The sequence below is a fragment of the Nyctereutes procyonoides genome, unplaced genomic scaffold (assembly GCF_905146905.1).
Source record: "Nyctereutes procyonoides isolate TBG_1078 unplaced genomic scaffold, NYPRO_anot_genome, whole genome shotgun sequence".
Classification (NCBI taxonomy): Eukaryota; Metazoa; Chordata; class Mammalia; order Carnivora; family Canidae; genus Nyctereutes; species Nyctereutes procyonoides.
Genome location: NW_026575125.1, coordinates 41,892,643 through 41,961,593, shown reverse-complemented (window position 1 = coordinate 41,961,593; position 68,951 = coordinate 41,892,643). Strand labels below are relative to the sequence as shown.

The following is a 68,951-nucleotide window of genomic DNA, read 5'->3' as shown; positions in this document are numbered from 1 at the left end:
GAGCATCCCTCTGTCCCCCATCTGAGTCTCACTTTATCCCCCAAGTCAGTTTTACTTTTCCATCTTAGCCATCCTCACTATAAGCCATGTTAACTATTGACTTGTCTGTCTGGTTTCGTATGTCTACTGACCTATTTTGTTTATTGCCTGTTTACATGTGTTTATCTTGCTTGTTGTCCACTTATTGACTTATCATGTGTTATCTCTTTTTACCCTCTGCTCATCCTAAGAGCTGGATCAGTACCTTGCACACAACAGGTGCCTGACAAGTCTGCTAAGGGAATGCATATGGAGGCAGGTGGTGTGCACGGCAGGCAATGTGGGGAGGAGCTCACCTCCATGCGGTCTAGGGTAGTGCGGCTGCTGCGAACGATGCTGTTGCTATAGGCGCGGGCACTGCCTGGTTCGGAGAGGGGCCCGTATCGCTGGCCCAAAAGCTGCCCACGCAGCCTCAGGTATTGCCGACGCAGTGCTGGGGGGTGCCCAGCCTTGGCATTCTCCCGTAATAGCTGGCTGCGCCGACGGATATACTGTGTCCGAAACTGTGGAAACGTTGGTGTGCGGTACGCGTTGTACCTGTGATGGCAGGAGGCAGGGCGGGCAGCAGGCACAGGATAGAGGGAATCAATCAGCTCAGGGGACAGGGAAAGAGAATGAGGGGTGTGGGTGTGAGGGGTCAGGATGGCAAGTGATCAGCAGTGATGATGGGGGTCCCTCTGACGCTGTGATGAGGGTGGGTCTACAGTAATAAAGGGAATGGCGGATGAGGTCACTGTGGGGACAATGGAGGCCATCTGCAGCTTTGCTGGGGTTGGTATAGGGTGACTGAATCATTGCTGACAACAGTAAGTCAGCGTGACATGGTGATGGGGGTTAGTGTGGGGCAATGCTGGAAGTCAGTCCGGGATGGTGATGGGGTCAGATTGGGGAAGTGATGGTGGTTAAGAGAAGTCTGCGGGATGGTGTGGGGGCAATGGTGGGGAATAGGAAGTCACCAGCCTGAGCTCCATCACCCCTTCCCAAAGGCTCTGGCAGCACAGCCTCTTTACGCATGCATGCCCAAACCTGACTGCATTTTCCAAGCATGCTCTTTCTGACCGTCTGGCCAGCCCTTCTCTGCGGGCAAGCCACCACACCCTGCTACAGCGCATGCTCACTTTCAGTATGCCCACGCAGCCGCATAAGGCAAGTTCTCCGCCCAGTCTCACTTAACGCCATTGCGCATGCACCGCAGTAACCCGCTCCCATGGGCTTCGACCCCATTCCTCACCTCGCGTCTACTGCTAAGACCTGCTGCCACACCGCGGCCATTCCCCGACCTCCTCTTCTGGCGTATCCGCCCGCGGGAGCCTGCAGGATAAGGGCCTGGAATGTCAGCGTTTCAAGTGAAGGGATTTAGTTCCGCCCCTTCCGCCGGATGATCGTTGCCGTAGACACCGAGTCCCTCGACGCCCGGATGTCGCGAAAAATACCCAGCAGTTAGCATGGTCATCACCCCAGCCCTGCCCTTCCCGGGCAGCTCCCGGAAGACTGACAACAGCGATTCAGATCTCATCCCACCCCACCCCCCGGTCACCATAGCGACACCCCTCCTCCCGCCTAGCAATCTTTCTAGGCATTTCCCATCCATCTTCTTTCCCCCCGCCCCCCGCCTTCCCTTCTCGGGTTCAAGAGCAGGGCCCGGGATCAGAGACCACCTCCGGGGTTGCCTCCGGCTCTTGAGGTCCCCGGGGCGGCTCTGAGACCAGTGTCGCCCTTTCCTTCTGTCTTCTTCCTCTCTCAGGCTCCAGACAAGATGGCCGCCCGCTGTCAGGAAGAGTTGCCAAGCGCAGAGCGAATGGATAGGAATCCTTCCCAGGGCGTGGGAAAACCACGCAAGCGCTCTAAGGGACAGTAGCTTCCGGCACAGGATGGAGGCTCCACCCCTTAAATTCTACTCACTCCAGTCCCTAATGGCACTTTATGTATACACAAGAATAACGTACAAGGCCCAGAGAGACAGGGGCGACTATGTGAATCACTCACTAAAAATTAGGAATACTTTCTTTTAAAAGCGTGGAATAGGGCAGCCCGGGTGGTTCAGCGGTTTAGCGCCGCCTTCAGCCCAGGGCGTGATCCTGGAGACCTATGATTGAGTCCCACGTTGGGCTCCCTGCATGGAGCCTGCTTCTCCCTCTGCCTGTGTCTCTGCCTCTCTCTCTTTCATGAATAAGTAAAATCTTAAAAAAAGAAATAAAAGCGTGGAATAAGCGGATTTTTTAAAAAAAGATCTTATTTATTCATGAGAGACAGACACAGGCAGAGGGAGAAGCAGGCTCCACGCAGGGAGCCTGACTCGGGACTCGACCCCGGGTCTCCAGGACCACACCCTGGGCTGAAGGCGGCGCTAAACCGCTGAGCCACATGGGCTGCCCAATAGAAAAAATCTTTTTAAAAAACCCAACAAATTCTACTCAAACAGGATCTGGGGCTATTTTACTGTCAGATTGATGGTTAAGGGTCCTAGCCAAAAGAACAGATTGGAACGGAAAAGACAGTAAGCCAGAGCTGTTTGAAGATAACACCATGTCAAACAGCAACTCCAGTGGTGGTAGAAACAGGGCGATGTCTTTTCTGGACTCCTCTCCCCTTCATGTACCTCCTGCCCAGTAGGTCCCCACCTAGTTTAAAAATACAAAGGCAAGGGATGCCTGCGTGGCTCAGTGGTTGAGTGTCTGCCCTTGGCTCAGGGTGTCATCCCAGGGTCCTGGGATCGAGTCCCTCATCCGGCTCCCCACAGGGAACCCGCTTCTCCCTCTACCTACGTCTCTGCCTCTGTGTGTCTCTCATGAATAAATTTTTTTTTTAAAAAAAAAAGCAAAAGCAAGCAATGGACACACTGGCTGTGCCCACTTTTCATTACTAAGATAGGCTGACACAAAACCTGAAGTTGTCCTCAGGAACAAAAAGCAGCATAATTTGAGGGAAAGCCTGAGTGGCTTGGGATGACAAGGGTATGCTGAGAATCAAGACCAAAGAGCAAAATGAGAGATGTGGAGCTGAGGTGTAACCGGAGTTCTTATTCACATATTTGTAGATGCTGAGTTCTTACTTATTTTATCCCTGAAGTTTCTTCCTAAATGAGACAAGTGAGGATTGGGACATGAGGTCATAACTAAAATTTTACCATTTCCTGTTGGGAAAACGTTTGGCTCTGAAGCCAAAGTTCTCCTAATCTCCAAAGTCTTAATGGTAATAATTCTCCATGGTCTGAGTCAGAAACAAGATTCCTGCAGCTGGGAGAAGACTCACAGACCACTTGAGCAGCGCCCAGAAAGCTGAAACAGAGAGCCAGCCTTTCAACCAGCATTCGTCAAGCCCCTACTAGGTGCCAGGCACTGGGAAAATAGTAGTTATTGAGACAAACAGCTCCTGCTTTCATGGAGCTGCCACTGTAATGGGAAAGATCAACAGTAAAAAACTGGTACTTACTATCATTAAAACAGAAGTTGGGTTAGTGTTGCTGAGCTGTGAGAGAAGGCAGGAGGGAGAAACAAATTTAAGGCGGAACCTGAATGAAAAGGAGCCAACTACACACAGCTCTGGACACTAAATGTGTGGCTAAGCCTGTGAAGCTGATCAGTGCCTGAGTCAGAGAAGGGGAGAAATCCCTTTACAGCACTAGAACTGGGGTAGCTCTGCTCTTAAGATCTCAATTCCATTTGCTTGGTGAACAATTAGGGCCAGATTGTGGGCCTGGGAAAGACTGGACCCTGGGTTTGGTACCTCAGACCCTAGCAATTTATTTTTTTTTAAATTTTTTATTTATTTATGATAGTCACACACACACACACACAGAGAGAGGCAGAGACACAGGCAGAGGGAGAAACAGGCTCCATGCACCGGGAGCTCGACGTGGGATTCGATCCCGGGTCTCCAGGATCGCGCCCTGGGCCAAACGCAGGCGCCAAACCGCTGCGCCACCCAGGGATCCCTGACCCTAGCAATTTAGATAAATGGGCACAGTCCTTGATCCTTCCCAATTTTTTCTGCCAATACACTAGACTGTATCTCACTGCTTTTCAAATGTTAAGGCACCAATGCTTTCCTGAGATCAGCCTCGCCTGCTTTCGGTGACAGCCTGAATTTACCAAGCTCTCACTACATCCATCTTCTGTGAATGGTCACAAACCACCCTAATGAGGTAGGTGTGACACGTAGCCCTGCTGTGAAGATGAGGAAACTGAACCCTGGAGGGGTTTACCACCTATGGTCACAGAAGTAGAAGACCTAAGAACTAGCATCTGGACTCATGGAAGGAGTCGGACTAGACTCATTTTATCATCCTGGACGCCAGAAACCACCAACTCCTGGTATCCAGCCAGCAGTGTTGACAACAGTGCTCCATCTCTCTTCTCTCTCTGTACATCGCCAGCATCAAATCTCAAATCAATTCCACTCCTCTTTGGCCTCTAGCACTGGCAGGTCCACCCAGAAATCCAAAATGGCTCCCAGCTACTGAGAGGAGAAGCTCTCTGGCCTCCTCTTCAATTTTGCCACTTGTTGCTCTTAATCAGGTTAGGTTCTAGCCATGCTGGCTTTCTCATACATCCCTGAAAACTGCACAAACTGTTTTTGGGCTCTGGAACGTTCTCTCCTGTGCGTTCTCAGCAAATACTTCTATTCATCCAATGGTGATATTATTAGTAAGTGCTCTGTGCCAGGTACTGTCCTAAGCACTTTACAGACCTAGGAAACCTTCAATGCTCACTGCAACCCTGTGAAATTGGTACTGTTATGCCATGTTAGAGATGAGGAAATGGGAAAGAGCTGAAGTGACCTGCCCAAAGTCAGTCAATAAATGCTGGGGCCGGGTTTGCACCAAGGCCACCCGGCTCTGGGAATCCTTGCTCTTAACCATTACATTGTTTAACACTGACTCCCAAATTACCTTGTGTAAGTTCCTCCAGTGTATATTCATAACTTCATTAGTACTTTCATCCCACAACTCGTTTGACCTGTCAGCAAATTCCGTTGGTTCCACCTTCAGAATTTATCCAAAATGCAACCTCTCCTGTTCCTGTCCACTGCTGCTACCACCACCATTGTTGGCTTCAACTCCTGCAGTGGCCTTCTCACAGCTTCTGCCCCCAGGCCTCCCTGTCTGCTCTCATAGCAGCCAGAGGATCCTGTCACAACCCAAGTCAACCCAACTCTCAGAACTCCTCTGCTCACAACCCTGCCCAGCCTCCATCTCTCAGAGAAAAGGTCAAAGTCCTCCTTGTGGCCAGTGAGGCCTTCTAGGACCAGGCCTCTGTGACTTCTCCAACCTTGCCTCCTGCCACTGGCACCCTTGCTCACCCTGCTCCTGCCACACTGACCTTCTTGCCATTCCTCACACACACAACAAACAAGCTCCCACCTTGGGGCCTTTTCACTTGCTTGCTTTTCCTTCTGCCTATAATTCTCCTCTCCCAGATGTCAAGGCAAGGCTATACTGACAGATATGGCCAGTAAGGAAACAAGCCCTCATTTGATTGAGAGATTATGTATAGAGAGCAAAAGCAGGACTAGCCACAGATGCTAGCCCATGTCCCACATGCTGGGTAACACCAAAACGAAAGGGACCAGACCACTGCAGCACAGATGGTAGGACACCCTGTAGCCAAGGAACTAATGCCATGCTAGGCAGTTCTACAGCCATAAGTCAGGGGAGGAAAGGGACAGAAAGCCTCATACCTGACCAGATCCATTGGTGATGCAAAACCGCCTCATGATGGCCTCCTTGGTAGACAAGGAATGAGGAATGGCCTCACAAGCCTCTTGTGCTCTGTTCTGAGGATCACAGGGCATTCTGCCAATACTTAGGTCAGCCTGTCTACGTGGCCTATGTAGAGACGTGCAAGGCCGTTGGAGTGCTATGGTGGAACCATTCTTCCGCATCAAGTATCTTCCTCGCTAGCTCTCCCCCGCTATCTTCAAGTCTTTGTTGAGAGGCCACCTCCCAAGTAGCCTTCCCTGACTACCTTGCATGAAGTAGCAAATCCCATCTCTCTCCACATCCCCAGCTTTAATTCTCGCCACTCCCTAACACTACATTACACACTGATTTATTACTATACTGTCTTTAAATCCCACCATGATGTGATTCCTGAGGGAAAGAAATGTATCCATTGCTGTGTCCCTACAATTATCTGTCACATGTAACAAATGCTAACATTTGGGCGCTTGGGTGGCTTAGTTCGTTGAGCATCTGACCTTGGCTCAAGTCATGGTCTCAGGGTCCTGGGACAGGAGCCATATGGCTCCTTGCTCAGTGAAGAGTCTACGTCTCCTCCTCCCTCTGCCCCTCCCTCTTGCCCCCCTCCCCACTTGTGCTGAGTCTTTCTTCTTTAAAAAAACAAATGCCAACATTTGACCACATGTAACTACCACTGATCTAGCTGCTTCCTAGGTCTCAGCTCATATAATGGGCTACCTTTATTATCTCTCTTTTCTAGGCCAAGAGAAAGGTTTTAAGAGGTTGTGGCTATGGAGGTTGGAAGGCAGGACCTCTGGTGCTGGGCAAAGGAAGAGCCCTTTTGTCTGGAAAAGCCAGAAGGATCCTGAGATCCGTGACTGGAGAGGGGAAGCAGGATGGGGTTTCAGGGCCAGTATCTGGAAAACAACATCAGACACCAACAGAGGTTAGTATTTATAGAATGGAATTTTTTGAGGCTTTTGGGTTGAAACACCTGTAACTACGGAGAAGTCTTTAGGGAACAGGCCAGGCCAGCAGAAAAGAGCTGACAGCTACCCAACCTGCCGTGCCAATGCTGAGGTCTAACAAGCCACACCCATAACAGCTGAGTTTTTGTTATGGAAAATTTCAAGCTTACAGCAGTGTTGATATAATGAACTTTCTTTTTTTTATTATTTTTTTTAATTTTTATTTATTTATGATAGTCACAGAGAGAGAAAGAGAGAGAGGCAGAGACATAGGCAGAGGGAGAAGCAGGCTCCATGCACCGGGAACCCGATGTGGGATTCGATCCTGAGTCTCCAGGATCGCGCCCTGGGCCAAAGGCAGGCGCCAAACCGCTGCGCCACCCAAGGATCCCCCGATATAATAAACTTTCACGTATCTATCACAGAGATTCAAAAATTACAGACACAGTGGTTTTTTTTTTTTTTTTTAAAGCTGCAGGCTTGGGATCCCTGGGTGGCGCAGCGGTTTGGCGCCTGCCTTTGGCCCAGGGCGCGATCCTGGGGACCCGGGATCGAATCCCATGTCGGGCTCCCGGTGCATGGAGCCTGCTTCTCCCTCTGCCTGTGTCTCTGCCTCTCTGTCTCTCTCTGTGTGACTATCATGAATAAATAAAAAAAAAAATTTAAAGCTGCAGGCTTCACAAGCATTGGAGTGGTTTGGGCCAGCTGTTAAGACACAACAAAGTGGGAAACACCAGGGCACCTGGCACATTTCTTTCATTAAGCCTTTCTTCCCTTATGGAGACAAGTGGGTAGACTGGACTCCAGTGAATAAAAACATACCTGTTACTATGGATTACAATCATAAGGGTTAAAACACAGACCACAAATCATGTGTCCAGATAATTACTTAAAACTAGAAAAAGCAAAGGAAAATTCCAAAGAAGAGTTTCACTTAGGCTTAAAATTGAGTCCAAAAATTTGACTCAACGTTGTACTTAATATTTATACAGAACACCACGGACGGTTTTGGACAATTTATAAGGCTGAACTTCCTTGGTACATTCACTGTTAAGACTGCTCAACAGGCTCCAGGGCAGTTCTCTCTAACTGAACATTTTTTGTAGTATGTTGTATGCATATTTATACTAAGAGGAAAAAAAGAGATTATGAAAAGCTTTGGGGTGTTTGGCTCGAAGAGCATAGGACTCAATCTTGGGGTTGAGTTTGAGCCCATTAGGTGTAGATGACTTAAAAACAAGTAAAAAATTATGAAAAGCTCCGTGTCAGGTCTCGTATCAAATTTGAAAAAAAATCCACTTCTAATTTCTCAGGTCTTTGTGCACTCTGAATTAGAAAAATGATCATGGCCACTATCTCAGTTTGAGGAAAGGTGGGGGAGGTGGAAGAATGCAGCTGGAGGACAGATTTCATCCTGAGAAGCAAAGTGGTAGAACACTGGCTACTGATCATTACCCAATATGCCTTCTTCCAATACCTTAAATATTTTTTTTAAAGATTTTATTTGTTCATGAGACACAGAGAGGCAGACATGGGCAGAGGCAGAGGGAGATGCATGCAGGCTTCATGCAGGGAGCCTGATGTGGAACTCGACCCCGGTACTCCAGGATCATGCTCTGAGCCGAAGGCAGGCACGCCTAACTGCTGAGCTACCCAAGCGTCCCAATACCTTAAATATTCACAGCAACTTATTTTGAAAAGCCTTTTGAAAGTTTCATATAACCCCAAATCCAGGAGTGCATGGGACAAGGGTGTGGGTGCACTATCAGTAATTTGCCATGTCCTAAGATGCTCATCTTGAGGGCACTATTATTTCCATCTTACACTTGTTGAACCTGAGGCAGAGGAATTAGGCTGTGAAGCAGCCCACATGGGGTGGGAAGGGCAGGGCCTTGGATTTATTCTTGAAATGGACAGAGGTAAGGGGTCTAAAAGAGGTTTGCATCAATGTTTTTGGTCTAGGAAAGATACAGGGCTTGAAAATACAAGTATTTGCAGACCAAGGACCCGGTCTATTTTTTTAAAAAAATATTTTATTTATTTATTCATGAGATCACGAGACCGAGACCAAGAGAGGCAGAGATACAGGCAGAGGGAGAAGCAGGCTCCATGCAGGGAGCCTGATGTGGGACTTGATCCTGGGTCTGCAGAATCACGCTCCGGTTCAGAGGTGGCGCTAAACTGCTGAGCCACCCAGGCTGCCCCAAGGGTCTTCACAGGCCTTGGGACAGAGGTTCTCAAGGAACCTCTGCACAGGAGTTTCTGATCTCCGTGGGTTCTTGAGGAACATGCACACTAATGAAATTCTGGTCAAATGGAAGCAGAAAACTAATAAGCATTTTAAGGGAGTTTTAAAAGTCCTGTATCTGGGGCAGCCTGGGTGGCTCAGTGGTTTAGCGCCTGCCTTCAGTCCAGGGTGTGATCTGGAGACCTGGGATCGAGTCCCACGTCGGGCTCCCCATAGGGAGCCTGCTTCTCCCTCTGCCTGTGTCTCTCATGAATAAATAAATTTTAAAAATGTCCTATATCTGGAAATTTTATTGATCAGCAATCACACTGAGAAAACCGAGTCCTCTAAGCCCTTTTCCTTAGGGAATATAAACAGCAAGAGACTGAGCCTTCCTGGGCTGGATAACATGGGGCTTGAACACACAACCCTAAGAATCAAGGATCACATACTCTGCCAACTGAGCCAGCCAGGCGCCCCTACAAGAAACTTTTTTAAAGATTTTTTATTCATTTATTCATGAGAGACAGAGAGAGGCAGAAACACAGGCAGAGGGAGAAGCAGACTCCATGCAGGGAGCCCGATGTGGGACTCGATCCAGGGATCCCAGGATCACACTCTGAGCCAAAGTCAGATGCTCAACTGCTGAGCCACCCAGGTGTCCCTACAAGGAACTTTATACATCAGGAGAGCAGAACAGGTGTAGGAGGCTGTAGCCTTTGTTGATGTCACTTAGGAATCACTTTGTTGCAGGAATTTCAGGTGATTATGCAATCTTGCCTAAAGCCAGGATGACATTTCACTTCCTGACAGGCAGGGAACAGATGCCCCCTCACTGTGGCCTACCTGCAAGGCAGGAATGGCGCTCTTCCTGCTAGCTCCCACTGCCTTGGGTCCCCAAAGGCTCAGAATGCTTTCTCACACCAAGTACCCAACATCAACCAGTGGTGGCAGCCACAAGGCCCATTTTCCTGGTTCAGTAAGCCAATCAAGAGGTGTGAGAAGTTCTCTAGCCTCCGTCCACTTGCCAAAGCAGATTCATGACTGGTTGGGTAGAAGGGTCTATGGGGCCTTTCCAACTAACTGGAGCCAGGGAGGCAGACTTCCCATACTGGGACTCTTCCAACAGACCTATAATCTCAGTTCAGGGAACTAAAAATACCAGAGTGGGCAAGCTTATCAACTTCTCAGTTCTGGAGCCTGGAAGTCTATCAAGGTGCCCCCTTTTCCAAACTACCAATTTCTTGTATCCTCATGTGGCTGAGAACAGAGGAAAGCCTTCTTGGGACTTGTGAGGGCACTACCCACTCTTCATGACCTTATCTAATGATAATCACCCCCCAAGACCATCATATTGGGGAAAGGAGGGTTTCCATAGGACTTTTGAGGGAACACTGAATTCATTCACTCCATGAATGAGGAAATGAGGCGTTAACGATGTACTGGAACTGGTGATCAGGTGGTACCAACTTTGCATCGACTAGGTGGAAGCCATGGACACAACTGATTTAGAAATTCCAAAAGGAGGGATAAAAGCCAACAGGACTCCCAATGTAGCCACTCGAACCAGGACTGAAGGGACTGGCAGTAGGACTGAGGAACTAAGATTAGCTCTAAGTGCAAAACCATTGCCACCACCTCACCACCAGACTCACACCACCGAAGACTAAATCCCTGTGACAAGGAGCTTTGCTAACCATTCTCAAGGACTGTACATGCCTATTAAATGTACTTAACCCTCATGAAGAAATGTGACATGCTCATGAGGTTGAGGCCCACAGGTTAAATGTCCTACCCAAGGTTAAATAGCTGGAAGGCAGCAGATACTGCATTTGTGTCCTGGAATCCGAGTCCAGTCTGAGCTCTTAGAAACTGGTTTTCAAATCAGGATTTTTCCACGTTCCTCAGACAAGGTTGAGTTTAATAGATTTCTTCCACCTCCCAACATTTCAAAGAAACTGGAAATGCTTTTTATAACATGGTTTAACTCCCACCAGGAGCTTACATTCTCAGAACAATCCTGTGAGGACACCCACTGATGCTCAGAGAAGCTAAGGAGACTCAAACCCTAGCAGTCTGATTCCCAAGCTGACCAAAAAAAAAGACAAAAAAAAAAAAAAAAAAAAAAGGACCAAGAGACCATCTCAGAAAACCTAATTCCAACAAGAATATTTCCTCTGTAACTCCCACAACCCCCACACTTGATGTACTCAAACTCAACTTTAGGAGTTCCAAAAAAAAATAAACTGGAGAGTTCTACTCTTTTGCCTACCCACTCCCCTCCAACTAAATTCTTTCCTAAAATCCTCCCTTCCCGATCTTCCATTTTTAGTTTGAAAACTGGGTTCAAGGGATCTCTGGGTGGCTCAGTGGTCTAGCACCTGCCTTTGGCCCAGGGCGTGATCCTGGGGTCCTGGGATCGAGTTCCACAATTGGGCTCCCTGCATGGAACCTACTTCTCCCTCTGCCTGTGTCTTTGCTTTGCTTCTGTCTCATGAATAAATGAATCAATTCTTTAAAAAGAAAAACTGGGTTAACGAGGAAAACAACACGTATCAGTTTTTCATGTTTCAACTTTTTAATCAGCTCCGTGAAGAACATCCTAAAATGCTAAATGAGACAACAGAATATTTTTTCTTCCAGTACTAAAAAATACATTCACAAATATTTTTAATAAACTGCTGTATACTCAGGGTGGTAACCTTGAATAATTAAAAAAAACCCCACCTCTAATCATATCAATGATTTCTTGTATTTGCATTTGGAAATTGCTTCCTAATCTTGATAAACATTGCAGATAGGCTTTTAAATGTCCCTAAATGCACATTGTTTTTAAAGCAGTCTAAACAAACTTTTTTTTTGCCACAATCAGTAATCCTGAGAGCCCAAACTGAAAAACTGGAAAATACCCAGCATCTGCAATGTCCCAGGATTAGTATTTAAATGGGAGAAAATTTTAGAAATCACATGGAGCTTTCTCTAAAAGGTCTCTGTAACAAACTACCTCTGGAGCTCAGTTAAAAAATAGAACTTGATGTACTAGAACAGATGTGTCAGTGCAGCTCCAAAAATCTTTATAAATACAGCCATTTGGAAGGATGATCCTGGATCAGAAGTTTTATTCCTTGTGTATCTGAGAACAGCAAGAAGGGGGAGAATTATAATGTTGGGAAGGCACAGGCACACATGCTCACCTCCCTGGGTTGATAAAGATTGCTGAAGGCTGGATGACAGCAATGCCGCTTCATCTCCTCCATGCCCAGCAAGAGATTACAAGGGAGACAGACTTTTAGATACCGCCCCCTACCCCACAGCAGACTAGTCCTGACAGGCACCTGAGAACGAAGGTGTCATGTGGACCTGGTGAATTAAGTGTAGGCAGGAAGAAAAGTTGAGTGAAACATGACAGGGCTGGTGGACAGAGGTCCACTCAGTGGCAACATATAAACCTCACCTACTTTAGGTGCACATGCCTCATCTCAGTTGTCATAATTGTCTCTGTAATTTCCTCCTGAGTAGCGGTCATAACCACCCTGGCTTCTGAGAAAAAACATACATGGCAGTTAATGAGAATGTGTCATATGCATACCTTGGTATTAAAAACCACACATATTTACACATCCTGTTTTACATATACCATCATATGCAATTTAGAATGCAAATCAAACATATACTGTACAGAAATCATATTATGTGGCATGTAACTTGCACACAGCATAGTAAACATTAACAATATAAACTTACAACCAATGTGACATGATAAACGTGTTAACACCATCTATCATATTACATCATAATTAGTGCATCATGTAGAACTCAAAAACATGTTAAGTGCCATACTTACAGTTTCACTATAATTTGTAAAAGCAAACACTAGTAACACCAAAATAAGGTTATGTATGAACCCTCAGGCAGCTGAGCTCTTAAGATGTAGGCAACCCCACCAGAGTACTCCAATCCCTTGGCTACCCACCTGCCACCATAGTCTCTGGACCTTCCATATCCATATCCATATCCATAACCCCCAGGTCGACTGTCATATCTGCCACTCCCATAGCCCTGGTCCCCACCACCTACAGCAGATCAAGAAAAAATCAGGTAGCCATCCAGACGTAGGTCACTTATTAATAAGCAGCTCTCCCCCATATTCAAACTTACCACTGTACTTACCTCTAGAGTAGCTGCGACCACGCCCATGGGCCCCAAAGGCACCCCCTCTAGTTCCCCTGGCCGACTTGCCCGCGTGATCCACACGGATCTGGCGACCATCCAGAGACTAGGTGTGGGGAGACATAAGGAGGATGGGTTGGTGGTCAAATAGGGTAGTGGTGAGGGAAGAATGGGTAGGGCAGGTGGGCAAGTGCCCAGAAACTCTTGGTGGGCACCAGGTTCTGGGTGCCATGTTCCAGAACAAGCTCCTTTAACCAGAATGGCTTTTATCGGGAGCCGTAGAATCCCACAAAATGACCTGAATCCACCGTGTTCCCCCTGCTACTACTTACATCTTGACTGAACTCAGGCTGAGTTCTCCTCCCCACTCCTATAAGCTGCCCCACTATTAGGGGCTAGATAGACACCTCTCTTGGTTTGAGACTTCAGAGTCCATCCCAGAAGACTCACGAGGTCCTCTCCGGGCCAGGCCCGCAGGTCTGCAGACTCTACTACCTAAGCCCAGGGCAGGTCAACCATCCACAGGTGGCTTCTCGGCCTCATGCAGGACCAGTCGTCGCCTCCCAGGCAGCCCGGCTCTGTCTGCCGCTGCCCTCCACCCCCTAGAACAGAAGGCAGTCACGCTCCTGTGAGTGGGCACTGCGGGGTTTGTTGGCCGCGCTGCCCCTAGCAGACACAGAGGGAAAAACAGAAAGAATGCTGGAAGTGGCAGATGGGGGCAGGGCCCCTATGCAGGTAGGAGACCTCACCTCTCCATTCATGGCTCTCATGGCATCTGAGGCATGCTCTGGATTGGTGAAGGTGATGAAACCAAAACCCCGGGATCGCTGAGTCTCCCGGTCCTTGACAACAACCACTGGGGGAAAAAAGAAAATGCATGTAAGAACAAACATAAGCAACAAAAGGTGTCAGGCAGAGGATGGACCCCTCCTACCAATCATCAATTGGAAGTTATGGGGTTCTCATAAGACTATGCCTTAGGCCTAAAAAAGAGAAAGAAGTATGTGTAAACCTAGGTTCCTAATTTCTCTCCTTATGTTGTTTTTTTAAAAATACAGATTAAAAAAACTTTTGACAAAGAAAATACAAGCAAGGGGAGAACGCTCCCTGCAGGGGACCTGCCAGGACCCTGGGATAAAGTCCTGAGCTGAAGGCAGAAGCTTATTAGCCAAGTAAGCCTACCAGGTGTCCCTCTCCTTATCTTTCTTGAAACGCAAGGGCCCCGGACTTTCACAAACACTTCGCTCATCATTCATCTGGCCCATGTCTCACCCTCAGAGATAGGACCGAAGCTGCTGAAGTGGTCTTCCAGAGCCTGCTCATCGGTGTTGAAGTTCAGCCCTCCCACGAAAAGCTTCCCTTCTTCAGAAGACATGGCAGTGAACTCGAGTACTAGGGAGAGAATATAAAAAAGGGTGGGAGAAACCATGGAGATGTGAAAGGAAAAAAGATTAAAAAAGGACGAAAAAAGAAAAAAGAGAAACCACAGAAAACAAAAAGGCGACTAAAGACAGATCAGAAACAAAAGCCGAAAAGGTTGGATTCGGCGGTGCTCCATCAGGGAGACAGCCACTTGGGGGCGGCCTTCACGCATGCCCGTATCGTTCTCCGCCAACTACCACGCCCGTCATTTTGTGGCGCTGAACAGGTCCAGAACACGCTCCCGTTCTCTCCGCGCCCGCAGAACAAGATGGCGGCGGTCACGTGGGGGCGCGGGGGTGGGGGAAGGGCGCCCGCACAACTCGGCTGTCGCGCTGTCACTGCCGCCACCGACGTCGCCAGTCCCTCCCAGCATTCCTCGCACTTTGATAGAACGCGCCAGCTTCCCACCAACCGAAAAGTTTCACCTCTGAGCACGGGGCCCGCCCACTTGAGAAAAGCCCAAGCGTACGTGTCAGGAGCCGCTGCTCTCCCCACTCGCGCACCTAGCTCCAGACTGGCGCGGCGCACATCAGTGAAGCGAGGAGCAGCCGGCCCACAAAACCTGTGCTGCTTACCTGCAAATCAAGCAAAAAGCTCAATGCAACAGCAACCGCCGAGAAGCAGAGAGACTGGGAAGATTGCAGCGCGGGAAGTCGCTTGATAAAGCTTACGCAGCGTGTACGTCACGGAGCGTCCCTCGCACGTGCCAGCGTTCATGTTCATTGGCTGAAGCCCGCAAGGGCGTGGGAGGAAGGGACGGTACTGCAAACGGACCTATAAGCTCAGCACGCTTCGGGAAATGGAGGCGAGCTTAGTGCGATTAGCGCACCCTGGCGTCCGTATCCGTTCACTGGCCCTACGGTCTTTATTTTTTTTTTTAAGATTTTATTTATTTATTCATGAGAGACACACAGAGAGAGAGAGGCAGAGACAGGCAGAGGGAGAAGCAGGCTCCATGCAGGGAGCCCGATGTGGGACTCGATCCCGGGTCTCCAGGATCACGCCCTGGGCTGAAGCTGGTGCTAAACCGCTGAGCCACCCGGGCTGCCCTGTTAATCTTAAATCTGATGGTAATATTGTTAATATTATTCTGAGACTACTGTCTATAGAGGTTTGAATCAATTGAGGTAATCACGTTGGTATCATTGATAATCAAGACTTCATGGTTGGAAATGGTTTAGAAATACAGATGAGGATATATTATTATTGTGGAATACTTTTTTAAAAAATTTTATTTATTTATGATAGGCACACAGTGAGAGAGAGAGGCAGAGACACAGGCAGAGGGAGAAGCAGGCTCCATGCACCGGGAGCCTGACGTGGGATTCGATCCCTGGTCTCCAGGATCGCGCCCTGGGCCAAAGGCAGGGGCCAAACCGCTGCGCCACCCAGGGATCCCTGGAATACTTTTAAATTCAGTTTTGCTTTATGATTATATAAAATACTTGGTTCCAAAGTCGAGTCTAGAAAACAAGGTGTATTTGAAGCAGTTCAGCTTCTTTCCCTTCTTTTTTTTTTCTTTCCCTTCATTTCATTCTTTTCCTTCCTTCTGTAGGTAACCATTCATTAAAATTGAAATGTATATTCTTCCATTGTTTACATGAGTGTATATAAACATATATTTCTTTCCTTAGAAAAATGGTAGCCTACTATGTACAGTTTTTTTTAAGATTTTATGTATTTATTTTTAAGGATTTATTTATTTATTCATGAGAGACACAGGCAGAGGGAGAAGCAGGCTCCATGCAGGGAGCTCAACGTGGGACTCGATCCTGCGTCTCCAGGATCATGCCCTGGGCTGAAGGCAGTGCCAAACCGCTGAGCCACCCGGGCTGCCCGGCCCTACGGTCTTCATCACTTATACACATGAAACTTCGTTCTCACACCCCTTTCTGTCCCTGACATCACCCTCGCCGTCCTTGACGTCTATCCCCCATTGGTTTTGACGTCTTCTTCACCATCTCAGTCGTCTTCCATGGGTCTCAGACGTAATTACTGTAACCTCCTTCACCTCCCAGTCCTCTCATATCCCTCAAGGGCCCGATGTTTTATTCCCCACTTTCCCTGTTGTCCTAACCTTTCACAGTCCATAATGTCAGATTCTGCGTTTTCTCCGTGTCTGATGCTGATCCCTACGTTTTTTTTTTTTTTTTTTTTTTCCTGCTCAACACCTAGCCGCCTGTCATGGGATCCTTTTTTCCTGGTGTCATTCCTCTCATTTCTGACTTCAACCCGCCTCCTTATCTACAGCCTCCTAAAGTGTCTCTTGATTTTCCTGCCAGTAGACTGCCTGAGGTGCTTTCTACAAAAACAGGATACTCCAATTTTAGACGGAGTAAATCCCTATCCATAGAACAATTTTTGTTGTCACTCACAGTTCCTGAGCCTTTGATCCACAGAAAGTACTTTCACAGCACACAATGTGGACTTATCCAGAGCAAGGAGTGGTTGAACTCACTGCCCACGATTTGGTCTTGTCCAGCTTTCAGGGTGTCTATGTTTCCAGTCAAGGAAGACTGGGTTAGTCTGATCTCAAAAACTCTACATTTCTTATCCATAGAATGGACCTGTCTAGCCTTCTTCTGAGGGTCAGCCCTCCAAATAGATACTAGGTTTGTTAATTTTCAGAGTACAGAATGATATGCATCCACAAAATGGACTTGTCTGGCTTTTGCCATATCCAGACCTCCTATGCCCAGGATGGACATGAATAGATTTCACATTGTGCATATACATAATGGTCTTAGGTAGCCCTCAAATAATCAGCCCCCATGCAAAAAAGTACCCGTTTGCCTTTCAATGTGTCTGAGCTCTGATCGTATTCTACAGTTCATGACACATCTTCATTGTTCCACGAAAAGCTCCTCATTTTATTCTCTTTTAATCCTGCACCCAACTATTGTTCTCTTCCTCCCACAGTTAACCACTGTTTTTGGATTTAAAGTGTATCTTTTCAATCTTTTTTTTTCTGATAAATGTATTTAAGGCTACAGGTTTCTTGTATTAACTGATTTGGCTGTGTCCTACAAATGTTGCATGTAGTGTTTTTATATTTAGTTGTAAATATTTTTTTAGCATTTTATTTTTTAAAGATTTTTATCGGGGCAGCCCAGGTAGCTCAGCGGTTTAGTGCCGCCTTTGGCCCAGGGTGTGATCCTGGAGACCCGGGATCCAGTCCCATGTCTGTCTTCCTGCGTGGAGCCTACTTCTCCCTCTGCCTGTCTCTCTCTCTCTCTCTCTCTCTCTGTCTCTCATAAGTGAATAAATAAAATCTTAAAAAGAAGATATTTATTTATTTATTTGAGGGAGAAAGTGTGGGGAGGGGAGAGGCAGAGGAAAAGGGAGAGAGAGAATTCCAAGGAGAGTCCCCACGGAGCATGGAGCCTAATGCGGGACTAGATCCTGGACCTTGAGATCATGACCAGAGTCGAAATCTGTTCAGATGCTTAACTGACTGGGCCACCCAGGCGACTCTCTCTCTTTCATATATATATATATATATATATATATATATATATATATATATATATAAAGATTTTATTTTTTTTCTTTTTTTTAATTTTTTTTTAAATTTTTATTTATTTATGATAGTCGCACAGAGAGAGAGAGGCAGAGACACAGGCAGAGGGAGAAGCAGGCTCCATGCACCGGGAGCCTGACGTGGGATTCGATCCCGGGTCTCCAGGATCGCGCCCTGGGCCAAAGGCAGGCGCCAAACCGCTGCGCCACCCAGGGATCCCAGATTTTATTTATTTATTCATGATAGAGAGGTAGAGACACAGGCAGAAGCAGGCCCCATGCTGGGAGCCCAATGCGGGACTGGATCCTGGCACTCCAGGATCAGGCCCTGGGCCTAAGGCAGGCACTAAACCTCTGAGCCACCCAGGGATCCCCTATATATTTTTAAGTAAGCTCTATGCCCAACGTGGGGCTTGAACTCTTGACTGCAAAATCAAGACTCACATGCTCTACCAAATGAACCAGCCAGGTGCTCCTAGTTATAAATATTTCTAAAGTTCCTTTATGATTTCTTCTTTCATCTAAGGGTTATTTAGTAATGTTAGTTTCCTTTTTTTTTACAAGATTTTATTTATTTATTCATGGGAGACACAGAGAGAGAGGCAGAGACATAGGCAGAGAGAGAAGCAGGCTCCATGCAGGGAGGGAGCCTGATGTGGAACTTGATCTTGGGACTCCAGGATCACGCTCTGAGCTGAAGGCAGACACTTAACTGCTGAGCCACCCAGGTGTCCCTAGTAATATTAGTTTCCAAAAATGGGGTGTTTTTTAGCTTTTTTGCTGTTGCTAAATTTATTGTATTATGGTCAGAGATAATGCTTAATAGTGAAACTTTTGAATTCATCGAGGCTTTGTACCCTAATGTGGTCTATTTTTGTAATTGTTAAATGTAAGCAAAAAAGGAGCCTTCTTCATTTTATATGTATATATGTGTATAAACACACACACACATATCAAGCTTAAAAATGTATTGTTCAGGGGTGCCTGGGTGGCTGTTGGTTAAGTGTCTGCCTTGGGCTCAAGTCATGATCCCAGGGTCCTGGGATTGAGCCCATGTCAGGCTCAGTGCTCAGCAGGGAGTCTGCTTCTCCCTCTCCCTCTCTACCCCACCCCCTTGTGGCACGCTGATAAAATCTTTAAAAAAATGTATTGTTCAGCACTCCTTTGGTGTATATGTGTTTATGGTAGATATAACTTGTCTTTTGTGATCTTAAATTTTATTAACAACTATTGGGATGGCTATCCCAGCTTTCTTTGGACTTTGATTAGTGTGCTATATATCCTCTCTTCATCCTTCATTTCCAGTATTTCTCAATGTGTGTGTGTGTATTGTCGGACCTTTTTTTTTTTTTAATCCAATGAAGGTCTGTGTTTTAGATATTTTTGTGATTGCTATTATAGTAAAATCTCTGACATCCCATTTCCTGTTCTCTATTTATAGTACTTTTTTATTCCTTTTTTTTCTATCATCCTCACACCTACTATTTTCTTTGGGTTCTTTTACATCACTTGTTCTGGTTTTATATTCTACTTTTATCTCTTATTTATTGCAGTTACTTAAAATTCTTCATGCCTGTCCCAATACTTCTTTTTTTTTAAGATTTATTCATGAGAGACACAGAGAGAGAGAGAGGCAGACACAGGCAGAGGGAGAAGCAGGCTCCATGCAGGGAACCTGATGTGGGACTCAATCCTGGGACTCCAGGATCACGCCCTGGGTTGAAGGCAGGTGCTAAACCGCTGAGCCACCTGGGGATCCCGTCTCAATACTTCTGCTTTGGATTTTTATGTCATGCAATATGGTAGCCGGCCTTCAATATAGCCCTTAATAATCCCTGCCTGCTGGTATTTACATCCTGTGTAGTTCCCTCCTATGCTGCACTAGGGTTGGTCTGTGTGACCAAGAAAATATAGCAGAAGTGATAATATGTCATTTCTGAGGTTAAGTGATAATAGATACTCCAGTTCTGTCTTGCTCATGGTTTCTTGCCTGCTTGTTGGGACCACGTGTTCCAAGGAGCTCTGTGGAGAGGCTCGGATGGTGAAAAACTGAAGGCTCCTCCCAACGGCCTCATGAGTGGGCCGTGTTGGAAGTGGGTCATTCATCTAAGTCATAGCTTCGGTCCTGACAACTTGACTGAAACCTCAGATGAGACCGAGTCAAAACCACCCAGCTAAGTGGCTCCCGGATTCCTGACACTCAGAAACAGAGAAAATCAACGTTTGTTGTTTTAAGCTGCTAAGTTTGGGGTAATTTGTTATACAGCAATAGATTACTAATACTTCCACCTTTTTTTTTTTTTTGGTCTGGAGGCAGTTATGGGGCCCCAGTGTCTAGTTGTTTTGGTGGTGAGCTCATGTTCCCCTGATGGGAGCAGCTGTTCTGGCATATACAATGTATTGCGGGAAGGCTGAAGGCCAGATATGACTCTGCTTAATCACCCTGAGTTCAAAGGGTAAAGAGACATGTGGGGAGATGAGCCAGAGGGCGGGCAGCCCCAGGCACAAGAGTAGAGCTATCACGCCCTCTGCTAGCACACCACATGACAATTCCTCTGATAGAGGTTTCATCTTTAAACCATAGAGGAGGCCATCTCCCTAGGTGTCACCACCAGCTCTGGTGTCTGGAGGGGGATGGGTGGAGGAAATGATTGCCTCTGGCTGCTCATTTCCTCCCCTCAACAGGGTTCTTGGTGCCCTGATACTATCAGCCCCCCCCCAACAACTTCAAGTGGTTTGGATGATGTCTGCATTGAGGGGCAGACAAGAACCTTCCCAAAACAACACAGGGGAGAGGTAAGAGCTAGAATTTAAACCTATCCTGTATTTGCTGCCTTCAGCCATTGCTACTCAAAACATAGGCCTTCCTTTTTGCCATAGGTCTTCATAGCTGTGCCGCAGTTTCTGGAATTCACATTTCCCTCTGTAGTTTCTCCAGGGTTGCTTTTGGGCAAGAGAGTCAGTGACTCGTGCTGTTTTCCACTGTGGCAGGAACCAGAAACCCCAAGTACCCTCAGAGACTAAGAGGTTTCTGCCCTTCAGTGGATCTGAGCTTCCTATTCACAGAAAGGACTCAGAGGTCCCAAGCTGACATACCCAGAATTGACTTGTTTGGCTCCTCAAATATCTGAGCTTGTTAATCACAGAATGTACCCAGAGGGTGTCAGCCGGTGGCTGATGAGGGGGACATTTTGGGTCCTCAGAGGGCCAGATACCCTCATATCTTGTATGGCCCTTAGACGGGGTGTGTATGTCTGAGCACCTTATCTGCACGTTAGACCCATTGTCTTAGGAGTACCCTAGACACAGAATGGCCTTGTCCCTCTCTTCGTAAAGCGAGCTCTCACTGGAGGAATGGTCAGCTTCCCCTCTGGTACTGGGGCATGATGGGAATGTTTTAAGGGTTATCTCCAGCTTCATATGGCATTCTTGGGGGAGACAGATGAGAGGATGGCTGCTCCAATGCTTCTCATCTCTGTGCCTAGTGCAGCAGCAACTTCTGGCCAGAATTGGGCATAGCCAGGCCATAACCCGAAGGAACCCAGTTACCTAACCCATTATCTGCCATGTCCTTTGTGGAGGACAGCACCTGGCCCACGAAAGAGTCTACCTTCTGAGAAGGTAAGTGGGAAAAGGGCCTTCTTTTGACCATTATCTTCCAAATAAGTAAGTGACTTATTTTAGGGCCTGCATTTTATCAGTGCTTGATTTGTGTGTCTACATAAGTGGGCTGGAGAACAGAAACCACTTATGGTGGTTTCTGTTGCTAACATGGTTTAAAACAGGCCCTCATGAGCTGCAAACCCAGTTTAGGGCTTAGAGCCCTAGGCAGGGCAGATCCAGTCTCTCAATCTGGTCCCACAACAAGTGACAAGAATTAGAAGCCTCAGACCCCCACCCAGGACTGCCAGAATTAGTGCATAAGACTCACAGGGGAGGGGGGATCCCTGGGTGGCGCAGCAGTTTAGCACCTGCCTTTGGCCCAGGGCGCGATCCTGGAGACCCAGGATCGAAACCCACGTCGGGCTCCCGGTGCATGGAGCCTGCTTCTCCCTCTGCTTATGTCTCTGCCTCTCTCTCTCATTCTGTGTGACTATCATAAATAAATAAAAATTAAAAAAAAGACTCACAGGGGAGGGTCTGGATCCTAGAAATGGTGACATGTAGAATGGGAGAAGTGGCTGGCCCAACATAAGTAGCCTGTACTGTCTAGTCTGTGTAATGAGACTTGTCCTTTTGCTTTTTTTTATTATTTAGTTATGATAGTCAGAGAGAGAGAGAGAGAGAGAGAGAGAGGCAGAGACACAGGCAGAGGGAGAAGCAGGCTCCATGCACCGAGAGCCCGACGTGGGATTCGATCCCGGGTCTCCAGGATCGCGCCCTGGGCCAAAGGCAGGCGCCAAACTGCTGCGCCACCCAGAGATCCCGAGACTTGTCCTTTTGGACTCAGGAACTCCCTCTCTTATCCCTCATTTGGGGGCCTATCCTGAAAATGTACATTCACTGCTATGATCTAGACCTTTACCGGCAGACAGATGTACCACAAAACAGCCTTAGGCCTTCCTTAAGCAGCCCTCGACCTGGGCTCACTTCCTAGAACCAATTCTTAGCACCTACTCTCCTGCCACTGGGGAAGCAGGGGCCACCCTCCACCAAGTGAAGTGTTTCAACTCCATCAGGTTAGGAGCTCCTGGGGATTCCATCTATAACAAAAACCAGAGAAAGCACAGAGAAATACACAGACCAAATGACCTTCATGTGTGCAAAGTACAGTTGTTAAAAACAAAACAACATAAATTGAGAAAGGAGGCCATGGCCTCCATGGGGCAGTGCCAAAGCAGAGCCCCATACTCTCAGACCTGGGGAGAAAGGGTCCTGCCCTCCCAACGGGTCTAGGGCTGGCAGGCAGGGAGCTGGGGTCTCACGTATAGGCTCTCATGGCAAAGAACACAGATCTGGTGGGGCTGATGGTGGGCTGGAAGGAGCCTGATCAAGATGGGGCTGTGGCCTCAGCCCCCTCCTCTGAGTCCCACACCTCTGACTGCAGGTAATCAGCAAAGAGAGCCTTGGCCCGGCGAAGGACGCGCCCCAGGTGGTGTTTTCGCACAAGGCGGTCAAAGTGCATGGCCAGCTCATTGTAATCTAGCCCATTGCGCATGATGTGGTCGCGGTGCTCCAGCAGGATGGCAAGGCAGAGGAAGAGCATAAATGGGTTCCCCCGGCCAAATTCCTGGGGTGGGGGCAGGCCCAGTGGGGGCGGGGGTGGCAGGGACTTCCCAAGTTCTTGTGGGAAGCCCAGCTCTGGCATCAAGGGGGATCCTGCAGCCACATCACCAGCGGGAGAGGCCTCCTGGGTGGATGGTGGAGATGAGGAGGATGGGGAGTCAGGACGGGAAGAGGAGGAGAATAGTGGGTCTGAGGAGTTCAATAAAGGCTCGGAGAGGGACTTGGAGCTGATGAGGGCAGCTGGTGGGGGCAGCTGAACCAGAGGGTCCCTCTTGGAGCCTGTGTTATCCCTGAGTTGCTGGAGGTCATTCAGACTGGCTTGTCTCAGGAGACGCCCCCCGCCACCAGGCCCCTGGCTGGTCGTGACCAAGTGGTCAACAGCATCTTCAAAAGCACTGCCTCCTCCACCAGCAGGCCTCAGCATGTGCCTCTGTCGTACGGGCCGCCCCCTGTGGCCACTGAAGCCAGCATCTGCCACTTGGCTGGGGGGTCCGACGAGCTCTACCTCATGTTCTGGAGGATCAGGGGGCAGCGAACTCCAGGTGACCTCAAGCATGCGGAGGGCATCATCAAAGGCAAACTCACGCTTGAGTTCAAGCAGCAGCCAGCGGTAACAGAAGAATAAGTCGTCGGCACCAGCTTCCTGTAAGTACTGGTAAAAGTCAGGATCAGCATGCCGCAGCAGCAACTTGAGATGGGCAAACTTGGTGGCCATGGCGCGGCCGTCAGGATGGAAGTTTGCGGCCAGGCGTTTCATGATGCCACAGAAGCAGACGAAGGCATGGCCTTCGTGGTCCATGACAGCGAGGATGGGTGAGGCAAGGTCACTCATGCCCTGACAGTAGGACACCTGTGGGTGGGTAACAGCATAGGTGGTAAGCAAGTCGTGCAGTGCCCGCAGGTGTGGGCCATCCTCAGGCCCCGCATAGTAGGGGTGGGCCCGGTCTGTACGCAGCACATCCTTGAGGACTGTGCTGCGGATGAATTCCAAGTCTTCAGGGCTCGCTCGTTGTGCCCACTCACTCTTGAGCTGTTCATACTCGCGACTCTTGCGTTTCATGTAGTCCATCCGCTCACGGCCTGTCAGCCCATCGGGGTATACGTTCAATAGGTACCGCCATACCACCTGGCCGGGGCAAAAGAGGTAAGGCTGAGGTTCTACAAATGAGCCACCACATCTCAGTGTATATCTGCTACCACCCACCCTGCTGCCTTGGGGCTTTTGTCTTCCTTCAGAAAAATCTGCCTTCCCACCTTGGCCTCCTAGCCCCTCCTGAAGGAGAGCTTGCTGCCCTGGAACATCTCCAAGCCATCCCATGACAGTGTGGTCCACCACATGCATCTCATGAGCTATGCATGACTGCAGGAGTGATGGATCCAATGAGTGACCGAGGAGGCTCACCTTTCGTAGAGAGGGCTCAACACCACCATGATAGATCCGCAGGCGCAACTCCTCGGGGCGGGAGAGCTGGCCCTCATGGTTCAGGTATGTGTGAAACTCAGCATCGCTCAGGGGTGGCTTGAAGGGCTTGACATCTTCTCCATACGACCAGCTCAGCACCTGTTGGACCTTAGACAAGGTGCGGCCCACCTGTGACAGAAGGAGGGAGAAGCACCACTAGTCAGCTGGGCAGGCTAGGGGAAGGTGCTAACCACATAGATTGGTCAGAATCTGGGGTGCTGGGTAGGCCTGCCCTCCTCCTACAGCTGGCCACAGGGGTCCCTGAAATCACCTGAGAGAGGATAGACTGCGTGAAGGGCAAGGCAGCTGTTGTCAGCGATGACCTTTTCTCAGCCAGTAGTACGTCAGAACCAATGACATCCTTGGGGCTGATTATGTCCCAGTCTTCCAGGAGAGGGCCTAGGTACACAGAATGACACAATACAAGAATGGGCGTTAGAGTCCCACACGTCAGGGCTGGGTTCCTCTCCTACCAAAGCCAGGCCACCCATCAGGCAATGAATGACTCCCACCCTCTCTTCCCATGTCATCTAAATCAGGAAAAACATAAAACCATGAATAATTCTTTGGTGGTAACTGTCCCACAGAATGGCTCAGCAGACTCTAAGCAGTATTTTAATGGTATAAATTAATAGTTTTGGGGCACTTGCTATGTGCCAACCATTATGAAAAGGGCTCCACTTTATGCCAAGAAGTGTTCTGAGCCTTTTACAAATATTGATTCATTTAATATTCATATCCTTCCCATGAGTTAGGTGCTGTTATTTTTTTAAAAGGTTTTATTTGTTTGTGAGAGAGAGAGAGAGAGAAAGAGAGAATGTGCATGAGCAGGGGGGAGGGGAGGGGGAGAGGGAGAGGGAGAAGCAGACTCCCCACCCAGCAGGTAGCCTGATGCAGGGCTCAATCACAGGATCCTGAGATCATGACCTGAGCTGGAGGCAGCCACTTAACCGACTAAGCCACCTAGGCACTCGGCACTATTATTATTATTGTTTCAAATATTTTTAAAAGATTTTTATCTTTAAGTAACAGCTATACCCAACATGGGGCTCAATCCCAGGACCCCAAGATCAAGAGTTGCAGGCTCTACTGACTGAGCCAGCCAGGCACCCCCAGTTAGGCTATTATTAACACCATTCTTTCTATGAGGAAACACGCACAGTCTTTATAAGATAGTTGCCCAAGACCTCACAGCTAGTGAGCGAAAGAACTAAATTTGAAGCCCAGACCCAAAGCTTGAGAGCCCAAACTCTTAATCTTATATTCACGCTAGTCTCCATCCCACAATTGGTATAGATTACCATGATCATTCTCATTTAGTAGATGATGACAAAAAAGGTTGGAACGATTAACAACTGGCCAAGATTCTCCAGCCAGGAAATGGTAGGTCTGAATATGAACCTTGTTCCAGAGCCTAGACAGACTTTAGAAGTATTTGTGGAACAGGAATGTCATAGATAATACACAGAGGAAATAGTGTTATACTGGCTCTACCCAGTTCTGGCCCTTGAAACACCAGTAGAAGTCTATTCCTTCCCTCTCTTCTTTCCTTGCCCTTGCATCTTTCCTTCCCACCTCAAATGTGATGTGATGGCTGAAGTAGCAGTGGCCATGTGAAGGGAAATTTGAGATGCTGAAAAGATGTCAGCCCTGGTGCCACAGAGCTGCTAATCTGACCACAGCAATGTCCAACAGGTTTCTTTCTTTCTTTTTTTAAAGATTTGATTTATTTGACAGAGAGAAAGAGAGTGCAGAAACAGGCAGAGAGGCAGGCAGAGGGACAGGGAGAAGCAGGTTCCTCACTGAGCAGATAGCCCACTGGGTGGGCTCCATCCTAGGACTCTGTTTCATGACCTGAGCCAAAGGCAGGTGCTTAACCGACTAAGCCACCTAGGTACCCTTGTCCAACGGACTTCAAACTCTACGAAACAAGTCAACTTTGATTTAAGCCATTGTCATTTGCAGGCAAATGCTGTTCCTAAGCAGCCTGTCGATGGAGTCCACTATACCTTCTCCCACAGAGCTGAAGGAGAAGCAAACCCTAGGCCATATTTGGATGTCATTGCCTCTCTCTGGATGTCTCACAGAGCACAGAAAATGTAAGGGGTCCAAAAGGAGAGCCCAGGGCACCTGGGTGGCTTAGTGGTTGAGCGTCTGTCTTCGGCTCAGGTTGTGATCCCAGGGTCCTGGGATTGAATCCTGCATCAGCCTTCCTGCAGGATCATGCTTCTCCCTCTGCCTGTGTCTCTGCCTCTCTCTCTATCTCTCTCATGAAAAAATAAAAATAAAATCTTTAAAACAAAACAACAAGAACAAAAGGAGAGCCCAAGATCCACTCTGGACACAGCCTCCTCCTCTGCTCCTCATGGGAGTAAACAGTGTCTCTATCTGTTCATCTGCTTGAACCCGAAACCTGAGAGACATCCTTACTGCCTCCCACTCTCTCAACTCTCAGAGCCAAACTGTCACTAAGCCCTGTGGCATCTGCATGCAGAACATACTTCAATTCTACCTCTTCTCTCATCTCTACCTTGTCACCTGTCTGAGCCACCACATCTTTCACTTGAGACTGCCTCTTTGCTCCTCTTCACTCCCTCCCAACAGTTGCCAGAGTGGTCTTTCCAAAGTATGAAAACACTTTTTAAAAAAAGATTTTATTTATTTATCTGACAGAGAGAAAGAGAGAGCAAGCATGAGCAGGGGTGTGGAATGGGGAGAGGGAGAACCAGGCTCCCCACTGAGTAGGGGGCTTGACGCAGGGCTCGACCCCAGGACCCTGAGATCATGACCCAAGCCGAAGGCAGACACTTAACCGACTGGGCCACCCAAGCGCCCCCAAAACATGAAAACACTTAACAGATAAAATGAAGAAGGTCAAACTAATGGTCTGAAAGACCAAACAGAAGAACCCCTTCAAGGTGCAGAGCTACAGCTTGATGATTTGAGTGAAAACGAGGAGAGGACAATTCCAGGAGATGCAAGATGCAAGTAGTTCTGCTCCTCAACTCTGAAAGCAAGAAGACAGTGGTTTGCAGCACCCATGGAGCGCTCAGAAGAAAGGCTTGAGATGCAAGGGCTCCACCCACCCAGCCAAGACAGTACATATCTATCTTGGCCAGAGAAAGACGTTTTTCGTCACTGGAATACATCCAACCCTTGCACCTTATTGGAGAACAAGAAGTTCTTTAAGCAAATGACTCCCGAATCACAATGCAGGCTCCAAGTGGGGGAAGGCAAAAGGGAAGGTAAATGGCGACAGGCTACAAGTTTTTAATATGTGTAGTTAAACATGAAATGACAAAGGTACTGTGATTGGGAGTTTATAATATTAAGCATTACATTAGGATTACTGAAAGTGATCTACTATAAAGAAAATACAACGATAGCCTGGAACTGAAAAAGAAATCATTACAAAAAATACACACACACACACACACACACACACGTGTGTGTGTGTGTGTGTGTGTGTGTGTATATATATATATATATGTATGTATATATGTATATATAGAAATTACTATCTAAACCAAACTCAGAAGTTAAAGGTTAGGGATCAGAGTAAAAGTAAGAATTAAAAGTGTTCCATGGGATGCCTGGGTGGCTCAGTGGTTGAGAGTGGGCCTTTGGCTCGGGTCATGATCCCAGGGTCCTGGGATTGAGTCCTGCTTCGGGCTCCCCATGGGAGCTTGCTTCTCTCTCTGCCTATGTCTCTGCCTCTCTCTGTGTGTCTCCCATGACTAAATAAATAAAAACTTAAAAAAATTAAAAAAATAAAAGTGTTCCAAAGCTTCCATTTCAAGGGCCTGGGAGGGTGGGAGAGACTGGAGGGAAAACAGTTTAACTGTCAATTGAGTAAAAAAAGCATAAATCCTGGTATGGGGTTTTTGTGAGAGACATACCTAAAATTACGTGACAAAGAATGGTTGAAAACTGAAGAAACCCAAGGTATTCTTGGCAAACACCAACAGAGGCAAGTACAGCCATGTGAATGTCAGAAAAAGCACTGCTCAAGGGCAAAAGTATTACAGGAAAAGAGAGACATTCTATATTGCTTAAGAAAAGAAAGAAGCCATTAATAGAATGGGCAAAGGATTTCTATAAGCACAATCTCATCCAGTGGCAAAGCCTGATCTGAACTATATATAGTCTTTATATAACCTACTAAGTGTGAATGTGTACATATTTCCCCTGAAGAAGCATCCAAATGTTTCAGTATGGAGTGCTGTCCCAGGCCCTACTTGTGGTATTACATGATATATGCTATACATACTACATTTTCCTATAAAATTGTCAAACTTCCCAAAACCCTAAATTAATATATAAATTCTGTGCAATGCCAATCAGAAATCTAATTGGGTTTTTCCTGGAACTGGATAAAAATTACTTTAAGGATCATATGGAAGAATTCACATTTAAGAATAGTTAAGGGGCAGCCCTGGTGGTGCAGCGGTTTAGCGCTGCCTGCAGCCCGGGGTGTGATCCTGGAGACCCGGCATCGAGTCCCACATCGGGCTTCCTGCATGGAGCCTGCTTCTCCCTCTGCCTGTGTCTCTGCCTCTCTCGCTCTCTCTGAATGAATAAATAAATAAATCTTAAAAAAAATAAGAATAGTTAAGAAAAAGAAGAGCCAAGAAAAAGAATAGTGGGAGGATGGCAATGCTTGCCTTATTAAAATTAACCACAAAACCAGTGTGATAAAAATATGATATCAGCACAGAAATAGACAAACGGAGCCAATGGGTAGAATGTGATAGAGAGCCCAGAAATAAATCCAAGTACACATGGCAACTCAGTGTATAATAAAAGTGTCATTCCAAATCAGTGTAAACAAGGTGGTTCTTTAATAAATGATGCTGGCATAACTGTTTTTCTGGAATTTTTTGAAAACAACTAGGTGTACTTATCACAATGTTCACAGAGTAGAGATTTATATGTAAAAAAATAAAATAATAAGCATATTAGAAGAAAACATAGGAGAATATCTGTACAAACTTGTGGATGGGAAGATGTTCCAAAGTAAGGGGAGATACTCAGAAGTCATAAAGGAAGAGATAGATATTATGTATAAGACTGCATGCAGGGACGCCTGGGTGGCTCAGCGGTTTAGAGCCTGCCCTCGGCCCAGGGCCTGATCCTGGAGTCCCAAGATCAAGTCCCACATCAGGCTTCCTGCATGGAGCCTGCTTCTCCCTCTGCCTGTGTCTCTGCCTCTCTCTCTGTGTCTCTCATGAATAAATAAATAAAATCTTAAAAAAAAGACTGCATGTAAATTTCAGTTTTCAATAGGACAAAAGAAAAAGACACTATAAGCAAAGCCATAAAACAAAAGATAAGCTGGGAAAAAATATTGGCAGTACATATGACAATATGACAAAGAGGATTTGTATCACAATAGCACAAATTGGTTGAAGGTCTAGGCTTGGTAATTTTCCGTTTGTAGAGGTGACAGAAACTGACTTCTTCCCAGAAAGAGGACTGGCCATACAAGGTGTCACAACATGCCTGGGTGCTTTCATAGTCATGAACATGATCACAGGAACATCATTAATAATATTTATAATAACAGCCCTATCTATTGGATACTTACATAGTTTGAGACCATTTATGTTAAACATATACCATTTGTGGTTATATACAAATATGATAAGAATATATTTATGTTTATATGTAGATAAACATGTGTATGTGTATGAGTAAGGAGCTGCAATATTACTCATCAAGCTAATCATAGTGGTTCCTGTAGGGCAAAAGGGTAGGGGATCAAGATTTGGCACAGTGGTTCCAGGAGACTTCAGCATTATTTGAAATGTTTTCATTTTTCATAAGGAAAATGTATTTACTGGGTAATTAAATTTAATTAATTAAAAATTAATTTTTAATTTCTTTCTTTTTAAAAAGATTTTATTTATTCATTCATGAGAGGCACAGACAGAGAGGCAGAGACATAGGCAGAGGGAGAAGCCCTCCTCGCAGGGAGCCCGATGTGGGACTCAATCCTGGAATCATGCCCTGAGCCAAAGGCAAATGCTTAACCACTGAGCCACCCAGGCATCCCTAAAAATTAATTCCTTTAAAAAAATGCAACTTCAATCAAATTCCCATTAGAATTTTAATGGACTGATAAGCTAATTCTATTAAATGAGAAGAACAGTAAGTGCACAAGAATATTTAAGAAACATTTTTAAAAAGGAAAACTTTAAAACATGTCATAAAGCTTTGTGATTAAAACAACATGGAACTGGTTTGGATTTAACAAAGAGATCAATATAAGACGACCTGGAGTTCAGAAACAGGTTTGTTTCCCAAATGCAGGCAGGAATCTGGTAGATGAGACAATGGTAGGAAAAGAATGGACTCACCAATAACTGGAAAGTTGATTCTCAAGGTGCCTGGGTGGCTCAGTCAGTTAAGTGTCTGCCTTTGGCTCAGGTCATAATCCCGGGGTACTGGGGTCAAGCCCCATATGGGGCTCCCTGCTCAGTGGGGAGCCTGCTTCTCCCTCTGCCTTTGCCCCTTCCCTCTGCTCATACTCTAATAAATTAAAAAAAAAATCTCAAAAAAAGAAAGTCAGGGGCATCTGGGTGGCTCAGTGTCTAAGCATCTGCCTTTGGCTCACGTTGTGATCCCAGGGTCCTGGAATCGAGTCCTGCATCAGGCTGCCTACAGGGAGCCTGCTTCTCCCTCTGCCTATGTCTCTGCCTCTCATGAATAAATGAATAAAATCTTTAAAAAAAACAAAGAAAGTCAATCCTCTAAAAAGAATGTTTAAATGTCTTTTTGTCAAATTGGTAAGTGTCTGTCTCTCTGCTTTATTTGCATTCCTCTCAGTTCTTATACAGTTGGGGTTTTCTTCATGTTATTAGCTGTACAGATTTGATTTCTTTACCAAAGGAGTGTCACTGTGTCCATTTTATAGGTGAGGAAACCAAAGCTTGGGGAATTAGTTAAGTGAGTGATCCAAGCACACAGGGCTACTCTGGCAGAAGTTCCTGTCTCCAGCTACCTGTCTTTTTCTGTCTCTGCCCATCTTTGTCACTATCTTTCTCTCTGACTCCAGTTTTTTCCTCTCTTTCCACCTCTCTCTCTTTTTCTCTAGGCTGCTAATCTTAATAAGCCCACAATTTCATAGAATCAAATGGTTAAGAGCAAGGACTCTGGACTAGTTCAGCCACCACTTGAGTTCAAATCCTGCTCTTCCACTAACTGTGTGACATGCACAAGTCCTGTTCCCCTCTCTGAGCCTGTTTCCTCATCTATAATGTAGGGATGACCATCATGCCTACCCTGTAGGATTGTTTTGACAATCTAATGAATAAATATTATGTGTGTAGAATGGTCCTGAGTGTTCAACACATGTTAGCTATTTATATGTTACCTCTCATCCCAAATGGGCATGTAAATTCCCTGAGGCTGGGAACCATGACTTTCACTCTCCAACTTTTTAATTTAATTTTATTATTAATTTATTTTTAAAGATTTTAGGGCAGCCCAGGTGGCTCAGCGGTTTAGCGCTGCCTTCAGCCCAGGGTGTGGTCCTGGGGACCCAGGATCCAGTCCCATAGCAGGCTCCCTGCATGGAATGGAGCCTGCTTCTCCGTCTGCCTGTGTCTCTGCCTTTCTCTCTCTGTGTGTGTCTCTCATGAATAAATAAAATCTTATAAATAAAAAGATTTTATTTATTTATTCATGAGACACACAGAGAGAGATGCAGAGACAAAGACAGAGGGAGAAGCAGGATCCTTGCAGGGAGCCCAATGTGGGAGTTGATCTCTGGACTGGGATCATGCCCTAAGCTGAAGGCAGATCCTCAACCACTGAGCCACCCAGGTGTCCCTTTAAAGATTTATTTATTATTTTTTTATTTTTATTTTTTTAAAAGATTTTATTCATTCATGAGAGACACACACAGAGAGAGAGAGGTAGAGACACAGGCAAAGGGAGAAGCAGGCTCCACGCAGGGAGCCTGACATGGGACTCAATCCCGGGTCTCCAGGATCAGGCCCTGGGCTGAAGGCGGTGCTAAACCGCTGAGCCACCCGCGCTGCCCTATTTATTATTTTAAAAAAAGATTTATTTATTCATTTTAAAGAGAGAGAGAGAGAGAGAGAGACAGAGACAGAGACAGAGTGGAGGGAGGGTCAGTGGGAGAAAAATCTTCCAGCAGACTCCCTGCTGAGTGTGGAGCTGGATGTGGGGCCCGATCCCGTGACCCATGAGACCATTACCCAAGGCGAAACCTAGAGTTGGAAAATCAATTGACTGAGCCACCTAGGAGCCCCAATAGTTTATTTATTTGCTTGAGAGAGAGAGAGAGAGAGAGAGAGAGAGAGAGCAAGCAAGCACGAGTGGGGGAAGGTACAGAGGGAGAGAGAGAGTAAAGCAGACTCTTTGCTGAACACAGAGCCCGAGGCAGGGCTCGATGCCAGGACCCTAAGATCACAAACTGAGCCAAAGTCAGACAGATGCTTAACTGACTAAGCCATCGAAGCACCAAGTTTTTATTTTAAAAAATTTCAAATCTACAATAAAGTTAAGCCCATACATCCTTCATCTAGCTCCCCTAACTGTTCAATTTTGCCACATTTGCTTCTTTTTGCTTTCTCCATATAGACACATATTGTTTTTTATTATTCTTTTATCTTTTTTAAAAAAGATTTTTATTTATTTATTCATGAGAGACACACAGAGTGAAAGGCAGAGACATAGGCAGAGGGAAAAGCAGGCTTCATGCAGGGAGCCCGATGTAGGACTTGATCCTGGGACTCCAAGATCATGCCCTGAGCCAAAGGCAGACATCCAACCGCTGAGCTACCCAGGTGTCCCTCTTTTATTTTATCTTAAATTTTTAAAGATTTTATTTATGTGAGAGAGAGCAATAGAGAGAGAGCATGTGAGCAATAGCAGCAGGAAGGGGCCAGGGAGACTTCCTGCTGAGCAGGCTGCCCGATGATGCGGGGCAGGTAAGCCACCCAGACACCTCTACATAGTAGTTTTCTTTTAAAGATTTATTCACTAAAAAAAAAAAAAGATTTATTTACTTATTTCAGAGAGAGAAATGAGAGAGAATGCGCGGAGGGGAGGGGCAGAGGGAGAGAGAATGCTTGAGTAGACTCCCAACCAGTGCAGAGCCCAACATGAGGCTCAGTCCCAGGACTGTGAGATCATGACCTGAACTGAAATCAAGAGTTAGCCCCTTAACCGACTGAACCACCCAGGCACCCCAATACATATATCTTTTTCCAATACATATTATTTTTTGCTGAATTATTTGCAGACATCATGACACTTTACCCCTTAATGCTTAACTGTGTTTTTCCTGAGAACAAGGACATTTTCCTTGAATAACCATAATGTTATTACCATACCCAGGACATTTAACATTGATACAATATTATCATCTAATATATGGTTCATAATCAAATTTTTTGGGCCCATGTCTTAATTTATCTGTGCATTCCCAGGGACCAACACATGTAAGAGTCAGGGAACGAATATGAGAAGAGAGGAAGTGGCTGAGAAATCAAAGGAACAATGAATGGGTGAACATGAGTGCAGGATGAATGAATGGATAAACATAATCATCATTATCATAATCAGCATTGTTATAATTATGTGTTATTATTTTTAAAGATTTATTTATTTATTCATGAGATACACAGACTGTGATAGAGAGGCAGAGACACAGGCAGAGGGAGAAGCAGGCTCCATGCAGGGAGCCCAATGTAGGACTTGATCCTGGATTCCAGAATAATGACCTGAACCAAAGGCAGGTGCCCAACCGCTGAGCCACCCAGGCGTCCCTAATTATGTGTTATTATAACGGAAACATACAATATTACATCTCTATTGTTATGCTGCATTATATAATTATTACCTATATTACTAGATGATATGTTATAATAGGAAACATAATTGTTAGATACTTATTGTTAGAATATATATATATATATATAAAGATTTTATTTACTTGAAAGAGAGAGAGAGAGAGAGAGAGAGAGAGAGAGAGCGTGCATGCATGCACGCATACAGGAGTAGTGGGGAGGGGCAGTGGGAGATGGAAAAGCAGACTCTGCTGAACAGGAAGCCAGATGCAGGGCTTGATCTCAGAGCCCTGGGATCATGATCTGAGCCAAAGGGAGACGCTTAACTGAGCCACCCAGGCACCCCTGAAGCTAATATTTTATTTTTATTTTTTATTTTTTAAAGATTTATTTATTTATGAGAGAGAGAGAGAGAGAGAGAGAGAAAGACATAGGCAGAGGGAGAAGCAGGCTCCTTGCAGGGAACCCAACGCGGGACTCAATCTCAGAACTCCAGGATCATGCCCTGAGCCGAAGGCAGACGTTCAATCACTCAGCCATCCAGGCATCCCATGGAGCTAATATTTTAAAAATACTTTTATTTATTTTATTTCAGAGAGGGGGGAGGGAAAGGGGGGAATTTCAAGCAGACTCCACAGTGAGTGCAGAACCTGACACAGGCTCCATCTCATGACCCTGAGATCATGACCTGAGCTGAAACCAAGAGTTGGATGCTCAACCAACTGGGCCACCTAGAGCTAATATTTTTTGAGCATTCTCCTCGCTGCCATGCATTGTTCCAGGCATTTTATGTGAGTTTCCCTGTTTAATCCTCATGATGGCCCTAAGATATCATTATTTCTACTTTACAGGTGAGGCAACTGAGGCCCAGTGGCCAAGCCAGGATATGGACTTAGGATACCTTTTTCTCAAGCTCATTGTGAGGGAATGTATTGGAAGGGGTGGAGTCATCCTATGGGGAAAGGGTGGGTCCCAGAGCAGTGGCCCCAGGGGGCCAGGTACTCACTGTCCTCGGTGGGCCGAATGTCCACCCGAAGCTGCAGATAAGGTTTGGAGGCTGTGGCGAAGGCTGTGCTGAGGTCCCAGTCAGACAGGAGTGAGAGGTAAGTCTCCTGCCCTAGCCGATCCCGACCCAGGTAGCTGATGCCAAAGTTCTTCTTCCTGGACAGAGGAGGTGTGGCAGCTCTCAAGTGCCCCCGGTGCCCTGGAGGCCTGAGGGCCAGTTTCCACAAAAAGCCAGGGAAGGCAGAGATGAAGTCAAACAACTCCCTACTATGTATTGGGTACTGTGCCAAGGATGGTGGGAAGTCTGAGGTCAGATAGTTTATCTCCACTTTGTTATACAAACACAGATAACAGATACACACCTGCTTGTATCTACAGGGTACACTGAAAACTTACAATGTTGGTCCCTTCTAGGGAGGGTAACAGGGTAGTTAAGGGATAGAAGTGGGAAGAAAACAGCCTTCCTATTGCATAAAAAATAAAGCAATCTGTCTGTTACCTTTCACAACAAAAAAAATGTTTAAGAAAAAAGATAAAAAAACAACTAAGTACTTGTTCTTCAGATACACTTGTGCAACTATGCAATGAAGTATGTTGGTAACTACTGTAACCATGGAAACGTCCTAAGTACACATCACTTTTGTACTCCTTGAATTTGTTACCACTTACATGTACTTCTCCAAAATAACAACCACAACAAAATAACCATCATACCTGTCCCCAAGAGACACCACTTTTCATCTATCAGGTCGGCAAATTTTCCAATGTTTTCTAATAAGCAATGTTTCCAAGGGAAACAGGCATTTTATATGCTGCTGGTGAGATTATAAATTGGCAAAAACCTGTCCAGGATGCATTTTGGAAACACTCTCTGAAAATTTTAAAAAGCATACACCCTTAGCCCAGTAATATCACTGTTAGGAATTTATCCTATGACTAGATTTCCTCAAATATTCCAGGATATGCAAATGTGGGAGTTCACTATGGTATTATTTGTAATAATGAAACAAACAAAAAAAAACCCCGTACCAAACAACAACAAAAACGCCAAACAACCACTGTTGAGGTGGGTGGCCCCATGGTCGGTCCCCCAGTAACCCATAACTCACCCATTCAAATCAAAGGCTCGGATGAGGATGTGCTGCAATACATCGAGTGAGGTGATCTGGGGGTCAACGGCAAAAGAACGGAACTCCGGTGGCAAGAAGCTGTCACACTTCTGGGGAGAGAAGACACAGGGTGGGCCACCAGGGGCCATGCATCACCAGGCTGAAGTGGAGTGAGGGATAGGAGGCAAGGTCAGACAAGTGGTGGGCGGGGGGGCAGATGGAGGCAGGGGTTCCGGGCCTTGGTGAGGGCTTTGGTTGTTGCTCTGAGTAAGGGGGAAGACTTGGAGGGTTCTATGCAGAGGAGGGATGTGATCTGACTTAGGATTTTTAACAGGATCCTTCTGACTGCTCTTAGAAGAACAGACTGTGGGGGGCAAGGGAGAAAGCAGCAGTCCAGTGAGGAGGAGGCCACTGCAATAGTCTAAGCACCCAATCCTTCTTTGTCCCCTGCAACGATGGCTGTCAGGATCACCATGTCCAGTCTGGTCCCCATTAAATCAATACTCCATGCTGCACCGATTTAGCTCATCTATCTACAATTCATACTACCCTGCTTAAATCTCATCAAAGGCAACCCCAGGGTTCCCAGAAGGTAAGCCTATAGGACTCTGGCCAGCCTGTCTTCAGTCAGCTTTTTTGAACTCCACACTCTGGTACTACCAAACTGCTTGGAAATTATTTTGAACACATCCTGGCTTCAAGACTTTGCTTGTATGGATCCCCCTGTCTGGAAAGTCCTTCCCACTTTCTTCCAACCGGCTAGACACAGCTCAGGCATCATCTCTTTTCTGAATTCCCAAACCTCTACATTAGAGCCTCCTGTATTACCCTGAGGTGATCCATTTACTTCTTTCCAGAATCTACTTTCTTTCATCAACACCAGTCCCACCACCCTAGTCCTAGCCACCGTTTTCATTTCCTGCAGCCATGGCAACAGCTTTATTACTTAGAATACATGTCAAAGGCCCTTCACAATCTGCCTCCCTTTTACCTCTTCGTTTTACTCCCTACCTGTTCCAGCAATATGGGAACCTAAGGGAACATGCCAAGCTCATCCCCACTTCCAGCCGTTGCCCTTGCTGGTCTCTCTGCTTCCACTCATCCTCCTTTAGGGACATGGACGATTCCTTTTAAGGGGGGTGTCTCTGCTCTTTCAGTACCTCTCTAGGGACTTCCCGCTACAACTGTGGCCAAAGTAACTCCCTAGTTCAGAAGCTTTTTAGTTACTTCCTCACGACATTCACCACTGTCCAAAACATCTCACTTATTTAGCGGTCTTCCCGAGAAGCATGTAGTAAGCTCATCCAGGGTGAGATTGTAAATTGGCACAAAAGTGCAGTCTCAACATACATGTTAATTCACTTCAGCACCTCCTTTTCAGACACCAACAGCCCCCCTCACGCCTCGACTACTAAGGCCCCTCCTCCAGCTCTATGGTCCCTCCTCTCTACCCATTATCTCCACCTATCTCCTTAGGCCCCTATCCCTCCATTTTCAATCCCTACGTTCTCAGGCCCTGCCCAACATTTCCAGGTCCAGCCTCCCCCCTCGCCCGTCCCCATCACCATAACTCTGCCCTCAAGCCTCGCCCCTCAGGTTAACACCCCAAATCTCGGGCCCCGCCCTCCAACCTAGGAGAGTCACCGCCTTCCCCTCCCCTGGGCACCCCCGGCAGGCAGGCCGACCAGCTGTCAGCCTCACCTTGACTCGGACCCGTACCACCTCTCGCTCCTCCTCCTCAGCCGCCGCCGCCTGGGCTCCCCCACCAGGTGGGGGCGCTCCAGAGCCGGCCAAGTCCGAGGATCCAGAGGCCGACGCCATCCCGCCGCCAGCCGCCTCAGGGCGACGGTTGACCGTTGCCCCCCACCACTGTGCGCACTCCGGAGTCCCGGCGCCGGCGGCCCCACCTTGCGCCCTGGCGCAGGCGCAGAGGCTGCCGTGCGATCCTGCCCCCCCACTGCCCCTCCCACCAAGCGCAGGGTGGAGATGGCCTCTACGCATGCGCTTCAGATGCTGTTGCCAAGTGTCCCGCCTCCAAAACCTGAGCATTGTGCCTCATTTCCAGCCGTGCGCAGGCGCCTTCTGAGGTCCCACCTCCCCCCGCCTACGGTTCGGTTTTTTGGACAGTTCACTTCCGGATTCGCTCGCATGTAACAGAGACAATCTATTCTGGCGAGAGAAGTGGGCGGGGAAAAGAAGCTGCTGTGCGGTGACGTCAGTCTCCACGCCCCGCCCCACTCGCCTCGCGCATCTGCTTAGCAGATGATGTCATGTATTTCAAACCGCCTGTAGCCCTCGCTTCAAGTCGGCTGAATGGAAAAATAATCCTTTTTCCAGAATCTTTTTAAAATAGTTTACACCATGTGAAAATTCATGGAGCTGTTCATTTGTGACTTCTGCAGTTTTTATCTGCATGACATATTTCAATAAATAACTTACCAAAAAAGCTGTTTTTACACTCTCTGGAGGTCCTAGCTTTTTAAGTTTGCCTTCATTTTATTTAATCCTTGCAACACGTTGCAGTCAGTCCTGTTATTAAACAGTGTGTGTCCACTAATATCTGCTGAATGAACATATTTTAGACTTCTCAAATCAAAATACATGAAGGCATTCTTTTCACTTCATTGCACATCCATCTGGTTTGGACAAAATACAGACTGCCCTTACCAGTGTAATTTCTAACAAAGAAGTCCTGTAAGATGCCTGGACTTGTTATTGTTGCAGTGTTGTATGAATGCTACTCTTAACTTTTTAGAAAAGTCTGTGATTCTATTGTGGTATCTTTTTAAAAAAAGATTTTATTTATTTATTTGAGAGAGAGAGAACGAAGGGGGTGGAGGGGCAGAGGGAGAGGGAGAAGCAGACTCTCCAGTGAGCAAGGAGCCCCATGTGGGGCTTGATTCCAGGACGCAGGGATTAAGACCTGAGCTGAAGGTAGACACTTAACCCACTGAACCACCCAGGCGCCCCTATTTTGGTATCTTCTTTTTTTTTTCTAAAGACTTTATTCATTAGAGGCACAGAGAGTGGCAGAGACACAGGCAGAGGGAGAAGCAGGCTCCATGCAGGGAGCCTGATGTGGGATTCGATCCCAGGACCCCAGGATCATGCCCTGAGCCAAAGGCAGATGCTCAACTGCTGAGCCACCCAGCCATCCCTATTTTGGTATCTTCTTAAATAAATAGTTTCCTTGGTATTAATATTAGATAGTTGTCAATTTTCTAGAAGGTATAAATAATGGAGTTTTTTTTTTTTTTTTGAAAACCAAAGAAAGGTTTTTGGCACATATCTTTTGACCCATGTGCTTGAGTAAAAAACTTTACTTCTTATGGCTCTGCTGGATTTTCTGAAATAAGGAATTTGAGAGTGTGTTTCTCATTAAAATTATCATAGGGTGGGATGAGTAAAACAGTAGTCTGGATTCTGGAGTTCAATCCTGATGGCATTGGAGCAGAGGTTTTGTTTATTTTTAAAAAATATTTTATTTATTCGTGAGAGATACACAGAGAGGCAGAGACACAGGCAGAGGGAGAAGCAGGCTCCCCGAAAGGAACCCAATATTGGACTTAATCCCGGACCCCAGAATCACACCCTGAGCCGAAAGGCAGATGCTCAACCGCTGAGCCACCCAGGCGTCCCAAGAGCACAGGTTTTATTTTATTTAAGAGCACAGGTTTTAAATGGGGGTATGATGTGGTCAGATGCCTGTCTTGGTTGTGGAGAGCCTTGGATGGAAAGATACTACTGGAAGCAAGGAGATAAAAAAAAAAAGAGGTCCTTTTCATAGTCCTGGGAGAACTTTCTCTTTCATTTATTTATTCTTCCATTCAACAACTACAAAGTGTATGCCAGATAGTCTACATATATTAATTCACTGAATCTGCATAAAAACCCAATGAGGTAGGTACTATTATTAGAATTTTAGATGAGGGATGCCTGGGTGGTTCAGCAGTTTAGTGCCTGCCTTCCGCCCAGGGTGTGATCCTGGGGCACAGGATCAAGTCCCACATCAGGCTCTCTGCATGGAGCCTGCTTCTCTCTCTGCCTGTGTCTCTGCCCCTCTGTCTCTGTGTCTCTCATGAATGAATAAATAAGATCTTAAAAAATTAAAAAAAAAGAATTTTACAGAGGAGAGCACTTAAGGTCAGGGAGAAACATGCTCAAGGTCAAAGGGATAGTAAGTGGCATGGAGAGTAAGTGTAATCGACAGAAGGTGGGCTGTGCCTGGCTTTGGCTTGAACAGTGAAGCATTTCTCAAAAGCTATACTGCAGGCAGTCTACAGGTATCTACAGTGTTTTCATTCTTTGTCATCTCCTCAAAATTCCTCAAGTGCCCATTTGTTTTATGACTCAAGGTCTATGAGGTTAATGACAGAGAGACTTTGGGAAGAGTGATGGGGTGGGTCTATAGAGAGAGGGGTATCTGTTGGGTAAATGATGGGAATCTGTGGCTACATGATAGGAGGTCAGTGGGAATGACAGGATGTAGGTGAGCAATGGGAACAATGGAAGAGCTATGGGATGATTGGGGACCTGCGGGGTATGAGGTAATAAATTCTGCAAGGTTGGGATCCCTGGGTGGCGCAGCGGTTTGGCGCCTGCCTTTGGCCCAGGGCGCGATCCTGGAGACCTGGGATCAAATCCCATGTCGGGCTCCCGGTGCATGGAGTCTGCTTCTCCCTCTGCCTGTGTCTCTGCCTCTCTCTCCCTGTGTGACTATCATAAATAAATAAAAATTTAAAAAAATAAAAAATAAATTCTGCAAGGTGAGTTATGGGGGTCTATAGGTTAGGTAATGACAGCCTGAGGTCAATGATGGGGGGATTTGTGGGAAGAGTGGGAGGGTCTGTGTGATACATGATGTGGGGGTCTATGGGGTGAGTCAGGGGGTTGTAGGGTATGTGACTGGGGTATGTGAAGTGAGTGATCGGTCTTGTGTGAGTTTTGTGGGGTCTCTGAGGTGAGTGATGGTGGAGTTTTGGAATGAGTAATGGGGAAGTCTGAGGTGAGTGAGGAAAGATCTGTGGAGTTATTGATGGGGTATCTGTGGGGTGCCTGATCAGGACACAAGAGGCTGAATAAATTGAAAAACTTAGATTTGGAAAGTTCTCAGCCTGCCCATATTGCAAAAAATGAGAAAGTGTGCTCTGGAGAGAACACCAAGTGGATCATCACTTCTTAAAAGAGATAATGGGTGTCTCATGGATCTAGTTGGTCATCACGGGAACCTATGGGGTCAGTGATAGGGGGTTTGTGATGTTATAGATTGGAGGTCTAAGTAATGATAATGGGGGTGGTCTATGGCTGAGAGAATGGTGGTCTGTGAAATGGGTGAGGGAGGGGCTTGTGGGGTCAATCATAGGGCATCTCTGGGGTTAGTAATTACAAATTTGTCACTGTTAGGGTCAAGATCTTTTATTTCCTGATTTTAAAAACTGCCACCATCATGGCCCTCCTAGATTCTTCTGCACCTTTGTCCCAGTGGCTCCTGGCAGTAGCTCCACACAACTCCTTTCTTGCCCCTGCCTTTGGTCCTTCTGGTCCTTACCCATTAGCTTGAGTTTGACAGATCAATTTGCTTTGTTCCTCCAACCTGTGGGAGTAAGGACTGGATTCTTCTTCCTGGTGGAGGGTTCCTCATCAGCCAGTTTTCAAGCCCAGCCTACTACTGATTAGTTCTACTTGCTCTTGGCTTTTGTGCCTTTGGCATCCAGCACGCTCTGGGCATGAGCAAGCTGCTTTACAGAATCTAGCACGAGGATTCCAGGCAGCACCAGCCACAAGCCGTTCATGAAGACAAAGTAAAACCAGAAGTAGAGCGGGTGGCCCAGCTCCCCATGCTGGAATCCGTCCCGGTGCTCTGTTAGGAAATAGAGCACATCCCCATAGATCTGACCTGTGGAAGGCAGAAGGGGAAGAAGAAACCCAGTGAGGAGGAAAAGCTATTCCAAGGCATTTTCTAAGTCATCATCATTGTTAAGGTCTCAGAGCTCAGGATTCTCAAATTTCAAGAGCTAAGAATTCTGAAATTACATAGCTGAAAATTTGAAGAATTAGAGAAGTGAGAATTCCAGAAATCAGAAGCCGAGAATTTCTGAACTCAGGAGAGGTCCTATCTCCAGAACTTAAGGAAACCCCAAATCCTTAATTCAAGACAGCTCAGGATTCCAGAACTAAAAGAAAGCTAGCAATTTAAGAACGCAAAAGGACTGAATATCAGATTGAGCTCAGAATCCTAATCTTGGAGGATCCAGGGGCTCCCTGCCACCTCATGTAACCTTCACAGGGAATGCTGTGATGAAGGAGGAGAAATGAACCCTTCCCACTTGAGAACACAGACTGAGATGGTCATGGCTTTCCAGAACCTTAGGAGGACATCTTTCAGTCTGACTCAGCCCCAGATAGGCACAATTGAGAGATGTACCCCGCAGGGATGCCCCTGTATATGTGGATTCCCTCATCAGGCCCTCCAGCACCCAGTGTGGGCCCTCTCCTCACCCACAGAGACCACAAGCTGTAAGACGAAGCGCAGGGGCTGCTGGCGGAGAAAGGCAATCACCACCCACAGGCTGAGTGGTCCCCAAAGGCAAGCTGTGATGGTCTCCATGCATATCGTAAAGTTGTCACTCCTGTGGGAGAAAGGATTGGGGGACACTGGCATCACTGTGCTCTACCCACAGGGCACCCCATTAGTGTTCCCTGACTCACAACCACCCTAAATCAGTGCAGGTCTTTCTTGATGGAGGCAAACACTTACAGGATGTATCGGCTGTCTCCCTTGGCATACTCTTTCCCTGAAGAAGATAAGAGACATACATGAGGAATAAAGGCAAGAAAAGGAACTCAGACTTGTGAGAGCTGAGGGCCCATGTAAGGTGGGCTTTATAACCTCTCCATGCCTCAGTGTCCTCATCTGTGAAATGGGGTAGCTGTCTGGATTCTAAGGTGAACAAATGTACTCAAGATAACGTGTACAAACCTCACAGAACAATAAGTAATGCTATGATTGTCTGGTGTTCAATAAATGTGGAATAAAAGAAGGGAAGTGTAGGTGATGGGGTGTGTGAAGTAGCCAATGAGTGAGTGAGTCAGTGAGTATGAGAGAGCACGCACAAGCGAGTGAGCAAGCACAAAGGTGAACAGATGAGTGAATGAAAGGATGAGCAGAGAATAAAAAGACCACCCAATGTAAAAATAGGCAAGAGACAAGAATGGGTTCTTCACAAAAAATGATTCCCAAATGGTCAATAAACATGAAACATGCTCAAAACTTTGATTAGTCATTAAGAAAAAGCAAATTAAGGGGAGCCTGGGTGGCTCAGTTGGTTGAGTGTCTGCCTTCAGCTCAGGTCATGATCCCAGGGTCCCAGGATGAAGCCCTGCATTGGGCTCCCTGCTCAGCTGGAGGTCTGTTTCTCCCTCTCCTCCTCCCCTGCTTATGCTTGCTCTCTCTCTCAAATAAATAAATAAAAATCTTAAAAAAAAGAAAAAGCAAATTGAAACCATAACGACATATCACTCGCATCCACTAGGACTAAAACTGAGAAAACACCTGACCATACCAGGTGTCCGCAAGGATGTGAAGGAACTAGAACTCCCACATGCTGTTGTTGGGAGAATAACACGGTGCCGCCAATTTTAAAAATAGTTTGGCAGTTTTTCATAAAGTTAGACACACATCTACCATTATTCTCTTTCATATTTACCCAAGAGAAATGAAAGCAGGTCTCCACACAGACTTGTGTTAGATCAAGGTGTTATATAAGAATGGCAGTTTTACTCATGAGGCCAAAAGGGAATAAATTTGCAATAGCAAAAGACTGGTGGGAAATACTTATAAATACTGGACAAGTCAAATAATTCTGTAACATCTATGCTTTGAAAGCCTTTTGTGAGCTGATGAGGCGTGACCTCATTTTAAAATAGCAAAATTCAGAAGTGTATATACCATATTACCATATGTTTACACAGCAGGTGGAAAAAACAATGATGATGATGATGATGATAAAGTTATTGCATCTACTGTCTGCCAACACTGTTCTTAAAGTCTTTCTTTTTAAGATTTATTTATTTATTTATTTATTTATTTATTTATTTATTTGAAGGAGAGAGAAAGAGAGCAAGCACGTTGTGCATCAGGAATCTCAAGCGGACTCTGTGCTGAGCTCAGAGCCTGATGCAGGGCTTGATCTCCTGTGACCCCAAGATCTCGACCTGAGCCGAAACCAAGAGTCAGACACTTAACCAACTGTGCCACCCAGACACCCCTGCCAACACTGTTCTAAGTGACTTACATATATTTGGGTATTACTGTTATCCCTCTTTTACAATAGCAAACTGAGGCTTATTTGTATAATTTTTGTGTAAATAAACCCTGGAAGAAAACATACACAATTATTAACATTGATTAATAACTACAGAAACTTGGTGGACAGAAGGTAGATTTTCACTGCACATCTCTTTAAATGGTTTGTTTTTTTGACCCATGTGAATATAGATCCAACAAAAAAGTTAAATAAATTTGTAAAATAAATTAATGTTAGAGTTGGTGGGTGGATGAACATCTAAGCCAATCCCTGTCCAGAAAAACCCCTCCCACAGCACATCAAAGAACTCAGGACTCACAGAGTTGGGACAAGAAAGCTTGGTCTCCAAGAAGGTCTTCGTGATAAAGGCTGAACCAGCCCTCAATCACCATGTGAATGAACCCACACACTGCAAACCAGCACAGGGACAGTCGCCGACAAGTCCCCAGGGGGATGACCGCAGCACGACCTGACAACAGCCATGTGGTCACAACCAAGACCCCAGAGACAGAGAAGAGGCCGGCCAGGAGATGCCACGTGGGACAGTCGTTAGGCACAAAGTTGTCCAGCCTCAAGTGTCGAGGCCAATATGGGTGCAAGGGGCTGGCGTTGGTGGTCATGTCTTTGTAGGCTGATGGCTATGTGTGGATAAGCAGAAAGGAGAAAAAAAATAGAGAACTTGAACAAATATAGAAAGCACACAATGAGATCATAAAATTAAATCCAAATAGTTTATTATCGCAATAAATGTAAATGGACTAAAATTATCAGTGAATACACTGGATTAAAAATAGTCCAATGAAAAGCGGTTTTAAAATCATCACTATAAGGCTGTTTCAGTCCTCTAGGAGTCCTGTGATATGGAAGACACAGGAACCAAGCCACGTTCTAGCCCTCGGGGGTCATAGTTTGCTGGAGAATATAAAGGTACCAGGCCTGGTCCCTGCCCTCATTGGTCATACCCTGATAGGGGACACACAGGAGCCTGGCGTGGTCCCCGCCCTCGGGGGACACAGTCGGCTGGGGGAGACACAGCGACCAGGCTGGGCTACACTGCAGGGGTCAGGGTTTAGCATCTTTCAACAGAAATCTATCCCCTCTTAAAATAAATAAAATTTAAAAAAAAAAAAAAAAAGGGATCCCTGGGTGGCGCAGCGGTTTGGCGCCTGCCTTTGGCCCAGGGCGTGATTCTGGAGACCCCGGATCGAGTCCCATGTCGGGCTCCCGGTGCATGGAGCCTGCTTCTCCCTCTGCCTATGTCTCTGCCTCTTTCTCTCTCTCTGTGTGACTATCATAAAATAAATAAAATTTAAAAAAAAAAAAAAAGAAATCTATCCCCTCCCCGTAGTCCTGGAAACTGCAGGACAGAAGAGAGAAAACTAATCAGAATTACAACCCCCGGGTTCAGTGTATGGAGAGCCAGACCCTTCCTGAAATCGCCCCTAAGGCCACCAACCTGCGAGGAAGAGGGAAGCGGAAGGCAGGGGTCCCGTGCATAGGTCTAAACAGGAAAACGAGGGTCAAACACAGAGACCACCAATTAGGACTAGAAGCCTGTAGGCTAGCTGTCCAATGAGAAGGCAGATCTTCTGTCATCTGGGCAACCGCGCGGTTGGCGGGGGAGGGGGGGGGGTCTCACGCAGGCGCGTTCGGTGGGCGGTGGGAGACTGGGAGTGTGGGAGGGTGTGTGGCGCGCCCGCGTTTGGGGGGGCGGCGGGAAGGGTCTCGCGCAGGCGCCGAGGGCCGGCTGTTTAGCAGTAGCGAGCTAGGGGACGGAGTGGTAGGCTGAGCGGAGGACACTCACCCAGCGGCGCGGTCGCGGCAGCGTCTCTCACACACTCCCGGATCTAAGTTAGCTTGCTGGCTGCCTAAAATCCCTCGTTCCGACTCACCCCCTCACAGGTTCCTCACCTTACGGAGCTGGCCAATGGAGGGGCCGAGAAGGCGGCCAGTGCCGTTCCTAACCAATAGGAGCTCCCTGTGTGCCGCCGGCCCCACCCCCGTGCGTGGTGCCATTTTCGCTGTTGGTTGAAGCCCGGTCAGGAGCTGCAGGAAGGGTGGGACCCGCGGAGGTTGGTGGGCGTTTTCGGGCTGAGCCGGGTCTACTGCGAGTCTTGGCTTTGATTTCCCCTATCCCATTGTCAGTCTTATCGGAAACCGGGTGTTTATCCTCCTCATCTACTGTTGAGTCAGCATTGCTTTGGGTTCGCTCACCTTTGCCCTCGTTTTTTAGGCAGAGCAATCAATGAGTTCCTGGACCGGTCTTCAATCCTAATGCCCAAACCAGCAAAAAAAAACTTAATACGACAGGCAGAGCACATCTGTACACTGCCTCTCTCCTCTCCCTCGACGCTCAGAGCTTCTCAGCGGCCATCTCCACCTCTCCCGACTTATAAAGTCAGAAGAACTTGTCAAAACCCAGGCTCCTCAGCCTTGCTGGCCATTTGTCATTGAGACCCCTCGGTCTGCCTTTGCCAACTCTGAAGAGGCAATCCCGACTCCCTAACTCTTAAGCCAGCAGGCACCCCAGGCCGGGCAATCAATCAGAACCCAGACCTATCCTAACAAACAGGAACCCACAAGCTTCAGTCCTAAGGACCAATAAGCATGAACTCTTCATCTGTCTTGCTTTCTCCCTCCCCGTCCTAGTCAGAATAACCAATCAGTTTTTCAGCCAGTAACCATCAGCTTCCCCGCGCCCCATCCAATTATCTAGTCTGTCTTGGCTCCATTGAAATCAAGCTGTGCAGTCCTCGGGCTCATCATCCAAAACTGAGCAATAACAAATTAACCAGGAAGTGATCACAACCTGCTCCCTCTTCATGATTTCCAATTCCTAACCTTTATCCATACTGTGCCCATTCCTCAGTCGATCCTATTCCCCACTGAGCAGTGAAGAAAGAGCCTTTTGTATCTTTCCTACTTTTATTTGACAATAACAAACTGTATATAAAAAGGGAGAAGGAAGGCGGGGAGGCCCTGGATCTCCCCCTCTCTGCTTCCCCAAGCATCCTCCATCTCTAGGCCCCAGCAGGGAGCACCCCCTTCCCGCCTTGTGGTGTAGTGGGGATCGACAGGCATGGAAATTGTGTGTGTGTGTGTGTGTGTGTGTGTGTGTGTGTAGGGGTGTCAGGGGGGTCAAGGATGGAGAGGGGTCAAGACTTAGAGATAGGGCCTTCCCTCATCTCCCATCAGGGCTGGCACCCTGAGGAGGAGTCTTGAGGAAGCTATGTGGGTCCACAGGGGTGCCTCAGCCTATGAGACGATAGAAGATCCAACATCCAAAAGTGACCCAGTGACTGGCCCAGCTGAGCTCTGACCACTTGTGGACAGTGTATGCCATGCCGTAGCCCTGTGGGAGAGAAAGAGGTGACAGTCCCACTTGGCAAGAACAAAAAAAGGCCTCAGGAAAACCCATCCTTTGCTCAAGGACAGTTCTGTGACTCCATGGTCACCCTAGGTGAGGCTCCAGAGAAGAGACTGGGTACATATGAAAGATAAGCAGATTTAGGTGGGGTTTTTTTCTTTCATGTTTTCTTTTTCTTTCAAAATTATTTTAAAAACAAAACAAGGCAATTCCACTCTCTGACCAGTATTCTCCCTAATACAGAAGGAGCTTCTAGGAATTGATTTTTCAAAAAGAATTTAAAAAAACTGGCAAAGGAGGGGAGTATGCCATTTTCACTGAGTAAAAACCCCAGTGGCTCTTAAACATATGAAAAGATACTTAGCCTCATTCCTAATTTTCTTCCTCTCAACCCAGCAAACATATCCAGGAAGTCTGAGAGGCACTCTGTCGGTAGGGCGACAGGTATGGTCACACATTGCTGGTGGGAGGCAAAAAGGTAACTTCTCCATTGTAACTATCAAGGATAGATCCTATAGTTTTGACTGCACCTGTGTGAATCCACAATGGGTACAAGGGTATTATTACTTGCTGCAGCACCACTTGCAATAGGAAAGGGCTGGAAATCATCTGGGTGTTCAGTGACAAGGGACAAACTACACTGTGTGATGTTGTCATATCCTCGCAATGGAAACAAATGAATAAGGACATGCCACATACTTATGTGGAAGATTTTCAAGAATTATTATGTGAAAAAAGTGACATGCAGAACAGTACCATTCATGAGTCACTTTAGGATAAAAACTGGGGTGGGGGAGGGAATTAAAATATATATTTATATTTGTTTATTGAGCTTACACTTTAAAAGGATATTTTAATAAGATGAATAAAAGTAGTTACCTGTAAGAGGGCAGGAAGTAGATAGTAGGAGCAAAACTTTTCCCTGAAAATCTTGGATACTGTTTTGTTTTTGAACTTTGTGATATGTGCATTAATTATTTTTAAATGTCTTAATAAAAATAAAACCCAGATTTTGCACACTCAACCTGAGTGAAGATTAAAATTGTTTTTAATGACAAACTATGAAATAAAAGTTTTATTTTCAATTAAAAATAAAAAATTCAAAATAAAATAAAAATAAAAAATTCAACTAAAAGAGAAGCAAAACCTGGATCCTGCAGGAGCCACAGGAAGAAACAGTATTTTTAAAATTGTCTTTCCTTTAGAAAGGAGGAAAATCTGGAATATGCATACTCCACATGAATAAAAATAGTATATAGATTTTAATGTACATTTTTAAAGCAGAATCCAGAGTTTGCACACTTTACCTGAGTAAAAATACTTCTTTAATTAAAGGAGAAAGAAACTTTGTGAATTCTACCTAAATAAATATATGGTGAAAGAATTAATTTTTTTTAAAGTAAAACCTGGGGCCCTTTGGGTGGCTCAATCGGTTAAGAGGCTGCCTTCGCCTCAGGTCATGATTCTGGGGTCCTGGGATGGAGCCCCAAGTGGAGCCCAGAGTGGAGTCGGGTTCCTTGCTTGGCAGGGAGCCTGCTTCTCCCTCACCCACTGCCCCTCCCCATATTCATGTTCTCTCTCTCTCTCTCTCTCTCTCTCTCTCTCTCTCAAATAAATAAAAATATTTTAAAAAGTAAAACCTGGATTTTTCACTCCATCTCTATAACATAAATTTTATAAGTAAAAATAAAAACCATTGTTTGCACATTTCACTCTAATAAAAGCCCTAACAGGACAAATCAACCAGAAGGGCCATGGGAAAGAAGGACCAAGGAACACTAGCTTCACAAGCTAGACACGTGACACGAGGTCCTCAATGCCTCGGCCTCTTCACCTTTGTTCTCATGGTTCCCATGAGCAGGAAGCACATCCCTAAGTAACCTCCAGCCCAGGGTCCCACCTCACCTGCTCCTCTGTGGTGTCATCCACATCGACATCAAACAGGGAGCCCAGGTAGGCCAGGTGGAAGATGGCCAGGGCCCCAAAGAGCAGGTTTAAGACTCGTACCCCCAGGCCCTGTGGGGGGACAGATGGATATGCTTGGCAGCTGGATCTGCTCACTGTATCCCAGCCCCACCTGGGCAGAGCAGCCCAGGGAAATGCACAAGGCACAGTGGGTCCTAGGAATCAGGACATCCAGGGCACAGGGCACCCCCTGTGGTAGGAAAAATGGTTTGGATCTTCCCATGAGTGCTCAAGAGGTATTCAAGGATGAGGGTACTATTAGCGTGAGGGCATCTGGGGCAGGGAGATGTGAATGTTCAGGCAGAGGAGGAAGAATGGGGGGGCTTGAGTTGGGGGTTTATGGTGATAAACATCAATCAGTTGCTGGGTGGGAGAGATATCTGAGGTGGCCCAGGATTTCTCATTGCAGATAATGAAAAGAACAAATCCCCACCATGACCTACAGAACCCACCACTCTCCCCCTCTTGCTTGGCTGTTAAAGCCATGCTGGTCTCCTTGTTCGACAAATATTCTAGGCTCTCTCCCATCTCAGAGCTTTTACACCGCTTGCCTGGAACGCTTCTCTTCCCATCTTCAGTTAAAGAACTCAAAAGTCAACCTCCCTATTCAAAATCGAAACCACTCACCCCCCTCCATACTTCCTGTCCTTTCCCTTATGTCTTTTCTCCTTGGCATTAATCACAATCCAAAAAAACTATTATACTTTACTGACTCTTTACACATGTACGGTCTCATCTGTTAAAATGTTTGTCCCATAGGGACAAACTGTTTTGTTTACCACTGTGTCTCGGGCCTAGAGCAGTGCCTGATGCCAGCAGGTGCTCAATAAATGTTCACGGGGGGTGGGGTGGGGAACAAATTCCAGGTGTGTATACAGCAGGTGCTTGATAAATGTTTGTGAAAGAAATGGGTGCCAGTGAATAGAAGTGAGGTTTCGGGGATGGCTCAGGCACCAGAAGAGGAAGCTGGGCACCCCAAAGTAACATTTTTGAGGGGGAGTATTGGGCATAAGGTTGCCCAGGCTGAACCCTCACCAAGCGATGCTGGTGCGAACAGTTCGGTGGGCACCGTTTCGACAAGACGCAGGCACTGAGGATCCGAGCCAGGCGCTTCCGGAGGACTAGGGCAGGGGCCAGGAGGTAAGAGGGTGGTCAGGTTAGCCTCAGGGGATAGTGGTTCTAGCCCTCCCCCTACCTTCCATCCCATCTGCTGGGCTGTGCTCTGCACTCACCGTGTTCCACATAAGTGATAAATGCCAGGGACAGCAGCACCGCAGCCAAATGGAAGCTGAAGCCCTGGAAGGCCCAGGGGGCAAGGAGGTGAATAAGGAAGAGGCCCTGCCAACCCTGTCCAGCTCTCCCAAACCCACGTCCCGCTCTGCCCAGCTCACGTGCAGGAGGGCACTGGCTGCATAGGTAACCAGCACGGCTGAGAAGGTCCCCAGGCGTAGAGCATTCTTGAAAACATCTGGAAGGGGGAGATGCAGGTCAAGAGTCTCTTGGCATCCCCTCTTCCCTTCCTGGGGGGCTATAGGGCAAAGCAAGGAACCCACAACCTGTTGGAGCCCCCCAGAACAAAAATCTTTATAATGGCCTCAAACTACACATGTCCAAAACTTACCTCCTGATCTCCCCACCCAACCTGCTCCTCCTATAGTGTCCTCAAGTTCAGCCAATGTCAACTCTACTCTTACAGTTCCTCAGGGACAAAATCTAGAATCACCCTTGTGCTGCCCTCCCTCCATTCCCACAAGCAAACTCTCAGCAAAGCCTGTCAGTTCCACCTTCAGAATTTATCCAGAATCTGACCTCTCTTCTCCACATCCACTGCCACCACTGCCATTGTTTGCTTGGACTACTGCAGGGGCCTCCTCACTGCTTCCACCACCCTTGTCTGCTTCCCATCTGCTCTCATAGCAGCCAGAAAGTCCTGTTACAACCCAAGCCAGGCCTTAGTCTTCCTGTGCTTAGATCCCTGCTATGGCTCCATTTCTCAGAGAAAAAGCCAAAATCCTCCCCATGGCCAGTGAAGCCTTACAGGAACAGGACCTTGTCAGCTCTCTGACCTCACCTCCTGCCACTGATCCCCTTGTTCACTCTGCTCCCACTGCACTGGTCTCCTCCCTATTCCTCAAATGTGCCAGGTGTGCTGCCTCAGGGCCTTTGTACTGGCTGTTCCCACCATCTGTTACACTCCTCCCCCACACATTGGCACTGCTTAATCTTTCATCTTGTTCAGGTCTTTGTTCAAATGTCACCTCCTCTATGGGACTTTCTCTGGTTAATTTATTTAAAATTGCAACACTCCCCCTGCCCTGGACTCCTGCCAACACTCCCAGATCATCTTTATCGGCTTCATTTTTTTTTAACCATAGCACCTGACACCACTTGAACTTTGTATTTTCTTTTCTCTTACTGTCTGCTCTCCCTACAAAAATGCCAGTTCCCCAGAGGCAGGCACTTCGGTTTTTGTTTTTGTTTTTTCTGGTCATTGCAGTATCTCCAGTGCCTAGTACACAATAGGTTCTCAGTAAATGTTTGTTATATGAACGGGAAAGGGCCTGGGTTGAAGACTCCCAACTCTCTTGGAATGATGGCTTGGGGACTCACAGTTATTTAGCCAATAAGACATGGGTAGGTTCCAGCTTGTGACAACTTCCACCATGGACCGGGGCAGCTCCACATTCAGTGGCTTGGATACCGTCAGGTCCCTGTAGGCAAAAGAGACATGCAAATTCATTCGGGGTCTCACCCATCCATTGAACCTCCATACTTTTGTCTTGGCTGTTCCCTCCCCTGGGACTCCCTCCCCCCTCCCCGAAGCTCCTCTAGGCAGCACCCTGTGGGAGAGGGGGCCCCCCAGCCCTCCCCACCATTCCAGGTGATCCTTCTCCTCGGTGAAGCCAGCCCCTGCCAACGTGGCCGTGGCCTCGGACAGAAAGCCCACAAAATAGTTGCTGAAGTGGAAGGAGACAGCACTCTCGTAGGCTCGCAGCCACCTGGGGAGAAAGTAGTAGGGGAGAGAGGGATCATTCCTAGGCCACAGCGTGACACCCACCTCATGTCAGCATCCCCAGCCCCACTCTGCAGACTCACCTTACCATGGTGCCCCTAGGGCCCCCGGGGGTCAGGAAGGCAGCAGAGGAGAAAGGAAAGAGAGTCAGAGAGGACCTGGAGGCCTGCCGGAGTTGTTTGTAGACAAGACAAGACAAGACAAACATGGCAGCAAAAGAGGTGTACTATGACAGTCACACGCATACATACACTGTCTGTTAATTTCACATGCCTCAAACAGATGTGTGAGCTGCCTTGCAATGTGACACAGTCCTGGGGCACCTGGGTTGGCTCAGTCAGTTAAGCCAGGGGTCTTGGGATCGAGTGCCCACATCAGCGGGGCTCCCTGCTCAGCAGGGAGACTGCTTCTCCTTCTCCCTCTACCCTCATCCTTCTTGTGCACGTGCACTGTCTCTCTCTCTCTCAAATAAATAAATAAAATCTTTTTTTAAAAAATGACATAGTCCTATAGCCTCATGTGGCCAGACATCCAGACCCAGCAGCCACACTGTCAGAGGCCTGAACTCAACATGCTACACACTGACACAGCCATGTGGCCAGACACAAACACCATCAGACTCCCAGCCTCATAGCTCTCCAGTCGGATTCAGTGACCATAAGACACACCAGAGTCCTTTATTTAGCCAAAGATACCACCAAACCAAGTACCCTGCTACCCTTGAGACAGTCATCCTCTCAGTTGCACAATCAGACATGATGAAAAACAGCCAGCATCCAGGAAAATGTGTAAGTTCTGGAATCAGGCCTGGGAGTAATGCCTGGCTGTGGAGCTGGGTGACACTGGGCAAGCCATTCCACCTTTTGGGAGCCTCATTCAGCATCAGACATGATCAGTGGCCAGTGAGTGGGGCACTGGGTCATGAACTCAAACAGCTTGGATGAAATCCTACAGTCATGCTAGAGGTGGATGGTCAGTCCCACTGACAGGCACAGACACCCATTTAGTCACGGCCCCTCAGCTAGACAACACCAGGCAGCCAGAGAAGGCGGACTCACAGGCAGAATTCATCATAGACAGGCACACAACAGACTATAGTTTGGACCCATTCCCAGGCAGAGTCTCAGATGACCCCACTTTATCTGATCCAGTGACAGGTACACATCCCATCACTGACAGTGGCACAGCTGGACAGCCAGAACACCAGTCCCACAAGAGAGTGAGTGGCTGACAGGCAAACAACCCATAGACACCCCTCGCCAGAGTCACAGGTCGGCATCACCCACCGATACATACTCGTCCCTCCCCACAGTAGTCACGTGACTTCCCCCCCCAAAAATGGAATGGGTGGATAGCCAGACTCAGTTTTGTGTTGGAGAGTCAGTCACACAGAGTCACAGAGCCAATCTTGGTCAAACAGTTTCTGTCTAGTCACGGGATAGACGGTCAGACAGTCTCGGACTCCCAGAACAAACCAGCCACAGATTGCGCCCCCAGCCCCCAGTTGGCCCCGGTTGCCCTTAGCACCTGCCCTCATTTACCTGGCTTTGCGTTTCTTGCTGTAGTAACAGAAGACAGATAGAAGAATTAAGAGACAGGCTCAGAGCTGGGGCGACCCCAGGTCCCTACCCAACCCCCGCACCATTGGGTAAAGGCCTTGAAGGCTGTGCTCACTTGCGAAGGAGGCGGTCACCGTCGAGGGGGATGAAGTATGGGAAGAGGTAGGGGCCCACACAGGTGGACAGCACAAGGCACAGCAGGGCCAGCGCCAGGCTCCGGGCCACCTTCTGCAGCCAGCGGCGGCTCTGTGGGGATCAAGGCTCCATGAACACTGCCCCGTGGTGGCTCCCACAGTCCCTGCCCACCTGTCCACCCAGGACCTCACCAGCGGGCGGCCTTGGACAGCCTGCAGGTAGCTGTGGAAGGATATCCAGGGCCCAAAGACGATGGTGCCCACGAAGTAGAGGTAGCCCATGAACTCCATGGGCGAGGGCACCGCACCCACCTCGCCCCGGTCCAGGTCGAAGCCCAGAGACACCGCCTTCATGGCCACGATCATCTGGGCCCCTATGTGTGGCGCCCACAGTTAAGTGGACAGGCGAAGAGCAGGTCCGCGTGGGGGGGTGGGGCGCACCAGGGGAGAGCAGAGAGGAAAAGAGGAGCACAAGGGTGGACGGGTGGGCCCGGTGTCAGACAGGCAGGTGAGCAGGTGGGCTTACTCAAGTGCCAGGCGTGTATGGGAGAAAGGACAGACAGACGGGAGGGGGAAGATATGGGAGAGAAAGACATGGATATAAGGGGAATCGGAGGCCTGCACATCCACCGGGGTGGGCAGGTGTGGGAGAAAAGTGGGGAAGGAAAGACAGGGTTGGGGCATTAGGAGCTGTGGAGCAGGATAGGAGGACTGGGGCAGGTGAGAGGGCCAGGGCTGCCTACCTCTCATCTTGTGCCATGTCACGGTATCCACCATGTGCATCTCACTAAGGAAAAAAAAAAGGTGGTCTTGGCTTCATGACTCCCATGGTCTCAGAGACCACGGAGCAGGGAAACCAAGGTGCAGAGAAGGTTCTATCCCCCTCCCCAACCTTTCCTGCACAATCTCCTGGAGGAGATTCTCTAGTACTCCCTCCTCCAGGGGGAGCCCAAGCCCAGCCTGTCCCGCGCAGCCTCCAGAAAGAACAAGTCTCCCAGACTCCTGCCCCCCTCCACCTCCAGGAATACCCTATGCCCTCCCTGTCCTGGACAGCCTCGCCAGCTGTAGCCTGGGGGCCCGCTGGCCCTTTTGCCAAGGGCGAGGGGATGACGACTCACACCCATACCCCATGAGCAGGTAGATGAGGATGGTGACGGAGAGGAAGACGCCTCGATGGGAGGAATGTCGGCAGAGGAACAGCACGAGGTAGCACAGGAGGCTGAGCAGCACGACCCAAACCATGTGCAGCTGGAAGAAGTGGTAGAGGCTAAAGAATCCACCTGCCACGGTGCTCGCATGCTTCAGGTAGGACGGCAACCCTTCCGGTGACAGAGAGAGAGAGAGAGAGAGAGAGAGAGAGAGAGAGAGAACAAGAAAGGGAAGTTGGGTGGGCTGGTAGGGAGCAAGGGCATCTCTGCAGAGGGCACAACATGGGCAAAGGCCTAGAGGCTGGAATGTGGTGAGACTGCAGGGGGCCCGAAGTGGGGCTTGGGGAGCTGGAGGGGTGGCAGGGCCCGGGTTTAAGAAGAAAGGTCTATAAAGGACATTTTGGGAACCGTGGGGGGAAACCGGGATATCTACTTATGTTAGATAATTATTCCTGGACCCAGAGTAAATTTCCTGAGGGGTGATGGTTGAGGGTGTGCTTGTTGGGGGGATGTCCTTGTTCTTTGGGGGCACACACTGAAAGATTTGGGGTGAAGTGTCAACACATTCTTCACACGATTCAGGAAGATGATAGGTAGATAGAAAGATAGAGCTAACATGTCAAGATGTTGACAGTTGGAGAATCTGGTAGTGCATATATGGGTGCTCGTAACATGATTCAGCTTAACTTTTCAGTAACTTTGAAATATTTCAAAATGATGAACCTGGGGGGAAAAAACCATCCACTTAAAATAAAAGAAAATAGGGAGGGGGGTGCCTGGCTGGCTCTGTGGGTGGAGCATGCAACTCTTGATCTCGGGTCATGAGTTCGAACTCCACGTTGCATGTACAGATGACAAAAAAAATTAACTTTAAAAAAGAGAAAAGAAAAGAAAGTAGAGAACCTTTGAATCCCAGATTTCCAAAATTCTCAGCATCCTATGGGAACCTTTGGAACTTGGAATCTTGTCATTTGGATATAGGCTTGCCACGATTGTGGAAACATTCCAGATTCCTACAATCCAGAAATCTCATCATGCCCTGCTTCTGGAAATCCATAATGCCAGCTTTTTGGAAGCCTAGAATGTGTGAATTTCAATTTGTCAGAATGCCCAAGCCCGTAACATGGTACTTTGGGATTCCATAGCCCTGTGACATTAGCATTCCCAAATCTTGTAACCTTGGGATGTAGACATTTCAGGATCCCAAGATCCAAGAACTTCAGCTTTCTAGAATCTCAGAACCCAGGTATACTGAAAGATGTGGCTTGCCATGGCAGGCTGTAACTTGATGTGGTGTGGGGCATGGGGTGGCTGGGCATAGTAGGATGTGGTATAGTGCAATGGCACTGGGGCTGCTGGGATGTGGTGGGCTAGATATGTTGGAGTCTGGCTTGGCATGGCAAGATGCAGCAGGATAAAATGTTGGCTTAGGATGGATGAATGTGGTACGTATGATATGGCCTGGCGTGGGGGCATACAGTGTGGCAAGCACTTACCAAGCCTCCAGAGGAGGCGGCATGCGAGGCAGATGGCAAGGAGCAGCCAGATCTGGTCAAGGCCCTGCTGCGCAGTAGGCAGGAGACAGCCCTGCAGCAGTTGCTGGAAGAATTCCTGGCGGCTGAAGGTGGCCATTGCGGACCCCCACGGATGGATGGACAGATGGATAGACCTGTCAAAGTGGGGACACAGAGGGAGCCAGGATGTCCATGGGACAGAACCAGCTCAAAGGATGGACTTGAACACTCAGCTTTCAGTTTGGGGCTGTCCCTGTGGAGATACGGTACTAGGGGACTGAGGGAGGGTGTGAATGTCAGGTACATCATACTGAGCCACGAACTGTGTGTGTGGATGGGTGTCCTGGGTGCACACACACAGCCCATGACCTGTGGTGGTGAAGGAAGGACCTGTGTCTCTTGTATGCTGTGAACAGTCCGGGTCCGATGTAATTGAATGGTGTACATTCTAGGCCCACATATCAAATGGGGGGGGGCGCTCCGTGGTTTCCAAGGTAGAGTCACTCTGTGTGGAAGGCAAAGAGGGAGATCCTGTGACACTCGGGGGCCGTGTGCATCTCTTCTTCTACAGATGTGGGGGGTATCCTGTATCCCCTGAGCACCCCATCTCACCCCCACCTGGCCTCTTGCGGCCGCCAACAAAGCTCTGCCCAGGCCCGGGAGCTGCAGGAAGGTGAAGTTGGCAGTAGGGGATGAAGCAATTGGAGCAGTGGGAAAGGTGATGGAGAGGGGGCCCCAGGACACGCGCTGCAGACCCGCGCGGGGAGGCCGGCTCGGGATGGGAGCGGGGCAGCCGCACGCGCACTGCCGGCGACTTACCTGGCAGGAAGGAAGCCGCGGTCCTGGGGGCCGGGGACGCACTGCCGCCGCCACCGTCGCCGCCTCCTCCGGGCAGCCTCCCCCGCAGGCCGCAAGGCCGGGACCAGCTGCGGCTCCCTGGGCGGCGCGGAGAGCGGGCCCTTTAAATCCCGGGGAGGCCCGGCCGGCCAGCTCGGCCAATGAGAGGGCAGGAGAGGGGCGGGGACGGAGGAGGAGGGGAGCCAGAGGATCCGGGGAAGGAGGAGCGGGAGGTTGAGAGCAGCCAGGCGCGGGAGGACGTCGGCGCGCGGAACGTTTGCGCCGGCACCTATCCGGCCTCTTGGGGCTGTCCCAGCCCCTTGAGGGTTAGCGCCGCGAGGTCTCCTGGCCGTCCGGGAAGAAACTTTCAAATCATCAAATTCATAATCCGTGGAAGCTGAGATGGGAAAGATGGGGAGAGAGAAGGAAAGCCCACTCCCGGCCAAACTGCCCACCCGCGCAGGTCTTCTGGCCACTTTTGTCACCACCACCCCTTGGTTTCACAGATGGGAAAATAAATCGAGATCTCTCCTTCCCCATCCGGTGAGGGAATTAAAGGAATCTCCAAGGCTGCCCACCCCCCAGAGACGGGCCAGAAGCATAATTACTGTGTCACCTAGGGGTGGGAATTAGGTGCCTGGGCTTCCCCTAGGGATTCCTCGTGAGCACTTGGCTTGTCGTTGAGAACTGATATGCTTGCATTACTCCCTACTGGACTCACTCCTGGCCTGAGGGTGACCCCAGCAAAGAGTGAGTGTTTCCTGTGAACTGGGAGGCTAGTACAGGGTATCGATCGGGAGAGAGCATGTTTAAAAGGCACTTCCAGTGCCCCCAACCCAGAACCCCTACTGGGTTCTATCTGCACCAACACTGAAGATTTATGCAACACCTGCTGTCTACCTTCCTTACCCTGCAGTGCCTGAACACTCCTCTCTGTCCCTAGGCTGTTAAAGGTTTATTATTACAAAGGGGCATTTATTGGGCACATACTGCATGTTTAGCATGAGTAGCAAGAGAGAAGGAAGCCCATGTCAAGCTGGACCCCACCGTGACCTGAGGAGCTAAAGAAAACAGGATCTAATCAGATTAATACCTGCCAGTATGGAGCTGGGCAAGCCACTCCCTGGGCTTCTGTGTGCCTTTCTGTTAAACAGAAGAGGGGGATTACCACTTCTTTGCTTGGAAATACCAGTAGCAGTTGAAGAGAAATGGATGCCTTATCTCTTTAAAAGATGTTAACATAAAGTTAAATAGACATTTAACTCATAAAATTAATATTCATGTATTACAAGTGAAAAATGTTTAAGACAGCAAGAATATATATATGATGAATAATTATAGTCCAGATGCACAAACATTAATTCTTCTCCCTTAATACAGACCATGCATTTTTGAATTATCATTGTAATTTCTTTCTCAGTTTTTTGTAAGATTGATTGATTGATTGATTTATGAGAGACACACAGAGAGGAAAAGACTTAGGCAGAGGGAGAAACAGGCTCTCTACAGGGAGCCTGATGCGGGACTCTATGGCAGGACCGGGGGAATAACAACCTGAGCCAAAGACAGAGGCTCAACCACTGAGCCACCCAGATGCCCTTCTTCCTTAGTTTTCAAACATACTCGAGTAGAGTCAAGAATGAGCCACAGCATAGGCCAGAAATATTTCCGTTAGTTGTAAGACCTAGCATTTAAACTGGAAGATCCTCACTACAGGTGACCCTGAGCTTCACAGACTTGATTGTTTCCATCTAGTCTTTTGATGTGTGTGACAAAGAACTAGCATATAGACTCTAGGACATCTAAAGGATACCTACAAATCAATAAGAAAAAGTCAAACAACACGCTAGAAAAATGGATAGTGGACACAAATAGGTAATGCACAGCAGAGGACACTTGAAGTGACCAAAATGTATGATATATGAAAAGATAACCTGATCTTTTTAGTTGTCAGTGAAATGCAAAATTAAAATGACAGATACCATTTCACCTCTACTAGATGTGGTGTTTCATATTTTTATCACTAGAGCTTTATAAAGGGTGGGCATATCTGTTAAATCTTTTAGCCTTTGTGGTCATTCCAGATTATAGATTCTGGGGCATTTTAAATGGTCTCCCCATAATTAAAGAGATGCAAATTAAGACAACGAGATCCCATTTTTCACTTATTAGATGGGAAAAAATACCAAGTCTCATAATAATAACACATTTATCTCTGTTTCTTTCTGTCTCTGCTTCTATATATCTATCATCTATATCTATCTATCATCTATCTATCTATCTATCTATCTAAGATTTATTTATTTATTAGAGAGCAAGAGAGGGAGAGCACAGAGGGAGAGGGAGAAGCAGACTCCGTGCTGAGCAGTGAGCCTGATGTGGGACTCAATCCCAAGACCCTGAGATCATGACCTGAGCTGAAGGCAGATGCTTAACCAACTGAGCTACCCAGGTGCCTCTATATCTATCTGTATTTTTTTCTGAACTACTTGGGAGTAGTTGAGGGTATGAAACACTTTCAACTGAATACTTTAATATGAATTTCCTAAGAACAAGTTCATTTTCTTCCGTTCCTACCAGCAAAGTATGAATGTTCCAATTTATCCGCATCTTTACCAGCAGTCACTGTTATTTGACTTTTTGATTATAGCCATCCTAGTGAATGTGTCAATAATGTCCTTTACAAAAAAGCATAGTTGATATACAATGTTATGGTTAATTTCAGGTGTACACACAGTGATCTGACTGTTCTATAAGTGTAGTTATCTGTCACCATGCAATGTTATTACAATACTATTGACTCTATTCCCTATGCTGTACCTTTCATTCCTGTAAGTTATTTATTTTATAACTGGAAGTTTGTACCTCTTACTCCCCTTCACCTATTTCACTCATGTCCTTTTATAGTTAAAGGAAATCCTAGGTCACAAGATACATTCTGTTATCAGGTCTTTTTAATCTCTTTCAATCTGGAACAATGTCTTGGTCTTCTCTTAACTTGCATGATCTTAATGTTTTTGAAGAGCACAGGGCAGTTTGGAAGAATGTCCTTCAATTTGGGTTTATCTGATGTTTCCTCAGAATTTGATTTGGATTATGCATTTTTGGCAGGAATTCCACAGCAGTGACTGCGTTCTTCTCAGCATATCTGAAAGCTCAAAGTATTGGTTAATTGCAAAATTGTTGTTAGCTTTGATCATTTGATTAAGGTGGTGTCTTCCAGATTTCTCAATTGTAAAGGTACTATTTCCCCTTTGTAATTAAATGAGTATCTTGTATAGACCTAAATGTGAGACAGGAATCTATCAAAATCCTAGAGGAGAACAGAGGCAGCAACCTCTGTGACCTCAGCCACAGCAACTTCCAGTTAGACATGTCTCCAAAGGCAAGAGAAACAAAGGCAAAAGTGAACTCCTGGGACTTCATCAAGATAAAAAGCTTCTGCACAGAAAAGGAAATAGTAAAAAAAAAAAAAAAAAAGACGACAGACAGAATGGGAGAAGATATTTGCAAATGTCTTATCAGATAAAGGGCTAGTATCCAAAATCTATAAAGAACTTATCAAACTCAACATCCAAAGAACAAATAATCCAATCAAGAAATGGGCAGAAGATATGAACAGACATTTCTCCAAAGAAGACTTAGAAATGGCCAACAGGGCACACCTGGGTGACTCAGTGGTTGAGGATCTGCTTTGGCTCAGGTTGTGATCCAAGGGTCCTTTGATAGAGTCCCACATTGCGCTCCTTGTAGAGAGCCTGCTTCTCCCTCTGCCTATGTCTCTGCCTCTCTCTCTGTGTCTCTCATGAATAAATAAAATCTTAAAAAAACCAAAAAGACCCCAAATGGCCAACAGATACATGAAAAAATGCTCAACATCACTTGGCATCAGGGAAATACAAATCAAAACCTCAAAGAGGGATGCTTGGGTGGTTCAGTTGGTTAAGTGTCTGCCTTTGGCTCAGGTCATGATCCCAGGGCCCTGGGCTTGAGCCCCATATAGGCTCCTTGCTCAGCAGGGAGCCTGCTTCTCCTGTTCCCCCTGCTTGTGCTCTCTCTGTCAAATAAGTAAATAAAATCTTTTTAAAAAACCACAATGAGATACCACCTCACACCTCTCAGAACAGCTAAAATTAACGAGTCAGAAAACGACAGATGTTGGTGAGGATGCAGAGAAACCTTACCCTGTTGGTGGGAATGCAAGCTGGTATAGCCACTCTGGAAAACAATATGGAGGTTCCTCAAAAAGTTTAAAATAGAGCTATCCCATGACCTATCAATTGCACTACTAGATATTTATTCCAAAGATACAAATGTAGTAATTGAAAGGGGCACCTGCACCCCAATATTTATCACAGCAATGTCTATAATAACCAAACTATGGAAAGAGTCCAGATGTTCATCAACAAATGAATGGATAAAGAAGATGTGTGTGTGTGTGTGTGTGTGTGTGTAATGGAATATTATTCAACTATCTAAAAAGAAATCTTTCCATTTACAATGACATTGATGGAACTAGAGGGTATTATGGTAAGTGAAATAAGTCAATTAGAGGAAGGCAATTATCATATGATTTCACTCATATGTGAAATTTAAGAAACAAAATAGAGGAGCATAGGCAAAGGCAGGAAAAAAATAAAACAAGATGAAATCAGAGAGGGAGATAAACCATAAGAGACTCTTAATTATAGGAAACAAACTGAAGGTTGCTGGAGGGGAGGGCGTGGGGGAGATGGGGTAACTGGGTGACAGGCATTAAGGAAGGCACGTGATGTGAGGAGCATTCAGTGTTATATGCAACTGATGAATCACTGAACTCTACCTCTGAAACTAATAATATGCCATGCAAATTTTAAAAATAAGAAAGAAAGAATATTTAAAAAATAAATGAGTACCTTGTAAGGACATACTTTGAGATTATGTAACTCTTCTACTATTCCTCAAATTTCTACTTAATAATTTAGCATCCAGGGGCAGCCTGAGTGGCTCAGTGGTTTAGTGCCGCCTTCAGCCCAGGGCCTGATCCTGGAGACCCGGGATTGAGTCCCACGTCAGGTTCCCTGCATGGAGCCTGCTCCTCCCTCTGCCTGTGTCTCTGCCTCTCTCTCTCTCTCTCTCTCTGTCTCTCATGAATAAATAAATAAAATATTAAAAAATAATTTAGGGATCCCTGGGTGGCGCAGTAGTTTGGCGCCTGCCTTTGGCCCAGGGCGCGATCCTGGAGACCTGGGATCGAATCCCACATCAGGCTCCCGGTGCATGGAGCCTGCTTCTCCCTCTGCCTGTGTCTCTGCCTCTCTCTCTCTCTCTCTGTATGACTATCATAAAAAAAATAATTTAGCATCCATTGGTAATTCTTACCCAAAGCAATTACTACTATGATGGTGGCCAAGTGATGATTTTCTTTTACATGTATAGCTGGGATTTTATGGTAAGGAAGAGTTTTCCCTTCCTTCCCATGTCTTTATTTATTAATTTGTTTATTTGTATTAGTATGGGACTCATGGGATGCCTTCGGCTCAGGGTGTGATCTCGACATACTGGGATTGAGTCCCATATTGGGCTCCTTGCGGGGAGCCTGCTTCTCCCTCTGCCTATGTTGCTGCCTGTCTCTGTGGCTCTCAGGAATAAATAAATAAAATCTTTTAAAAAAGTATGAGACTCATGAGTTCTTTTAATTTAAAGATTAACGTCAGTTCCTATCTTTATGAAAGTAGCTTAATTGAGATATAATTTAAGCACTATAAAACTCACCTGTGTTAGTTGTACAATGCAATGGTAGATAGATTTATAGACTGGTATAAAGATCACCACAATCTATTTTTAGGACATTTCAATCACCCCAAAAAGAAACCTTGTGCCCATTAGCAGTCACTCCTCATCTGCCCTTGGCAGCCCTAGACAATGTCATTGACCTCTTCATGTCTCTATAGATTTGCTTATTCTGGACATTTCATATAAATGAAATCATATGATACATCATCTTTTGTGTCTTGTTTCTCTCACTGAGCATAGTTTTTTAAATTGTGATATAACACACATAAAGTTTACTATCTTTTAACGTTTTATTTATTTTTTTAAGATTTTATTTATTTATTCATGAGAGACACACACACACAGAGAGGCAGAGAGAGACACAGGCAGAGGGAGAAGCAGGCTCAATGCAGGGAGCCCGATGTGGGACTTGATCCCGGAACTCCAGGATCACGCCCTGGGCCGAAGGCAGGTGCTCAACCGGTGAGCCACCCAGGGATCCCCTCTTTTAACGTTTTAAAAACATTTTAAGTAACCCCTCACCCAACGTGGGGCTTAAACTCACAACCCCGAGATCAAGAGTCACATGCTCCACTGACTGAGCCAGCCAGGTGCCCCAATAGAGTTTACGGTCTTAGCCATTTTTAAGTGTACAGTTTGGTAATATTAAGCATATTTACATTCTTGTACAACCGACGCTACCATTCATCTGCAGAACATTTTTCATCCGCCCAAACTTAAACTCTCTATGCATTAAATACCAGGATTCCCTCCTCCAGCCCCTGGCAACTGCCATTCTACTTTCTGTTTCTAAAAATTTGACTCTTTTAAGTACTTCATATAAATGAGATCATATAGTATTTGCCCTTTCATGACTGGCTTATTTCACTTAGCCTAATGTTCTCCAGGTTCAGGCATGTGTCAGAATTTCCTTCCTTTTAAAGACTGAATAATATTCCATTGTATGTATATGTCACATTTTGTTTACTCATTCGTCCATCCATAAACGCTTGGGTTGCTTCCACTTTTTGGCTATTGTGAATAATGCTACTATGAACATGGGTATACAAATACCTCTGAATCCCTATTTTTTTAAAAGGATTTTTAATTTATTCATTTGAGAGAGAGAGAGAGAGCACAAGCAGAGGGAGAGGCAGAGGGAGAGGTGGAGGGAGAAGCAGACTCCCCACTGGGCTGGGAGCCTGAAGTGGTGCTCGATCCCAGGGCCCTAAGATTATGACTTGAACCGAAAGCAGATGCTCAACCATCTGAGTCGCCCAGGCTCCCCTTTGAGTCCCTCCTTTCAATTCTTTTGGGTATATATCCAGAAATGGAATTGCTGGATCCTATAGTAATTCCATATTTCACTTTCTGAGGAACTACCATACTGTTTTACACAGTGGCTGTACCATTTTACATTCCTACATTCCATTCACAGGGGTTCCAACACTTGTTTTTTGTTACTCATAGTAGCCATTCTAATGGGTGTGAGGTGGTATCTCACTATGGTTTTGACTGGTATTTCCCTAATAATGAATGATGTTTAGCATCTTTTCATGTGGTTATTGGCTCCATTTATATATATTCTTTGGAGAAATGTCCTTTGCTCATTTTAAAATGGAGTTGTTTGTTTTTTGTTTTTGTCGAGTTGTAGAAGTTCTTTATATATTCTGCACATTAGCTTCTTATCAGATATATATTTTATAAATATTGTCTTCCATTCCATGGGTTGCCTTTTCTCTCTGTTGATTGTATCCTTTCATGCACAGAAATTTTTAAGTTTTTAAAATATTGTATTTATTTATTTTAGAGAGAGAGAGAGCACAAGAGGGAGGGGCAGAGGAAGAGGGAAAGAGAGAATCCCAAGCACAGAGCCTGAGGTAGGGCTTGATTCCACCATCCTGAGATCACGACCTGAGCCAAAACCAAGAATTGAATGCTCAGCTGACTGTGCCACCCAGGCACCCCAGAGGTTTTTGAGTTTTTTAAAAGATTTTATTTATTTATTCATGAGAGATACACAGGGAGGCAGAAACATAGGTAGAGAGAGAAGCAGGCTCCATGCAGGGAGCCTGATCTTGCACTCGATCCTGGGACTCTAGGATCATGCCCTGAGCTGAAGGCAGACACCCAACCACTGAGCAACCCAGGCATCCCATCCCCAGAAGGTTTTAATTTTGATATAGCCAACTTACCAATTCTTTCTTTTGTTGCCCGTGCTTTTGGTACCATATCCAAGAAATCATCACCAAACTCAATGTCATGAAGCTTTCTTCTAAGAAGGCCTTTATATTTAGATGTTTGGTCTATTTTGAATTAATTTTTGTATATGATGTGATGTAAGAGTCCAAATTCATTCTTTTGCATGTAGATATCCAGTTTTCCCAGCACCATTTGTTGAACAGAACTCTCATTATTTATTTTAATGCTCAAATTGTTCTAGATTTGGCCATGGGAGTCTCCTCCAGTTGGTTCCTGTGTCCTTTTGACATATCTCCATCATTTTTTTGAGTACATCTTTCCTTTAGAGCACATTGGAATGTTTCAGGCTTATCTTGTACTTTCCCAGTCATGGCCCTGGGGGTCAGCCATTTTTTTTTCTCCTTTTAGTGGAGATGGCATTTAGGAAACCAAGATCTAGGTACTAGAAGTGCTCATTGCTTCTATGGTGTTGCTGATGCTAGGCCCTCTCAGAGGACAGAGGTAGAGTGTAAATATAGATGCATATACATAGTGAATCCATACACACACGTATGTAATTCCATACACACACGTATGTAATTCCATACACACATCTATCTTTCTGCTTATATATTAAAATCTACGAGTTCCCACTGCATCTACAATAACAATCCAACACCAGAATGTTCATCCTAGCCTTTTCCTTGTCTGTATTTTTAACTCCCTTCTCCAGCAGTGAGAATCCTGATTCTCTTTATCCACAAGAATTTACTTATCTCAATCCTAAGATACACATTCGGTAGTTTCAGATTCACTAGCTAATACTACTGAGGAAGACAAGTCTACCAACTAAAGGTCAATATTTGTCACAGTCTTTTTTGTCTTTAGCCTAATGGATACCATATTCAAAAGTTACTTGGGTTAGTTCTTCTTCCTGCTCTCCTTAAGTGAGGCTGTGTTTGAAATACAGTAAAGGTGGGGTTCCTGGGTGGTTCAGCCAGTTGAGCATCTGCCTTTGGCTCGGGTCGTGATCCCAGAGTCCTGGGATTGGTCCTGGAATCAAACCCTGAGCCCTGAGTTGGGCTACCTGCTCAGGAAGGAGCCTGCTTCTTCTTCTTCCTCTGCCTGCCACCCCCCCTGCTTGCATGCATGCTCTCTCTTTGTCAAATAAATAAATAAATAAATAAATAAAATCTTTTAAAAAATGAAATACAGTGGAGGTTAATTTGTCCTTTTTAGTATCCTCTCCATCCTTGTTAATTTTATTTACTTTAATTTTTAAGAAGAGTTATTTATTTATTTATTTATTTATTTATTTATTTATTTATTTATTTATTTATTTTAGCGGGGAAGGGCAGAGGGCAAGAGAATATCAAGCAGACTCTGTGCTGATCGTGGAGCTGGACATAAGGCTCAGTCTCATGATCCTGAGATCACAACCTGAGCCAAAACCAAGAGTCAGACTCCTAATTGACTGCATCACCCAGGTGCCCCAATTTTATTTATTTTTTAAGTGTGTAAAACATTAACATGGTTTCAAAAGTCAGAAATATACCAACCAGTATACTCAAGGAAGTATCACTTCTCCATTCTATTCTTTCTAGCCTGCTCCCTCCCAGCATCTCTAGGCAACCAACTTTAATAGTTGTTGGTTTATCCTTCCTATGTTTCTTTTTGTAAAGATATGCAAATACATGTGTTTCCTTAAATCCTCTTATTTCTTACATGAAGGGTCGCATACTGTACTTTTCTCTTTTTTTAAAAAAAATATTTATTTATTTTTTAAGTAAGCTCTATGCCCAGTGTGGGACTTTGAACTCACAACCCCAAGATTAAGTATCATGTTATACCCACTGAGCCAGGCACAGGCCCCACTTTTCTCTTTTTGTAACTGAAGTGTAGTTGACATGCAATGTTATATTATTATTATTTTTTTGCAATGTTATATTAGTTTCAGGTATACAACACAGCAATTTGACAATTCTATACATTATACAATGCTCAGCATGATGAGTGTACATACCATGTGTCACAATACAATATTATTGACTATGTTCCCTATGCTATACTTTTCATCTCTGTGACTTATTTATTTTATAACTGGAAGCTTGTACTTTTTAATTCCCTTCACCTATTTCACCCATCCCCCGTCCCTGTCCCCTCTGGCAACCACCAGTTTGTTCTTCGTATTTATGAGTCTATTTCTGTGTTTGTTTATTTTGTTTTTTAGATTCCACATGTAAAGTGAAATCATATGGCATTTCTCTTTTTCTGTGGGACTTATTTCACTCAGCATAATACCCTTTAGGGCCAGATACTTCTGTGCACTTTCCTTTTTTCACTTAACATATGTCCTGGAATCTCTCCTCATCATTTCATAGCATTGATCTTTCTACGGCTTTGTAGGACTCCATTTTTTTTAATTTTTATTTATTTATGATAGTCACACAGAGAGAGAGAGAGAGGCAGAGACACAGGCAGAGGGAGAAGCAGGCTCCATGCACCGGGAGCCCGACGTGGGATTC

General features: G+C 46.5%; 5 protein-coding genes across 12 annotated transcripts in view; all 5 read right to left on the bottom strand.

Annotated features, from left to right (window-relative positions):
* WDR13 (WD repeat domain 13) overlaps window positions 1-1,350 on the bottom strand; it is a 6,436-nt gene extending 5,086 nt beyond the window's left edge. Inside the window, exons 1-2 of the mRNA XM_055337882.1 lie at window positions 1,271-1,350; window positions 336-576 (exon numbers count right to left, since the gene is read on the bottom strand). Of these exons, the coding sequence (XP_055193857.1) occupies window positions 336-576; window positions 1,271-1,311 (282 nt within the window). The 5' untranslated portion in view covers window positions 1,312-1,350. The remainder of the gene's footprint in view (window positions 1-335; window positions 577-1,270) is intronic.
* A 10,119-nt stretch (window positions 1,351-11,469) lies between these two features.
* On the bottom strand, window positions 11,470-15,187 carry RBM3 (RNA binding motif protein 3). 2 transcript variants are annotated; one of them, XM_055337883.1, is made up of 7 exons: window positions 15,082-15,187; window positions 14,357-14,476; window positions 13,834-13,940; window positions 13,085-13,190; window positions 12,888-12,987; window positions 12,369-12,454; window positions 11,470-12,047 (listed from the first exon to the last, which is right to left on the bottom strand). In XM_055337883.1, the coding sequence occupies exons 2-6, from the start codon at window positions 14,457-14,459 to the stop codon at window positions 12,394-12,396; spliced, it is 477 nt and encodes a 158-aa protein (XP_055193858.1). In that variant the 5' UTR covers window positions 14,460-14,476; window positions 15,082-15,187; the 3' UTR covers window positions 11,470-12,047; window positions 12,369-12,393. The 2 variants fall into 2 exon arrangements, with proteins under 2 accessions (XP_055193858.1, XP_055193859.1); XM_055337884.1 differs by having other exon boundaries at window positions 12,373-12,454.
* Window positions 15,188-22,488: 7,301 nt separating this feature from the next.
* Window positions 22,489-38,575, bottom strand: TBC1D25 (TBC1 domain family member 25). 2 transcript variants are annotated; one of them, XM_055337278.1, is made up of 6 exons: window positions 38,350-38,575; window positions 36,649-36,758; window positions 35,541-35,746; window positions 24,985-25,112; window positions 24,654-24,842; window positions 22,489-24,377 (listed from the first exon to the last, which is right to left on the bottom strand). In XM_055337278.1, the coding sequence occupies exons 1-6, from the start codon at window positions 38,467-38,469 to the stop codon at window positions 23,016-23,018; spliced, it is 2,115 nt and encodes a 704-aa protein (XP_055193253.1). In that variant the 5' UTR covers window positions 38,470-38,575; the 3' UTR covers window positions 22,489-23,015. The 2 variants fall into 2 exon arrangements, with proteins under 2 accessions (XP_055193253.1, XP_055193254.1); XM_055337279.1 differs by having other exon boundaries at window positions 35,541-35,695.
* Window positions 38,576-42,047: 3,472 nt separating this feature from the next.
* On the bottom strand, window positions 42,048-46,909 carry EBP (EBP cholestenol delta-isomerase). 2 transcript variants are annotated; one of them, XM_055339153.1, is made up of 6 exons: window positions 46,759-46,833; window positions 46,411-46,455; window positions 45,274-45,592; window positions 43,406-43,442; window positions 43,147-43,277; window positions 42,048-42,544 (listed from the first exon to the last, which is right to left on the bottom strand). In XM_055339153.1, exons 3-6 carry the CDS (start codon window positions 45,572-45,574, stop codon window positions 42,327-42,329), a joined length of 687 nt encoding a protein of 228 aa, XP_055195128.1. In that variant the 5' UTR covers window positions 45,575-45,592; window positions 46,411-46,455; window positions 46,759-46,833; the 3' UTR covers window positions 42,048-42,326. The 2 variants fall into 2 exon arrangements, with proteins under 2 accessions (XP_055195128.1, XP_055195127.1); XM_055339152.1 differs by lacking the exon at window positions 46,411-46,455 and having other exon boundaries at window positions 46,759-46,909.
* A 953-nt stretch (window positions 46,910-47,862) lies between these two features.
* PORCN (porcupine O-acyltransferase) lies at window positions 47,863-58,585 on the bottom strand. Of its 5 annotated transcripts, XM_055339157.1 has the most exons (16): window positions 58,474-58,585; window positions 58,045-58,159; window positions 57,637-57,809; window positions 56,119-56,311; window positions 55,736-55,779; window positions 55,185-55,366; window positions 54,974-55,104; window positions 54,841-54,858; window positions 53,383-53,397; window positions 53,160-53,285; window positions 52,897-52,997; window positions 51,678-51,754; window positions 51,519-51,582; window positions 51,322-51,407; window positions 50,227-50,337; window positions 47,863-48,306 (listed from the first exon to the last, which is right to left on the bottom strand). In XM_055339157.1, exons 3-16 carry the CDS (start codon window positions 57,770-57,772, stop codon window positions 48,205-48,207), a joined length of 1,386 nt encoding a protein of 461 aa, XP_055195132.1. In that variant the 5' UTR covers window positions 57,773-57,809; window positions 58,045-58,159; window positions 58,474-58,585; the 3' UTR covers window positions 47,863-48,204. The 5 variants fall into 5 exon arrangements, with proteins under 5 accessions (XP_055195132.1, XP_055195134.1, XP_055195133.1 ...); XM_055339159.1 differs by lacking the exon at window positions 54,841-54,858; XM_055339158.1 differs by lacking the exon at window positions 58,045-58,159 and having other exon boundaries at window positions 58,474-58,583.
* Between the last annotated feature and the right edge of the window lie 10,366 nt (window positions 58,586-68,951).

Coding starts and splice junctions, on each gene's coding strand:
- PORCN (XM_055339157.1), bottom strand. CDS start 57,772: ATGGCCACCTTCAGCCGCCAGGAATTCTTCCAGCAACTGCTGCAGGGC. Junction 52,998..53,159: donor GAGAAGGATCACCTGGAATG/GTGGGGAGGGCT, acceptor TTTTGCCTACAG/GGACCTGACGGTATCCAAGC. Junction 51,408..51,518: donor TATCACTTATGTGGAACACG/GTGAGTGCAGAG, acceptor CCCCTGCCCTAG/TCCTCCGGAAGCGCCTGGCT.
- TBC1D25 (XM_055337278.1), bottom strand. CDS start 38,469: ATGGCGTCGGCCTCTGGATCCTCGGACTTGGCCGGCTCTGGAGCGCCC. Junction 35,747..36,648: donor CGAGCCTTTGATTTGAATGG/GTGAGTTATGGG, acceptor ACTGGCCCTCAG/GCCTCCAGGGCACCGGGGGC. Junction 24,843..24,984: donor CGCAGTCTATCCTCTCTCAG/GTGATTTCAGGG, acceptor CTTCTGTCACAG/GTGGGCCGCACCTTGTCTAA.
- RBM3 (XM_055337883.1), bottom strand. CDS start 14,459: ATGTCTTCTGAAGAAGGGAAGCTTTTCGTGGGAGGGCTGAACTTCAAC. Junction 13,191..13,833: donor TGAGAGCCATGAATGGAGAG/GTGAGGTCTCCT, acceptor CCCCACACCTAG/TCTCTGGATGGTCGCCAGAT. Junction 12,988..13,084: donor TGGTCGCAGCTACTCTAGAG/GTAAGTACAGTG, acceptor GATCTGCTGTAG/GTGGTGGGGACCAGGGCTAT.
- EBP (XM_055339152.1), bottom strand. CDS start 45,574: ATGACCACCAACGCCAGCCCCTTGCACCCATATTGGCCTCGACACTTG. Junction 43,278..43,405: donor GGAGACAGCCGATACATCCT/GTAAGTGTTTGC, acceptor TTTCTCCCACAG/GAGTGACAACTTTACGATAT. Junction 42,545..43,146: donor ACAGCTTGTGGTCTCTGTGG/GTGAGGAGAGGG, acceptor TGCCTTCCACAG/GTCAGATCTATGGGGATGTG.